Raw genomic sequence first — 72089 nt, 5'->3', positions numbered from 1 at the left:
ATGACAAAAATGACAAAAATGACAAAAATGACAAAAATGACAAAAATGACAAAAATGACAAAAATGACAAAAATGACAAAAATGACAAAAATGACAAAAATGACAAAAATGACAAAAATGACAAAAATGACAAAAATGACAAAAATGACAAAAATGACAAAAATGACAAAAATGACAAAAATGACAAAAATGACAAAAATGACAAAAATGACAAAAATGACAAAAATGACAAAAATGACAAAAATGACAAAAATGACAAAAATGACAAAAATGACAAAAATGACAAAAATGACAAAAATGACAAAAATGACAAAAATGACAAAAATGACAAAAATCACAAAAATGACAAAAATGACAAAAATGACAAAAATGACAAAAATGACAAAAATGACAAAAATGACAAAAATGACAAAAATGACAAAAATGACAAAAATGACAAAAATGACAAAAATGACAAAAATGACAAAAATGACAAAAATGACAAAAATGACAAAAATGACAAAAATGACAAAAATGACAAAAATGACAAAAATGACAAAAATGACAAAAATGACAAAAATGACAAAAATGACAAAAATGACAAAAATGACAAAAATGACAAAAATGACAAAAATGACAAAAATGACAAAAATGACAAAAATGACAAAAATGACAAAAATGACAAAAATGACAAAAATGACAAAAATGACAAAAATGACAAAAATGACAAAAATGACAAAAATGACAAAAATGACAAAAATGACAAAAATGACAAAAATGACAAAAATGACAAAAATGACAAAAATGACAAAAATGACAAAAATGACAAAAATGACAAAAATGACAAAAATGACAAAAATGACAAAAATGACAAAAATGACAAAAATGACAAAAATGACAAAAATGACAAAAATGACAAAAATGACAAAAATGACAAAAATGACAAAAATGACAAAAATGACAAAAATGACAAAAATGACAAAAATGACAAAAATGACAAAAATGACAAAAATGACAAAAATGACAAAAATGACAAAAATGACAAAAATGACAAAAATGACAAAAATGACAAAAATGACAAAAATGACAAAAATGACAAAAATGACAAAAATGACAAAAATGACAAAAATGACAAAAATGACAAAAATGACAAAAATGACAAAAATGACAAAAATGACAAAAATGACAAAAATGACAAAAATGACAAAAATGACAAAAATGACAAAAATGACAAAAATGACAAAAATGACAAAAATGACAAAAATGACAAAAATGACAAAAATGACAAAAATGACAAAAATGACAAAAATGACAAAAATGACAAAAATGACAAAAATGACAAAAATGACAAAAATGACAAAAATGACAAAAATGACAAAAATGACAAAAATGACAAAAATGACAAAAATGACAAAAATGACAAAAATGACAAAAATGACAAAAATGACAAAAATGACAAAAATGACAAAAATGACAAAAATGACAAAAATGACAAAAATGACAAAAATGACAAAAATGACAAAAATGACAAAAATGACAAAAATGACAAAAATGACAAAAATGACAAAAATGACAAAAATGACAAAAATGACAAAAATGACAAAAATGACAAAAATGACAAAAATGACAAAAATGACAAAAATGACAAAAATGACAAAAATGACAAAAATGACAAAAATGACAAAAATGACAAAAATGACAAAAATGACAAAAATGACAAAAATGACAAAAATGACAAAAATGACAAAAATGACAAAAATGACAAAAATGACAAAAATGACAAAAATGACAAAAATGACAAAAATGACAAAAATGACAAAAATGACAAAAATGACAAAAATGACAAAAATGACAAAAATGACAAAAATGACAAAAATGACAAAAATGACAAAAATGACAAAAATGACAAAAATGACAAAAATGACAAAAATGACAAAAATGACAAAAATGACAAAAATGACAAAAATGACAAAAATGACAAAAATGACAAAAATGACAAAAATGACAAAAATGACAAAAATGACAAAAATGACAAAAATGACAAAAATGACAAAAATGACAAAAATGACAAAAATGACAAAAATGACAAAAATGACAAAAATGACAAAAATGACAAAAATGACAAAAATGACAAAAATGACAAAAATGACAAAAATGACAAAAATGACAAAAATGACAAAAATGACAAAAATGACAAAAATGACAAAAATGACAAAAATGACAAAAATGACAAAAATGACAAAAATGACAAAAATGACAAAAATGACAAAAATGACAAAAATGACAAAAATGACAAAAATGACAAAAATGACAAAAATGACAAAAATGACAAAAATGACAAAAATGACAAAAATGACAAAAATGACAAAAATGACAAAAATGACAAAAATGACAAAAATGACAAAAATGACAAAAATGACAAAAATGACAAAAATGACAAAAATGACAAAAATGACAAAAATGACAAAAATGACAAAAATGACAAAAATGACAAAAATGACAAAAATGACAAAAATGACAAAAATGACAAAAATGACAAAAATGACAAAAATGACAAAAATGACAAAAATGACAAAAATGACAAAAATGACAAAAATGACAAAAATGACAAAAATGACAAAAATGACAAAAATGACAAAAATGACAAAAATGACAAAAATGACAAAAATGACAAAAATGACAAAAATGACAAAAATGACAAAAATGACAAAAATGACAAAAATGACAAAAATGACAAAAATGACAAAAATGACAAAAATGACAAAAATGACAAAAATGACAAAAATGACAAAAATGACAAAAATGACAAAAATGACAAAAATGACAAAAATGACAAAAATGACAAAAATGACAAAAATGACAAAAATGACAAAAATGACAAAAATGACAAAAATGACAAAAATGACAAAAATGACAAAAATGACAAAAATGACAAAAATGACAAAAATGACAAAAATGACAAAAATGACAAAAATGAAAAAAATGAAAAAAATGACAAAAATGACAAAAATGAAAAAAATGAAAAAAATGACAAAAATGACAAAAATGACAAAAATGACAAAAATGACAAAAATGATAAAAATGACAAAAATGACAAAAATGACAAAAATGACAAAAATGACAAAAATGACAAAAATGACAAAAATGACAAAAATGACAAAAATGACAAAAATGACAAAAATGACAAAAATGACAAAAATGACAAAAATGACAAAAATGACAAAAATGACAAAAATGACAAAAATGACAAAAATGACAAAAATGACAAAAATGACAAAAATGACAAAAATGACAAAAATGACAAAAATGACAAAAATGACAAAAATGACAAAAATGACAAAAATGACAAAAATGACAAAAATGACTAAAATGACAAAAATGACTAAAATGACAAAAATGACAAAAATGACAAAAATGACAAAAATGACAAAAATGACAAAAATGACAAAAATGACAAAAATGACAAAAATGACAAAAATGACAAAAATGACAAAAATGACAAAAATGACAAAAATGACAAAAATGACAAAAATGACAAAATGACAAAAATGACAAAAATGACAAAAATGACAAAAATGACAAAAATGACAAAAATGACAAAAATGACAAAAATGACAAAAATGACAAAAATGACAAAAATGACAAAAATGACAAAAATGACAAAAATGACAAAAATGACAAAAATGACAAAAATGACAAAAATGACAAAAATGACAAAAATGACAAAAATGACAAAAATGACAAAAATGACAAAAATGACAAAAATGACAAAAATGTTAATGACAAAAATGACAAAAATGACAAAAATGACAAAAATGACAAAAATGACAAAAATGACAAAAATGACAAAAATGACAAAAATGACAAAAATGACAAAAATGAAAAAAATGACAAAAATGACAAAAATGACAAAAATGACAAAAATGACAAAAATGACAAAAATGACAAAAATGACAAAAATGACAAAAATGACAAAAATGACAAAAATGACAAAAATGACAAAAATGACAAAAATGACAAAAATGACAAAAATGACAAAAATGACAAAAATGACAAAAATGACAAAAATGACAAAAATGACAAAAATGACAAAAATGACAAAAATGACAAAAATGACAAAAATGACAAAAATGACAAAAATGACAAAAATGACAAAAATGACAAAAATGACAAAAATGACAAAAATGACAAAAATGACAAAAATGACAAAAATGACAAAAATGACAAAAATGACAAAAATGACAAAAATGACAAAAATGACAAAAATGACAAAAATGACAAAAATGACAAAAATGACAAAAATGACAAAAATGACAAAAATGACAAAAATGACAAAAATGACAAAAATGACAAAAATGACAAAAATGACAAAAATGACAAAAATGACAAAAATGACAAAAATGACAAAAATGACAAAAATGACAAAAATGACAAAAATGACAAAAATGACAAAAATGACAAAAATGACAAAAATGACAAAAATGACAAAAATGACAAAAATGACAAAAATGACAAAAATGACAAAAATGACAAAAATGACAAAAATGACAAAAATGACAAAAATGACAAAAATGACAAAAATGACAAAAATGACAAAAATGACAAAAATGACAAAAATGACAAAAATGACAAAAATGACAAAAATGACAAAAATGACAAAAATGACAAAAATGACAAAAATGACAAAAATGACAAAAATGACAAAAATGACAAAAATGACAAAAATGACAAAAATGACAAAAATGACAAAAATGACAAAAATGACAAAAATGACAAAAATGACAAAAATGACAAAAATGACAAAAATGACAAAAATGACAAAAATGACAAAAATGACAAAAATGACAAAAATGACAAAAATGACAAAAATGACAAAAATGACAAAAATGACAAAAATGACAAAAATGACAAAAATGACAAAAATGACAAAAATGACAAAAATGACAAAAATGACAAAAATGACAAAAATGACAAAAATGACAAAAATGACAAAAATGACAAAAATGACAAAAATGACAAAAATGACAAAAATGACAAAAATGACAAAAATGACAAAAATGACAAAAATGACAAAAATGACAAAAATGACAAAAATGACAAAAATGACAAAAATGACAAAAATGACAAAAATGACAAAAATGACAAAAATGACAAAAATGACAAAAATGACAAAAATGACAAAAATGACAAAAATGACAAAAATGACAAAAATGACAAAAATGACAAAAATGACAAAAATGACAAAAATGACAAAAATGACAAAAATGACAAAAATGACAAAAATGACAAAAATGACAAAAATGACAAAAATGACAAAAATGACATAAATGACAAAAATGACAAAAATGACAAAAATGACAAAAATGACAAAAATGACAAAAATGACAAAAATGACAAAAATAACAAAAATGACAAAAATTACAAAAATGACTAAAATGACAAAAATTACAAAAATTACAAAAATGACAAAAATTACAAAAATTACAAAAATTACAAAAATGACAAAAATGACAAAAATGACAAAAATGACAAAAATGACAAAAATGACAAAAATGACAAAAATGACAAAAATGACAAAAATGATAAGAATGATTTCGATCTGTTTTTTAAAACTTCACACTCGTTAATTCAAATACTTTTTAAAAATTCTCCAAAATTTCGATATCTTATTTGCGTTGTAAATTTTTTGAGATTTTGCAGATTGAATGGAAAAATTCGAAGAACTCGATTTTTTTCTGGAATTGCTATAACTCAAGTCACAAATAATTAAAAAACTTCGAATTTCGTGAGACAATAGTGTGATAACTGGTGTAATGTTTGTAGAAAATTTAAACAAAAAATATTATCAGGGAAAAAAGTTTCGTAAATTCATAATTGATTGACAGTGCGCATAAGACCGTTGCAAAAAATGACTGTTTCCTCCCATATGCTTTTTCAATGCCTTTTAGGTCACCAAGCATCGGTCTAAAATTTGGGATGATTTGGTTGATGCCTGAGATAGCGCAACGCGTTTTAATTTTATACGGAAGAAGAAATTTTTACACATTACATCATCCAGAAAATTCAAATAAGCTTGGAATGAAGTCTAAAAGTCTTCGAATTTTAGTTTTGACTATTCTTAAGTTTGATTTTTTGCTAACATGACAAGCATCTTAGCATTTTATGAAAAAAGTAACAACCATTTCAAAATAAAAAATCGGAATCTATAGATAAGTATTTAACTCTTCGTTTTATAAAGTAACAAATTTGCAAAAATTAATGTATGGAAAAATTGAAAAATCGTATTTTATTTTCATTTTTTTTTCTTGATGTACACATCAATTCCAACTGTTTGAAATAATTTTTAGGGAAAAATCAAAAATCATTAAATGAAGGATTGAAAACGCTAGAGCTTTAAATAGTTTCATGAAATGTTTTTGCAAAGATTACATAAATCAATAAATTTCCTGGCTATGCCAAGCAGTTTTTTAAGATATTTTATTCTCATCCTACAGTTTCACAGCATTTAAATAAGCAGTAAAAAACGTTAAAAGTTAAAAAAAAATTTATGTTTTCGACCGTTATTGGTGTTTTATTGTAATATTGGCTATTTTTCGGTCTAGGGATTCAATCAAACAACTTAGTTTTTGAAATGCCCGACGTTTCGACCATTTTTGGTGGTCTTTCTCAAGGGAATTATCTGTCCGTTGTTTTTGTCAATTTACAAAAACTAAATTTTTGTCATTTTTGTCATTTTTGTCATTTTTGTCATTTTTGTCATTTTTGTCATTTTTGTCATTTTTGTCATTTTTGTCATTTTTGTCATTTTTGTAATTTTTGTAATTTTTGTAATTTTTGTAATTTTTTTGTAATTTTTGTAATTTTTGTAATTTTTGTCATTTTTGTAATTTTTGTCATTTTTGTAATTTTTGTAATTTTTGTAATTTTTGTAATTTTTGTCATTTTTGTCATTTTTGTCATTTTTGTCAATTTTGTCATTTTTGTCATTTTTGTCATTTTTGTCATTTGTCTCATTTTTGTCTTTTTTGTCATTTCTGTCATTTTTGTCATTTTTGTCATTTTTGTCATTTTTGTCATTTTTGTCATTTTTGTCATTTTTGTCATTTTTGTCATTTTTGTCATTTTTGTCATTTTTGTCATTTTTGTCATTTTTGTCATTTTTGTCATTTTTGTCATTTTTGTCATTTTTGTCATTTTTGTCATTTTTGTCATTTTTGTCATTTTTGTCATTTTTGTCATTTTTGTCATTTTTGTCATTTTTGTCATTTTTGTCATTTTTGTCATTTTTGTCATTTTTGTCATTTTTGTCATTTTTGTCATTTTTGTCATTTTTGTCATTTTTGTCATTTTTGTCATTTTTGTCATTTTTGTCATTTTTGTCATTTTTGTCATTTTTGTCATTTTTGTCATTTTTGTCATTTTTGTCATTTTTGTAATTTTTGTCATTTTCGTCATTTTTGTCATTTTTGTAATTTTTATAATTTTTGTAATCTTAGAAACCATTTAACACATAGTATCGAAATTTTGAAGAATTTCGACGTTTCGACTATTTTTGGTGGTCTTTCTCAAGGGAATTATCTGTCCGTTGTTTTTGTCAATTTACAAAAACTAAATTGACAAAAACAACGGACAGATAATTCCCTTGAGAAAGACCACCAAAAATGGTCGAAACGTCGGGCATTTCAAAAACTAAGTTGTTTGATTGAATCCCTAGACCGAAAAATAGCCAATATTACAATAAGTTAAAAAAAATTGAAAACAAAAATTTTGTTTAACATCGAATATCTTTTCAGGGATATAAGTTAGGTTTTTGCTTTGTTCACATGATTTGTACTGTAAGTATCAAGGAAGATTTTTTTCGTCCAAGGTAAAATTATTTGGAACTTTCAGTACATCTTTGGCAATTTTTGATGGAAAATTTTGTTTTCCTATACAAATATCTAAATAAATCAAAACTCGTTGTGCTAAGTCAGGACTGAAATGATCAGTTACAAAATTTTCATAGCTATATCTGGCAGCAAAAACCACCAAAAAAAGCTATGGGAGGTGTAAGTGCGCATGCATATAATTGCTATAGAATTTTGAACTTCACTGTAACTGATTATAAAAATGTAATGAAAAAGCTCTTTAAAAATATGCTATTCTAATTTATACAATAAGAATTTTTGTGACAAATAAAAAGTGTTTCAGTCCTCCAAATAGTTCATTATTTTTAAAGTATATCCAAATTATTCTCAACACACTTTTAACTCTTTAGGAACTGCGAAGAAAAGTTGCGATTTTCAGCATTTTATATCTCAGAAACTACTCCATTCAATTGTAAACAATTACCTAGTACTTTGAATTAAAGAAAGTGTTTTTTGTTGCTTATGTTTCACTCACTATTAGCGGCAAGCGAGAAAATGATATATCCATAATTTAGTCCGCAATGTGTAAATATTATAAACCCTTAAAAATAATCAAATACTTCGCCATTTCACCTTATGCACTTCACTCGTGTTAGTTGCACTTCTCTTCAAACCATTGCATTTGCACTGATCGACTTTACAGTGCTTCTGTTACACTAAAAATGCTGAAACAAGAAGAGGTTCGGCTACATTTTTGCTGATGAAATTAAATATCAATTTGATGAAAGCTCCAACTTGTAAACGCTAATTTAAACAATTGTGCTAAAAGGTAAAACTCTCTTAAAATAAATTTTCATGCGCAGAAATTCGATGAAAAAAAATTCAAAGTCTCAGATAAGCTACATGCGTTCTACCGGACATTTGACGAATTGGAAACCGCCGATCTTTTTACACCAGGATCTAACGATGAACTGTTAATAGCGCCAGACTCGGAAATTCGTTGAACCACATTTTACAAACGCGAAATGCTTCGGCGCGCGCTTTTTAGAAGGAAGATGCTCTAATGGTTTCTTCGCATGTCCACCGCGCGATGTCAAAGGGGGCCTCGACCAGATCAGATCAGAATATGTGGAATTGTCTCCGGCTAGGGGGCGGGTTCTTCTTCGCCGCTTTTGGTGACAATCTATTGTGGAAGCGCCGAAAAGTGGAGAGAGAAGATATGATAGCTCGATCTTAATAGCTTTGATTCTTTATTCCAACCAGTATATAAACTAGAGCACGGTCCGGATACAGCACATCATTTCACCTGCTCCCCCGACGAAGAGTGGATCTGAAATCGAAAGTTTCGCGCTCATCTTTAAGAATCGAAGAATCAAACCGCGAGTGCTAATAAAAATGAAGTGCTTTGTTGTGGTAAGAGCAATTAGAGGGTTTTTGGGCGTCAGTGACAATTATAAGGACTGTTGGGAAAATCGAACTGGGAGTGATCAGAAGTTCATGGACAAACATTTTTCACGTGGTACAGTGATAATTGCCGACAAATGGTTATGATTAGTGATATTTAAAAAAAGCAATTACAGAACACTGGGTGTCAAAAAAAAGGGATGTTAACGTGAAAGAGATGTTTTAAACGCATTCAATTTGTGCTTTGCAGATGTCCATGCTGGTTTTGGGCTGTGCCTTTGCCCAAAACTACGATGATGGTAAATACCGTCCAGAGGTCCTGCACCAAAAATACGACGATGGTCAGTACCGTCCTAATGGCGGAGGTGCCTATCGTGGAAGCGGTGGCAAAGGAAGTGGATCTGGAGGTAAATAGTTGCAAAAACAAGTGAAGATCTCAACAAATTCTTATCGATACTTATCTTTCAAAAGGATCAGGATTCGGATCCGGATCAGGATCTGGCTTTGGAGGTGGTTCAGGACTTGGCGGTGGTGCAGGATTCGGAGGTGCAGGATTCGGTGGAGCTGGTTTCGGAGGAGCTGGTGCTGGAGGATTTGTCCAGAGTGCTCCAATTGTTGCTGCTCCTGCTCCTGTCATTCCTGCCCCTGCCCCAATTGCTGTTGTCTCTGCCTCGGCTGGTGGATTCGGAACCCGTGGAGGAAGCGGATTCGGTTCAGGAAGCAGCAGCAGCGGAAACACCATCGGAGTCAAGGAAGACACCCGTGACTTGAACGAAGATGGATACAACTACCGCATCTTGACCGATAACAACATCGACTTCGCCGAATCTGGCCGTATTGAGAACCGTGGAAGCGACAACGAAGTGCTCCGTGCCAAGGGATACTACGAATTCGTTGCCGATGATGGTGTCAAGTACCGCGTCGACTACATCGCCGACGAAAATGGATTCCAGCCCACCGGAACCCATCTGCCAACACCTCCCCCAATCCCAGAGGAAATCCTCCGCTCCCTGCAGGTTCTGCGAGCCAACTAAATGGGAATCGCCTCTCAAAAATAGTCATTAAAAGTTAACACCCTTACCTGACTGTGTTCGTGATTGTAAAAATATTCAGATGAAATGAACGAGAACTATAAATAAGATTTTGCGGAAAAATAGTAACAAATTCAAGCATTGCTTATTCATTCAATGGTATCCGAAATACAAGCATTTTTTGTTCTAAGCAGTCTCGATTCAAAACGTATCCACTTATCAGAATCATTTAAACAACATATCTTTGCCCCGCTGACAAAAAACCGTATTATCTTCGGCCTGCATTCAACGTTACATTTATACTAAGCGAGAAAACAATACCCCATAAATTTTACTGGTATTGTCGTTGTCCGCAGTCCGCTGGTTCCATTTGCTGGATAAGTTCTCGAGTGATGTAAAACATTGTATGGGAGCACCCTCTCCCCCTTGAAATGTTTCCAATGAAAGAACAGAGAGTTCTGAAAATATCAAAGAAACGATTGTATCACAGCTCGCGGTAAACCATTTCGCGGTATTCGTTTTGGCATGACATTTCGCGTATGAAGCTGTTTGGCGGTTTATCATTTGGCGGTTTGTAACACTTGGCGGTTTCTCATTTGGCATATGGCCCTTTTGGCGGTTTGCCTTTCAGCGGTTTGTAACATTACGCGGTCTCCCAATTTGCGAGTAAGACTATTTGGCGGTATGGATAGTTGGCAACTGAGTCATTTCGCGGTCTGTTTCAAATGTTAAAAAGTCCGGATACATGGATCATAATTACGAGGATTTCCTTACGAGGATTGTCCCTAGCTTTGGGTAAACCTAGAAACACGGGGCCTTCCTAGGTTTTCAGTAGACCTAGAAAAAACGGAGCCGTCTCAGAAACGTAGATCAAAACCAAGAGGCCGCCTCCTCACGCTGCGTGTTCGAACTAGGGTGAAGTATGGTCCTTACGCTTCGCGTTGCGGACCGGACTAGGGGATTGTCCCTAGCTTTGGGTAAACCTAAAAAAACGGGGCTTCCTAGGTTTTCAGTAAACCTAGAAAAAACGGGGCCGACTCAGAAACGTAGTTCAAAACTAAGAGGCCGCCTCCTCACGCTGCGCGTTCGAACTAGGGTGAAGTATGGTCCTTACGCTTCGCGTTGTGGACCGGGCTAAGGGATTGTCCCTAGCTTTGGGTAAACCTAGAAAAACGAGGCCTTCATAGGTCTTCAGTAAACCTAGAAAAAACGGGGCCGATTCAGAAACGTAGTTCAAAACTAAGAGGCCGCCTCCTCACGTTGCGCGTTCGAACTAGAATATACGCATTAAGTCTCGAAACCAGAAAAAAGATTTGGGTACATTTGCTCAGTATATGTATATTTCTGAGCAAATATCTTACCGCGAAATGTTGCATATCGCCAAAATCGCGGAAAGACTCATACCGCAAAATATTAAACCGCCAAACAAGACCATTTGCCAAATCGTAAACCACCAAATCGACCAAACCGCCAATTGTCATGCCGCGTTTTAGGTCCTTTTGCCAAATGGTAAACCGCCAAAATAGCATACCGCCAAACACTATACCGCTGATGTGAAAACCGCGGACAGAGGTACAACCCAAAGAAACATTTCTTGTATTCAAATATCTTCCCATGATAAATTTGGTTCCATTAGCTTAATTAGTACTCGAGTTATGTACATTTTTTAAGGTAGCCCCCTCTCTTCGACCAATCACTTCACTGGAAGGCAAGAAGAATACCAAGTACCAAATATTTATAGAAACATTCCTCCTAGGTACCCTAGATACTCTCCCATTAGACTGAGTCGATTTGGGGTCATTTTCGAATTTCTCATACCCTGAGGTCTAAAAGCTTTGTTTTGGTTCAAAACTCATCCATGATTTTTTGCAGTATTTTTAAGTAACGTTCACATGAGTAAATTTGAACTTTCATGTTTGTATAGGAAAATTGAATGTTTTGTACTGAAAAATCAACATCATTTTTGTTTCTTCTTTAGAACCTGGTCTGCGAATGGTTTTTGTGCCAATTTATAAATTCTCAGAGGGAAATTTTCCGCTGAACAGCTTTTTCGAAGATCGTTACTTCGAATCTTATTACACAAAACAGTTATTAGGTGTTTAAAGGGGACATGTCTTATGGCAATGACAAACAATACATTTAAATGATATCACTGCTTGTTACTCGCTTAGCATTGCATAAAAAGTAGTCAAGGCACCTGGGGTCTAATCCCAGGGTTTGAGAAGTTCGAAAATGACCCCAAATCGGCTCAGTCTACTCTCTCATGCCAAATTGGTTTACTTAATCAGTTCTTGAGCTAACATTTGTATTTTCTTTGAGAGAGCCCCTCCCCCCTTTCAATGAGAGAGAGGGGCCTCAATCCATACTGGAAACCTTCCCACGCCTCAAAGGCACCCATCTGCCAGACAGACAGAATCTACCACCTGGGTAATCAAAAAATAAATAAAATAAATTAAAAATAATTAAAAAATAAAAAGAAAAAAAAACAAAAAAGACAGACAGCAATCCTTTTTTATTTACAGGGTGAAAATAAATTTCGTATTCTTTCTTACATTGCAAAATGAGGAAAAAAGTGTATAAACCGCGAAGAAATTCAATAATTTATGTTCTACATGGATCAAACCTATTAAAATATTGGACATAGCTTCAGATGCCGCACAAGCTTATATGAACGGAGATATAGTGCCTTTCATGTCCCTAATTCCCCTATAAAGCTTAGTTCTTTAAGAAATGGGACACTTTCTTTTGCTAATAGCTCGTTTACTAGTAATCGGACATTCAAAATTTTGACAGCATTTTGCTGCCTGTAAAAAGTACCATCCGGCGATTTTTTTTTCAAAATTTAAAATTCCCGTGTTTTTGAGAAAGTCACGATACAAGAGAAAAAGAAAAAATAATTTTAAACAGTTTCCTTCAAAATCCACCATTATCAAATCGATAGCTGACAAAACCGTTTATTATTCAAAGAACTAATGCGTGCGAGTGATGGAAAAGTATGCATACGAAATACAAAATGTCCACAAAGTTCAAATCAAGCATTGGAGTGAAGCACATGACTGGCAACTACGGTTAAGGGTCATCTGGAAAGTCAAGTTTCATACCAGCATTTTTAATTTTGAATAAGCGAAAATCTAAGTGTACATCGTTGTAATGTCAAAAACATTTTTCTTCGATAAGCTGAAAGTGTTGCCTCATTATGAGTCATTCAAATCTAACCTCAAACAACATTTTTTACTAGTTGCAGAGCTTGTAAGCTGTGTAGCCGGTACCGAGGCAATGAAACGGATGATTTCTGATGGACTTGAACTTATGAACTTATGAAAAAACCCTTTTTCAAACCAATTTCAGCGTTAGAATCCTATAACATGTCTGCTCATGGAAAGGTCCATAGCATATTAAAGTAGGTATTTGCTGGTAGTTTTGTATAAAATATAATAATTTGTCAAAATTCTGCTCCTGTGGAAAAAAAACAACAACGCCTTGACGTTACTCAAAAATAATCAAGTTTTGTTAATCTGCAAACAGCTATATCCACTAAACTGCCCTCAGCTTCTTTCAGAAGAGAAGTATTGGACCAAAAAGTAGCAGAAATTGAAGGAGGAGGATGCAGCCACCTAAAAAACAGATACTTAAGACGAAATATAAGTTGGAAAAACTGATCAATATCAATGATCATGGTCAATATCATGAAAAAAGTGTGCGCCGGCCGATGGGAGGTACTAAGAATAAAGTAGCAATATTTCTTACAAAAAAAATTAAATATTTATTTTTATTTTTTTCATAAATTATCATAAGATTATCTTAATTTCCTTCATAAAAAGTATTTCGATCAAGCGAATGGTTTTTGGAGACATTTTCAATCAATTGAAAAAAAAAAAACAATTTCGGACTTGAAAATTTTGAACCAAATAAAAATCTTTCATTCGAATCCTCGAAAACAAAATTACACAGGGTAGGTGTGTAATTTTTTTTTTTTTTCGAGGATTCGAATGAAAAATTTTTAGCCACCACACACCGTGTAAAATGGAGTTATGGCCGTTTCACCTTATGTATTATGTACTTTTTTACGAGGAATCGAATGAAGGTTGTTAGGGTTAGGTTAGCTTGTTCGGACTGGAAGATTTTGGAACGAATAAGAGTAATCGAAAAATCGAATAAGGTCGCTTTAACCTCAATTCACCAATTTTTTCAAAAATATTTCAGAAAAAAAACACGTTCTGATTTGAAAATTTGAAACCAAGTGAGACCTATTTTGTGTGGCTTTTTTTCGAGAAATCGCGTGAAGGCTATTTAAATCACCGCACGCTTCGGAAATTGAAGCTATGGCTGCTTTGCTCAGATTCCCCTAAATTTTTCAAGAATATATTAAAACAATAAGTTTGAACTCGAAAATTTTGAACCAAATGAGACTTATCTTATGCGATTTATTTCTATCAAATGAAGGCTATTTGAGCCACAGCATGCATCGTAGAATGGAGCTAAGGATGTTTTTATTCTCAATTCCACAACATTTTTAATACAGTTCAAAAAAGCATGTAAGGACATAAAATTTTTGAACTAAATGGGAATAATCTTGTGTGTTTTTTTCTGAGGAATCGAATGAAGTTCATTTTAGCCACCGCAAGCATCGAAAAATGGAGTTATAACCATGTTTACAAAGCGTGTGGGGCTCAAACGGCCTGCATTCAATTTCTCGGAAAAAAAACACACAAGAAAAGTATTACTTGGTTTTAAATTTTCAAGTCCGAACATCTATGGTATCAAAGCTATGGTATATTGCGCAAATTTTTCCACCTACTAAAAAACAAATTGCTAAAATTAAAATGTCAGTTGGCAAATTTTTATGGAAAGGATATATTTTTAAGGTGAACAGAGATCAACTTTACCTAGCATATAATGATGGAGGCATAAAACTAGTCGATCCAGAATCGAAAGCAAAATCCTTGCTTATAAAAAATATAAACTATAGTGTTAGTGGAGAAAATAATGTAAATGAGTTCTATTTGTTTGACTATTCCAAACTGCACATGCTACCTTTAAACTTTAGAGAGTGGATTAATCAGGCTAAATATTTTAAAGAACACCAAACGGATTTAAATACATGTGCATTAATTTATAACAGATTTATAACCGAAAAAAATATAATTCCAAAGGCACAATCTGATCATCCAACATTAAAATGGAATATAATCTGGAAAAATTTAAATTCAAATTTTGTATCGTCTGAAGACAAAACAAGGCTTTTTGTTTCATGTAATGATTTGATTCCTAATAAAGAAAAACTTTACGCTTACAATATCGGAAGACTGAATACCACCTTATGTGAAAAATGCCATCAAAATGATAATAATTACCACAGAATGTCAAAGTGTAATGCAGCTAAAATAGTTACAGATTGGGTAAAAAATTTGATAAGGAAAAAGTTTAAGATAAACCTATTAGAACTAGAAGATTTTTTGTCAGTGGATATTGATGATAATAATAAAAATGAAAAAGCAGCAATGTGGATGACGATTCGTTGTATTTCGCATTGCATAAAGCATTTCCCAAACGCGGATTTGTTCATGTTTAAAAAAGAAATTAGAGAAATGAGATGGGAGAATAGAAAGCGATATGAAAAATGTTTTGGTCAAAAGCTTAATATCTGTTAGGAAATTAAATTAAAGGAAAGGACAGGTTTAGGTCTTTATTGTAGCATAGCTCTGATGTAATTTAGATTAATTTTAATTACTCAATAAACAAAAAAAAAAAAAAAAAAAAAAAAAAAAACATACAATGCTGTGAAATCTTTGAAAACTGTAGGGGAATTAAGGGTAAAGCAGTAAGAGCTCCATTTTCCGATGCGTGCGATGGCTCAAAAAGCTTTTATTCGATATCTCATAGAAAAAAGACAAAATGAGTCTCATTGAATTCGAAATTTTCGAATGCAAACAAACTTCTTATGAATTAACTGAAAAATGTTGGGAATTTTAGGGTGAAATAGTCATAACCGTTGTTTGATTCTTCCAAAAATAAAACCACACACCACAGCCATAGCTCCATTTTCTAAAGCATGCGGTGGCTCAAATAACCTTCATTTGATTCCTAAGAAAAAATCACAGAACATAAGCCCCATTAAGCTTAAAATTATCAGGTCCGAACTTTGTAAAAAATGTAAGGAAATTAATGTTAAAAAGCCATAACTCCACTTTTCGATGCGTGCGGTTGCTCAAACAGCCTTTATTCAATTTTTTTGAAAAAAAAATTAACAAGATAGGTCTCATTTGATTCAAATTTTGTAGTTTTGCAATGTACGGGAGTTGAGGGTAAAATCAGCCATAACTCCATTTTCCGAGCGTGTGTTAGCTCAAATAACCTTCATTTGATTTCTCGGGAAAAATCACACAAGATAGATTTGTTTTTGTTCAAAATGTTCTAGTTGAAGCCAGTGTTTTTATGGATTGTTTAAAAAATATAGGGGATTTAGGGGTTAAAAAGGCGCTATATCTCCATTCGTTAGCTCTTGCGGTGTCTGAAACTATTCAGAAACGATTTTCCGAACATTTTCATTAAAGGAAATATATTTTGATAGATTTGTTTCATGTAGGAGGGAAGATATTGAATCTCTTCGTGGTTTACACTTTTTCCCCATTGTGCATTGGATGTTGTTTTAGGTGAAGATCTTTGAGTTTGGAGGCTTTGGTATCCTTGACCCCAAGGGGCCAAAAGCAAAAAAAAAACTACTTTTCACAGATGACAATGGCAGATTTCGAGGCATTCGTCAAGCTACAAGCCTAGTGAAACTGTGAATCAGCACATCACGGAGGATCCGTTGCTAAGTGGCTAGATACATTGGTCTTGAAGATACACTAAAATAAATAACTGTAAATTCTTTATCACTGCGAAATGGTGTTGCGAACTTTTAGTAGCGAGAGCGTCGAAAGCATGCTCTACTTACTGAAAAATGCTATGGAAGTCTACGGAAGGTATTTTGAGCAATTCTTGTATTTTTTTTTTGTTCAACGTGATAGCTAAAATTCCAATAAATATAATTTAAGGTTGCCAGAACTTTTTCAGCACGTATCTGGGCCAGAAAAATCCGAGCAACATTATAAAAAAAAAACTAATAAAACTCAATTTTAATTTTGAATTTGGCGACTTAAAGTCCGGGCAATATCCATTGAAACAAATTTAGTCAAAATCCAGAAATTACTCAACAAAAACCTATAATCTTTTTTGATTTTTTTAAGAGAGCGAACAAACCCAAAACACAACCGACGACGAACCAATCAGGAAGGCACTCGATGACATCATCACTGGACGACGGTTGACCTGGAGCAATTCGCTGACGTCGATTTTTAAAATCGTGAGACGGCCGTTAAGGAAACACGCGGCAAAAAAGGTGTAAGTTTCAAGTTGAAAAAAAAAGAAAAAAAAAGTTTACCGTACCGGACTTTAAAAAAAAAAATTAATTATTAACTATAAAAAATACGTTCAAACTTGATTTTTCTATATAAGAACATTTAAAAGAAAGCTGTATCTAATTTCAGTGGCAACTCAACCGTAAACGTTTATTCAAAAGGAAACTTTGAGCTTCACTTTCGAAAACGGTTTTTCGTCTGGATTACCGTAATTTTTTGTTTGATAATTTTCATAAAGCTGAAATAATGCGATGTGTTATTTGAATCAAAATTTTCCTACATTGTCATTCCCATTTTTAATAATAATTCATGCATTTGTGTTTGATTCAGGTCTGTTTCAGGTTCATCGCTTACCGACAATATTACAGTCGTTGATGTATTTTGATTATTATAATAGCTTTTTGAACGTTATTATCTCCACAATATAAAGTTTGTCACAGAATTCACCATACGCCCATTTCTGCCCCGGTTGCCATGACCCGAGTGAATTAGAGGTATAATGTTCATCATTAGATTATGTCGTAAGACGGAATACCATGTAAATAAACGATTATTCGTCCGGGTTACCGTAGGTTTTTGTTTACCTTCTTTGAATGTGTATTAAAGACATACTCTAAACTTTGTTAAGTTTCATAAAGCTGAGAATTTCATTCAAAGCTATTCAGTTGTGTTACTTGAATCAAAATAAGAACATTTTCCTGCAATATCATTCCCATTTTAAATAGTCATGCATGTGTGTTTGATTCAGTTTCAGGTTCATCACTCACTGACAGTACTACACTCGTAGAAGTCTTTTGATTATAACAGCCTTTCGTACTTTCTTATCTCCACAATATACAGTTACAGTACAGTTTGTCACAAAATTTACCAAAACCCCTTTTTTCTTTGTTATGAGCTTTAAGCTGTTTGAAATTAATAAAATATAATTAATTTTTGTCTATCCTACAGAAAAAAACCTGATTTTATCAATGACAAAAAGTTAAAAAAAAAAATGAATTTGAATTCAAATTTTATGAAATAACCAAAAATAAAACACAAAAATTCGTGTACACAAAATTTACCCTGAAGTACTGATTTTTATCAAAAAAAAACTCTTAAATAGGAAAGTTGAAAAAAAAGCAGGAAAAATTGACGGACTTAAGAAATTAGATACATGGGCAATGATTTCATTTTTTTTCCTTATTTTGTTATATTTGTTCAACTTTGAACCACGAATATGCCTTTTTCGAATGGCAATGGCGATTGGCGCCATGAATAGCAAAATACTAGAATAATTTTTGTGTGGACAAAAAAAAAGCTACTATTAATATTTCAATGCCGTGATAGTTCAATATTGATTTAATGGCACCACAAACGTTTCAACAAAAATAATATTAAGTTCAAGATTTGTGTAAAAATGAGTGAAATTTTGTATTGTATGTTGAACGAAGTTACCCCGAAACATGAAATTTGTGTGAACCATTCAAAAGAAGTATTTTTTGAACCTACTCACAAATCCAAAGCTTTGAAGAGTCAAACTTTCGAAAGAAGCAACCAGCATAGTCGCGAAAGCTCAGCTCGCATATGGTAAATTCCAACCGTATAACAGAACTGTATAACAGTTTAGGAAACGGGTGGTGAATTCGTGGCAAATAGCCGGTTGATCGATTGATTTCAAATAAAACATCAATTTAATTTATCCCAAATAATCATGTATAACTTTCATCAAACCATTCAAAATCATTTCGTTATTCAAAAGGATTTTGAGTGGTTTTAAAATAAATAAAGAAAAAAATTTATTCATATGGATTCAAATGACATTATATGAAAACTAATTTCCTTTTCTGTCAGTAAATAAGTAAATTAACTAACAATTGAAAAGAAAATACCAGTAATTTAACTTATAAATGGAATAGTGTCTCTAGAAATCCTTGAAGCAAAAAATAATGAATGATTCTTCTAAATATTATTACATTAAAAACTTAAGTGAGCTTGCCATATTGCCCAGTTTTATTCGGACTTGCCCGGATATTTAGTAGAATATTTTGGAACGATCCGGCCCGGCCCGGTTGCCCGGGTTTTGTTGAAAAATGCCCGGATTTTTTCCCTTTATTGCAATTTATATGCCCTCTCGACCAGCCACCACCCACCAAAAAAACCACCGCCTCCAGACTTTTCTACAAAACTCGAGCAAGCTACCATAGCCATTACATTCAAAAATAGAAAAAATAACAATGAAGAAAAAAATAATGTTAGCTTTGAATTTTGTGAATTACTTGACGAGATGTATGAAAAAATAAATAAATAGTGAGGAGGCCTCATGCCTTCGGGAGAATGGTACTTTTTTTTTGTTTCGATTATAGTCGTTTTACCATTTTTATGGCATTTGCGACTTTATATCAACGTTGCAGTTGGCGGACAGTTATTGAAAAACTCATCCGGTACAACTGTGTTCGATATTTACTCTTGGGCTCGAACTCGCGGACATCGGCTCAGGAGACAAGGGACTTGCCAACTGAGCTATATCACAAGCCCCAGGGAGAATGGTACTGCTCTCAAAAAAAACCTCAAATCGTGTAGCTTAAGGTTGCCAGATTGCCCGGTTTTATCCGGGTTTGCCCGGATATTTAATACACAATTTGGGAACAGTCCGACCAGGCCCGAGTGCCTAGATTTCGTTGGAAAAAGCCCGAATTTACTCGGATTTATTCACTTTATTTGGCAAATCAAACAAACAAAAAAAACAAATTGTGTTGTAAAAATTTTCTATTAAGGCGTCTAAAACGGAATTTTTTGAGTATGTTTTACAAAATAATCATAAAAGGTTAGGCCTAAAATACGACTAAAAATCTTTCGATAAATGTTGATAAAAAAAATTTATTTTTGATTTCTTTTTTCTTGATTTATGTTGAGTAATTTTTGGGTTTTAACAAAATTCGCGGATATTGCTCGGATTTTTGGTCGTCAATTTTGGAAAAAAAAGTGCCCGGATTTTGCCAGGTTTTTATATAAAATTGCCGAGATTTCCCTGAACCGGCTACGTGCTGAAAAATTTCTGGTAGCCTTAGTGTAATTATAATTTTAAATTTTTCCGACCAAAAAGAATTTTTTTGGGACAAGTTTTGTCAAAATATACGATTTTATGGAAGCCTAGAATAAAAAAAAATGCTGATACACACAAAAAAAAATCTGAGGTTTACATTTGATGTAAAATTTTATTTCATGTAAAATTCGGTTAGATGTGTTGTATATTATAACGCAGCCCTGAAAAAAACCATGCGTTTCCTCATTCAGGTCATTTGGAATGTTTGGAATCTGACACGTTGCTATCGCGCACAGGGTGTGTCTTATTGTTTGCCAATTTCAATAAATATAAAAAAGTGAAATGGGCTTGTGATATAGCTCAGTTGGCAAGTCTGTTGTCTCCTGAGCCGATGTCCGTGAGTTCGAGCCCAAGAGTAAACATCGAACACAGTTGTACCGGATAGTTTTTCAATAACGATCCGCCAACTGCAACGTTGATAAAGTCGCGAATGCCATAAAGATGGTAAAACGACTATAATCGAAACAAAAATAAAAATAAAAAAGTGAAATCCTTTTAACAGTTCTCACCAAAAACAAATTATGTTTTATTGCTTATTGTTAAAAAACACTCTTTAAAAATAGTATATTACTCGACAGAATTTTGTAGACTTTATTGGAGAAGTGATATTTTGTTCTAAGCAACAGTTTGATTCTTAATATTAAAAAAAATTAGAAATAACTCTAACCGATAACATTGATACAAAATCTGACAATCAAAAATGAATAGCACACAAAATAGTCAAACTTTTAGTTCAAATAAATATTGCACGAAAAGGTCAAAAATATACTCAATTTGTTGTTACAAAAGATTCAGCACAATAAAGCTTTTTTTCTCTTTATTCTTCGATATAAGGCCGGAACAAATTTCAAATCCTTCTTTTGTCACTCGGAGTTGGAACGTCGCAAGGGGGGGGGGGGGGGACATTAAAAAATAATGCGAAAAACAAATAAATTGGAATAAATTGCACGAAAGCTTGTATGCAACAAAATTACATACAATATCATTGCACAAAACCTATAAATCAAGTAATTTCTTATTGAATAATTCAATAAAATCAAGAATACAAAAGGTGAAAAAACTTCCACCTTCCAAAATTTGTATTTTGGTCTTTTAATCTTTCGGATATTTTAATTTTTTTTGTCTAAATTTACGTCAAATACTTGAAACTTTATTTATTCCCCCCTTCGGGTTTTTGGAAATTTCGGAGGGGGGGGGGGGTGACAAAAGAAGAAATTGATATTTGTTCCAGCCTAAGTATAAACATGTGAATTCAAAAAAAATCAAGTTCTTGGATTTATATACAAGTGAATCGTTTTGAAATGTTTAATATTTATACAAACAAATTACAAGCTTCATTACCCCTTCCTCACATTCCATCATTTTGTAAAGGACATTTCATAGTACAACGAACAAATAACAAGTATTATTAATCAAAAAACATTCTGGATTAACTTAGTGCTACCTGTTTTGAAAAGTAATGAAAAACTTTTTTCAAAATCATCCATTCAAAAAGTATTAACGAAACTAAAAGAAAATTTAGATACACCCTGTAGCAGGATCGTTTCACAAACAAACACCGAACGGCCGACCGGTAAGAAGCAAGTTCGATTTGATGCGCCTAAAAAAAGCCGTTTCAAATCTGGAGCTCGTGGATTTCGGTTGTGTAAACCATTATGAGTATCTTTTTAATGATGGGCATGTTTTGTTACAAGGCTGATGGCTAGTAGTTGATAAAACAATAATTCAAAAACTAAAAATAAATAATAAGCCGGAACGGTTTCATTGTTATGGTAATGTAAATTCACAATGTCATTTTTTTCGTTTCGGGAATTTACATTACGTCATAAGTCATTTAAATTTAGTAGAAATAACTTGTTCCATTTATTTGCAGGTTATAACATGTAATTATTTAATACTGTGTATGTTTAGATGAAAATATAATGTATCAATTGTTTAATTTTTAATGTATGTAATGTAATGTATTGTAATGTAATGTAATGTAATGTAATGTAATGTAATGTAATGTAATGTAATGTAATGTAATGTAATGTAATGTAATGTAATGTAATGTAATGTAATGTAATGTAATGTAATGTAATGTAATGTAATGTAATGTAATGTAATGTAATGTAATGTAATGTAATGTAATGTAATGTAATGTAATGTAATGTAATGTAATGTAATGTAATGTAATGTAATGTTATGTAATGTAATGTAATGTAATGTAATGTAATGTAATGTAATGTAATGTAATGTAATGTAATGTAATGTAATGTAATGTAATGTAATGTAATGTAATGTAATGTAATGTAATGTAATGTAATGTAATGTAATGTAATGTAAGGTAATGTAATGTAATGTAATGTAATGTAATGTAATGTAATGTAAGGTAATGTAATGTAATGTAATGTAATGTAATGTAATGTAATGTAATGTAATGTAATGTAATGTAATGTAATGTAATGTAATGTAATGTAATGTAATGTAATGTAATGTAATGTAATGTAATGTAATGTAATGTAATGTAATGTAATGTAATGTAATGTAATGTAATGTATTGTAATGTAATGTAATGTAATGTTATGTAATGTAATGTAATGTAATGTAATGTAATGTAATGTAATGTATTGTAATGTAATGTAATGTAATGTAATGTAATGTAATGTAATGTAATGTAATGTAATGTAATGTAATGTAATGTAATGTAATGTAATGTAAGGTAATGTAATGTAATGTAATGTAATGTAAGGTAATGTAATGTAATGTAATGTAATGTAATGTAATGTAATGTAATGTAATGTATTGTAATGTAATGTAATGTAATGTAATGTAATGTAATGTAATGTAATGTAATGTAATGTAATGTAATGTAATGTAATGTAATGTAATGTAATGTAATGTAATGTAATGTTATGTTATGTAAGGTAGTGTAATGTAATGTAATTTCTGGGATTTTACTCAAATATGCCCGAATATTGGTCGGTTTTTGGGTTGAAAATTTCGAAATCAGTTGCCCGGATTTTTCCAGTTTTTTGCTTCAAAAGCCTGGAAGTGCCTGGCTCGGATTCATCTGGGAAAGAAATTGCCCCAACTGTCGAAGAATTCACTGAAAGTCATTCTGAGTATTTAACAATTTGTTTCTAATATCAGCAAGGTGGATCAAACATCCTAAAATTGAACCCTAATCCACTCAACGATACACGTGCTTAGCCTTAAACTTTAGCAGTAAAAAAATCTATAACTATTCCATCAATGATGCAATTCGCTCGCTGCCTTAACATTGTTCCGTTGCCGGTAAATTGGCGTTTGCATATTCTAACCATTTCCCTTTCTCGTCAATCCATTTGACATTTCCAGCCTCTTGAAGTTCATTGGGTACGAAGTAAGTATCTGCTGCGTTTATCGGAACGCATCTTACGGGTAGGTACTCAATGAAGCTGATTTACACCCATCATCATCATACGAGTGAGCCGGAAAGTGCACATCTGCATATTGGGTCTGTTCTCTAGAACTGATTCATGAATACTTCTACTTCCATTCGGTTGAAATCGAAAGCGATTCCGCTGGATCGATCCTCGTCGAGGGGATCAAAAACCATTCACTTATGGGGTGAAATATGGTATTCGCTTCAGAACTTAAGCAGTTAATGAAGTGCACCAGGCAGATGTATCGAAATGGCAACTGATGACTAGTGGGCACATTTTTTTATATCAGCTTCCATCAACGCTGACGATGGAGTTGGGGGCTCAAAGGACGTTGCTAATGCGTTTGGGTAATTTCAACGAAAAAATTACTTTTCTCTTGACCAAATTAACTCATCAAACAGAAGTGAATCACACGTTTTGAAAAGAACTAGGAGTAGAAGTATTAATAGTTACACGTTTCTAAGAACTATGTCATATTTACTCAAAGTAGACGAGATTTAGTATGCGAAAATAGGCATGGCATTTTACGCATTCCATATTTTTATTTTGGTTGTCAAACTTCATATCACGGATTATGGGATGGATTCAACATTGTTAGTTTAAGTCAATTTCTGCTATACTAAGAAAGACAAGTTAGAGATACGGGATAATTTAAACTTTTGCGACGATACGTTGGGTTCAAAAAAAAAATACATCCAATACAATACATCCACAACAGTTATGCAGAAACCGAGATAGAACTTGCGGATTATACTTTTTTTTCTTCCCCACTGGAAACATTCTAAGATGCGTGTAACCGCGAAGAAAAAGTTGTTTGGCGAAGAGAGAGCTTCGGGGTATGCATCTCACTTATAATGACTTTTAAGCTTGCATATAAATACAGTAGCGCAAGTTCTAGGGGCTCATTAGTAAATACGGGCCACTATCAGTCGGCATTCGAAGTGCATCCAAGTGCAGCTGCGTTCTGTTGTCGTTGGTCGTGTGTAAAGTGTGAAAAACTTCACTAGAAATTTGGCGGAAGTTTTTCAAGCTGTAACAGTTGGTAGTCAGATTTACAGAAACGCCCTCCCGTCGCCATGAAAATAGTAAGATATCGTATCATATTAAACAAAATAGTGTTAATCGTTTGTGAGAAAGATGTTTTTGTGTGTCAAGTATTTGGGCGTGAAACCATTTTATGAGAATAAGAAGTGTGCCATGAAACAAAACTTAACTTAATGAAAGATACCTCTTGAAACTTTACGTGAACCTGATAAAAATACAAATATTTTTCATCCAAAAAAAAGATGAATGATTTAAAAATAAAATAATCCTTCCTCTAAAGCAAGGCCGTGTGAACGAGCGAAGGGTTTTAAGGGTAGGGGCCCCCCTCCCGAGGGAAAATAAAGTTTTAACACTACTTGAATTATACTTCTTCAATTTCTACAAATCTATGAAAAGAAATCAAAACTAGAAAATTGGAATGAAAATTTGAAATATAACAACTAAAAGGGTCCCCGTGAAGTTTTTCTCTTACATAAGTTAAAGGGGCTCTCTAGAGTAAGCAGTGAAGGAGTTTTTCCGCATTTTGTGAACTGAGAATTTCCAAATTTTCAACCCAAAATCGGAACAAAAATAATGCAATCGGAATTTAAAAAAAAAATCAAAAAAAAAATTAAGAAGAATGCCAGGCAAACACCTCTATTTTTATTTTATTTTTTCATCGAACTATGTCAGTCAGGTTTTCTGTACAGAACAGGTAAAATAAAGAAGCACATCTCCTCATTTTCATTACATACAAACGTCTTACACAATAATAATGTCAATTATTACATTAACTTTCCAAGTAATGGTGACTGCATTAAAATAGTAGCTAATTTCGCCAAAACTGGCTCACAGTGCTAAGAGAAAACAGAGAAGCTTTATGATAAGCAATTCGGAATTTTAGCCTAGCCGTATCCGGGTTAATAACGGGTTTTATTATTACCTATAACTTTTCAATCATTATTATTGAAATTTCCGTTGGTTCATATATTCTAAACCATGGGTGGCCAAACTGTGATCTTCGGGTCACATTTGGCCCGCGAACGCAAATTTGTGGCCCGCGAAGCTTTGATCAATTTCAATGTTATGAAAGGAAAACAATAATAGAGCAACGCCATAATATTTGTAAACTCCTTATTATTTGGAAATAAAAAAAAGATTCTTCAAACATTTTTTTCAAATTTTAGCTCTGTTAAAGAGAATGGGCAATTTGGTTTTCGGATTTACATGGATGAGCTGAGCAATATACGGTTCGAAAGAGACAAGAAAAGTAAAAAAAAAACTACCATGGGAGGAAAAAGTTAAAAAGGGTGATACGGTCAAAATTTGGTCAAGGGAAAACGCGTGTAAATCGGCTAAATCGTTTATTTAAAAAATCAAATTAAATTTCTGTTTCAAGTTTAATTAGTATTAAATTCAGGAAAAATATTCAGTTAAGCTTCCGCTTTTTACAAATCAGAATTGCCGGGCCTTACGCTTAACCCCTGCCATCAGATTTTGTACAGCCACCTTGTCCACCTTCTTCGCCGCAGAAAGCCAGTTGCCTTGAACTGCTGCTCGTCCTTAGCAGTTTTTTTGGTCTTCTTTAGGCTCCGCTTGACAATAGCCCAGTATTTCTTAATTGGGCGGAGCTCTGGCGTGTTGGGAGGGTTCATGTCCTTGGGAACCACCTGCACGTTGTTGGCGGCGTACCACTCCATGACCTTTTACCCTAATGGCAAGATGCCAAATCCGGCCAAAACTGCACGGAACAACCGTGTTTCTTCAGGAAAGGCAGCAGACGTTTATTCAAACACACTTTCACGTAATTGGGCTTGTGATATAGCTCAGTTGGCAAGTCTGTTGTCTCCTGAGCCGATGTCCGCGAGTTCGAGCCCAAGAGCAAAAATCGAACACAGTTGTACCGGATAAGTTTTTCAATAACGATCCGCCAACTGTAACGTTGATAAAGTCGCGAATGCCATAAAGATGGTAAAACGACTATAATCGAAACAAAAAAAAACTTTCACGTAAATTTCTTGGTTGACAGTCCCGGAAGCTATGAAAATGCTGCTTTTCAAGCCACAGGTACAGATGGCATGCCAAACCAGATGTTTCTTCGCGAACTTTGAAAGTTTCATGTGCTTGAAAATATCTACTACCTTTCCCCTTCCTTTTGCCGTATAAAACTCCTGTCCCGCAAGCTGCTTGTAGTCGGCTTTGACGTAGGTTTCCCACAGTCAAACTTCGTCAGCATCGTCGTGTACAGCCTCCGAGATCGCGCTTTGGCCGTCGTATTTTGTTTATCATCGCGATTTGGAGTCACTACCTTCTTGTAAGTCGATAGTCCGGATCGTTTTTTGGCTCGATGCACGGTTGTAGACGATACACCTAGCTTATTTGCGGCATCTCGGAGAGAGAGGTTAGGGTTTCGCTTGAAACTACCGGCAACTCTCTTTGTCGTCTCAGCGGCTTCTGGTTTTCAATTTCCCCCGATCCAGACTTCCTGGATGTCGACAAACGTTCCCCAAACACTTTAATTACCTTTGTAACGGTTGATTTGGCAACTTTTAGCGATTTTGCCAACTTTGCGTGCGAGTAGCTCAGATTTTCGCGATGCGCGAACAAAATTTTGATACGCTGCTCTTCTTCCTTGGACAGCATTTTGACAACTGAAGAGTGAATTCCAAAATCAAAATAGGAGCAACATTCTACACACACACACCATCAAAATGAGGGGTGTTCAGTTTTTTTAAATGAAAAATTGAAAGAAATACGTCAAGTTGATTTTGACCAAATTTTGACCGTATCACCCTTTAGGTTGTTTTTGTATCACTTTGAAGAAAAAAGTTACAAAAATGTTCAACTAGCGTTTTTGCCACTCTATTCTTCGAAATAACTTTTTCTTGCCTAGTAAAGATCTTTCACATCGTTTATTCCTCATCGTTGTACCTCCGAAAACCAAATTGCCCATTCTGGCCAATCCTAGTCAGTTTTGTACTGATTTTATACTAAAAACAACTTCTTTGTTTCATAACTTTTTCTTTCACGGTAAATTTGTTTGGCTCCATAGTGATTTTCTCTCGTCTCAGCAAGATCTTTGGAACTGGGTATTGCACACCATTTCAAAAATTATTCGTAATTCCGGTCTCAGTAAAAAGTCGCATTGGTCTTAAAAATCCGGGGGAACTATACAACGTTTAAATTTAATTAAACCGGACATCACTAAAATGATAAATACGCAGAGTTGATATAATAGAATAGAATGATTATTTATATAATTCGATTCATAGAATAGATTAGTTTTTAACATACTTAATTACAACTCCATTTGTGAAATGGTTGTGATGCCCAGTAAAACCTTTGAAAAACAAAGTTTTCTTAGTCGAAAAAATTACATCATCTTACAACTTACAACTTTTGTTCTACGATAAACTTTACAGATGAGGAAAAATTTTGATTTTTTTTTGCAAAATTTCATAATCATAGGGGTTAAGACACTTGAAACAATGCTTCTTCGGTTGTAGTTTTTACGCAATTAAACCTCTTTTCCTTTATTTTGAAACATTTTAAAAACTGACTCATGGCTATATTGTATTTGGTTTTTGTAAAAATTGTACCACTTAAACGAAAAGAAAATATTCTACATACATATATTTCAATTTCTCGTCTTTCTTCCAAAATCCGCCTTTAGACGGGGTATATGTTGAATTTTTTCTACCTTACTTTGGATATTTTATTTCTCTAAATATTAATACAGAATGATTGTAACTCTTCAACATAACTGCCAATCACTTGTTTAAGATTGAAAAACTTATCAAGAACCAAGGATTTGTTAAGCTACCAAAATAATAATTTTTTAGAAAAAAATGTTTATTTTCTGTTTTCTCATGTTTTAACTGTACTGTTTGTGACCTGTTTGTTAAAAATTTATATGAATTGTTCGATTATTTGGAAACATTTAGAGCATAACATGATTGGCTTTGTGCTTATGTCGATTTTAGTAGATCCCGTTAAAAGTCGGGGTAAGGTTTTGCAAGGTTCAATAAAAAATAGCCTCAGGTTGGTCTGGAAGAGTTTGAATAGAAAGAAGTACCCAGCATTTTAAAAACATGATTTATTGGTGATTTATTTTTTTTTTGGAAACATCTTTTTAATAGACTGAAGCAAATACCTAGCCAACAAGAACACGAATTACTGTTGAACACTTGGAAAACTCTTAAAGTGTAACAAAGCAACAACATCAGTCAATTTTTTTATGTGTATTTTTTTCTAAATTAATATTGCATTACTGATTAAATACACCATCAAACTAATTTGAATAACGCAACTGAACAAATTTCTACCAAAAATAGTTCATTGAGAGCTGGAAGATGTTTATGATAGCCTAAAATTAAAAAAATGTAAGATTACAAAATCTTTGGCAAGTAAAGCAATTTTCCAAAAAAAATAACCCCATTGCTATTTTTGATATAGTGCAATAAAAGTTATTTTTGCATCTCCGCACTAAAATGATTGTTTTTTGTTCCGAAGATTGGTTTTGAAAAGGTCTGCTTTTTCTTCCAAGAAAAAAAAACAATCAAAGAGTAGTACTCTATCGAAAAGTTGCACTCTAGAAAAAACTACAATCTTTTTCATCAGGATGAAAAACTTGATTTGGAAGGATATTTTTTCGATTTTATCAGGATAAAAAAATTTCACCGTAAATATGGCGAAACCGTCAATTTGGCGATAAAAAAATTAAAGTGGAAAAAAGTATTTTTATTGTCTCTAATCAATAATTTATAATGTTTTCAGTAGTGGTAACGTTTTGTATCAATGAATTTTGATCATAAATGAGATTTAATTATCAAAGATTACTAAACACAAAGGTTCGATTTCAGTTCAAATTATTGTTTTCAATAGCAATTTTAAGATGTTTTCTTGAAATAAAACCATGTAGAATATCAATTTGATAGTCTACATCTAATTAAAGTGAATTATTTTGTTTTAATGGAAATTTCTCAGTCGTTATCTATTATGTCGATTTTGAAAAAGAGTTCAAAGAAAAATACATCAAATTACTTTTGCAAACTTCAAATTTGAATATTTTAATCTTCACACCTTCGATTAACTACAAAGTTTATTTATTCGAGAATTTTTTTTAAATTTGCTCAACTTAGACTTTTAAAGTGTGTTTCTCGAAATTTGTTTTATGAGCAGATAATCGTTTGTTTTTCATATGCAGAAAAACAAAAATCTTAGTCCTTTTCACATATTTTAAGGCAAAGCTAGCAGAATTTCATTTTGGTCTTAAAAAATTATCCATCAGACAATACTAAAGGCTGTCCAATAAGGATTGCGCCCGCCACCCTTTCAAATAAACAAATTAACCGAAGGAACCTTACACTTATCTCTTTTCAAAAATGCTTCAATTCACCCACATATTTATATGATTCGCCGCAGCCCGTGGCGTAGAGGATAGCCTTCAAGTCTTCTAAGCCAACGGGTATGAGATCGAATCCCGATCTTTCATACATAGTACACTTTCTGTGGGTTGGTGGTTTTAGCATTTGTAAGATGCTAGCCATCATATCCTCGAAAGATGTACGCTTAGAGTTAAGAAAAGGGAATCTGTTCGAGGAAACATCAAGTTTCATTTAGATCGTATATGTGTTTGTGTTCGTTTAAAAATAAAAACCAAAAAAAAATTTTAGAGCGGTAAACCAAGCAAAAATAACAACACTATTATTAGCGTGACGTTAAAATACTTAACTCGATTACAACAAGTGATTTTACAAATCCAAATGACGATTTTAAACACTATGCAGCTAAAATAAGCCGTTCACTGGCATTTTCATATTATCGAACACCTTTTTTTCTGACCATTTATATGATATTTTGGCTCAAACGGTGCAATACATGATTGAAAAAATTAAAAAGAATTATTTGTACACATTAGTTGATTATTCATTTTTGAGTTCATTAAAATAAACAGCTTCTCGTATTCAATGGAAACTTTTGAAAATACATCCTAAAACTTTCAAAATTTTTAGCTAGATTTGTATAATTTGTACCCTTCTGTATCACAATACAAAACTGATTTTCATCGATGATTTATATCTTCAAATTTCTTAAAAACTGGGAGCTTACATAACTTATTTGATTTGAAGATAAATCATTATCGAACAAACAACTTTATTTAAAAAGCACTCATTTTCTTGAAAAAGAAAAACTTATTCTATGCTCAAATCAAATATGCTAAATCTATCAATCTCTTGAGAAAATTCCAAGATTTTTACCATTAATGGAAATAAGTCAAATTTTCAAAAGTAACAGTAATAGATTAACATTTTGTGGTTCGAATCTAGAAAACTCTATCCAAATTTGACTCTTGAAAAAACTTAAATGTAAAAGAGGATAAACCATACACCACAAAAATATGAAATTCTCTGCAATTTTTCTTATGAGAAGATAACATGTTCCTATATCAGCAAAAAAAAATTATTAAAATTCAATACCATAATCGAAATCTTGGGGATGATTTAAAAAAATAATAAAAACCAGTTTTTTGTCATGCAATTAAACTTGAAAAATAAACTAAAATTTCATTATGCAATAGCGATTTTCAGTGTTATTGTGTATACAATACTTTGGTTAAAAATTTAAAATTGTGAAATTAAACTAATAAATTATAAGTCTGCGATCTCTTGCAATCTGAATTCCTCAACTAAACAATTATATTGATAATTTTATCTTGATTGTAAATAGAGACGTACCGAATATTCGGCCAGCCGAATATCTGACTCCGAATATCGCCCAAAATCCATTAGGCCGAATATACGGATCACCGAATAGTTGAGCTAAGTATTCGCCTGAATAAGCCGAAAAGACCGAATATTTATTTTTGAAATTTAAACAAGATCATAATTGCTTTACTGTAGCTTTATACTTTCATTATTATTTATTCCAAATTTTATTGGTATGTCCAGGCTTGCCCATAAATCCGATAAAGCATTCGAGATAATTCAAATCTCTCCGGGATCCCAGATATTGATCAAAACTTACTGGTTATTGCTCGGTTTTTATTATTATAATTATTTGCAAAATCAAATAAAACACTCAAATTTCTCAATAAAAATTTTTATGTTATGTGTTTAAAAACCCTTAAACAATTCAAAATAGACATACATTTTTGTTCAATCGTTATATACAATTATAACACTACTGCTGAAAATTTTTAAAATTCAAGTTACATTATTTCACTTTTTTCTCGTATTTTTTTTACCTAAATTTGTTCAGATTCGCCCTTTCTTTAATTTTTTTTAATGGTCCTGAAGTGCCCGACTGTTTGGTATGCCTAACGTTAAAGATAATCGTTCTTTTAAACAACTATTTTTTTTAAGATATATTGTTTGGCGAATATTCGGCCGAATATTCATTTGGTCAAATAGTTTGAAAGATCAATATTCGGTACATCTCTGAAAAACATTTACTAGTTGAATCTGAATCTTAATTTTGAATAATAATTCTGAATCTAAATTCTGAACTTGAAATCAAAATTTAAGTTATTTTCTCTGTTTCTGAGTCTCCACCCGAATTCTGAAATGTACGGAAAAAGATATTTCAATTGAAGGCTGAATTTTGATTCTATATGTCTGATCAAAGCCCCACGAAAGTTAAATATTACCAATTTTGCGACATGATTAAAGAATTGATTCTGTATTGCAATTTTTTGTTTTTTTCTATACTTCTATTACAATTTTTATTTTCGGTTGAAATTGAAAAGAGAGATCCAGAATTAAAAATTCAAACATCAATTTTACTTTTGAACTTTGAATTCTGATCTATAGATTGTATGTAAAGCTGGAAACATTATTATAATCACTGTATTATAATAAATTCTACGTGCCAATTAGGTTCATCATAATTTCTCGGACATAAGCTTATCATTTTTATCCATTTGTGTTACTTTATGTTCAGGTTCTGAAAGTTTTACAAATTTATAACCATCGGGTTCACATTTCAGGAACTTCTTCTTCTGACGGTTCTCGTCGCGACGGCCCTCGCAGCACCGCAACGGACAGAGGCGGAGGCCGAAATCATATCGCAAGATAACAACATCGAACCGGATGGCAATTATCAGTACAGGTAGGTAAACACGATCGACGAATGAACAAAACAGCGGTTTTTTTTTCAACATGTTTGTGATAGGCTCAATTCTATCGATTCATTTGGTATGCTAATTCAATAAATCACACACGAAAAAAGTGCCAATTGCCCAAAGCAAACTTATCTTTGTCAATCTTTCTCATTATCATGTGCATCGAATGAATCTCAAAATTGCTTTCATGTAGGTACCCATAACGAATTCATTCATACTTTGGGGATTCTGTTGAATGGGCCGGTCTATTGTAATGAACCAAACTTGCGGCTCATTGCGCAATTTTTCTCTCTTGACCGACTAAAGCTGCTGGCAGAGGGTGGAATAATTGGAAGGCAATTAGCGTTCTCTTCGGGCTGCTGGATGCTGCGCCAGCTGATGCTTCCAAGAGGTTATCTGATGGCACCAAATGAAGATAATGTTTTTATTTGTTTGTTTTTTCTTTCCTGCCGCTTTCAGCTACGAAACGGCCAACGGAATTCGGGGCCAGGAACAGGGAACGCTGAAGCAGTCGTCGAGCCCCGATACCAGTGACGTCATTATTGCGTCGGGCTCCTACTCTTACACTTCGCCGGAAGGTGTGGTCATAAACTTGAACTATGCCGCCGACGATGAGAACGGTTTCCAAGCACAAGGTGAGCATTTGCCGACTCCCCCGCCAATTCCACCGCAGATCCAGCGAGCGTTGGACTATCTGGCCCAGTTTGCAGCGAACAATCGGCGACGCTAGAATCGGTTGAACTAACTGCGCTGTCATAGGACGTCTCTCTATAGGCCATAGGAAAATACTCAGCTTAATTTTTTGTTGTTGTTTGATTTTTATTTTTATTGTTTGAATGTGTGTTTTTGTGTTTGATTTTGTAGCAATTTTAAAAAGCAAATCGAGGTATTACCATCAAATGAAGACCTTTGAAAAAGTTTTTCGTGTTCAATAATTTTTGTAAAATTGTAAAGAATGTAAAATCTTAGAAACTCCCTTGCCGACTATCTACTTGTGTTCAAAAGCGTTAATAAAATCGCATAGTGAAAATAAAAATCAGAGTCTGATTTCAAATAGGAAGATGACAAATTGCTGTGTAAATAAATAAAGAACGTTGACGTAGAGGAGAGGATAGCTAAATGCGCATACTAAGGAGAATATTTATTTTATCCAACTTTCCAATAGAGTGGTGTTTGGAAACTATATGGCATAAGCAGACATCTTTTGTCTAAGCTCAAAGCCATTTTTATGTTAAAATCTCTTACAGTTTTTGAGAAAATGATTAAACAACTATTTAATTTATAAAATTTTATTAATTTGATAAATTGAATTTCAATTTAATTAACAATTAAAGTAGTCAAAATAGCTGATTTTCAAAACCGAACGGGCTAAATGTGCTAATTTATATTTGGGGCTATATTTCACTGCTTTTAGGCATATGCCAAAACTGATTTTTTCCAAATTTTAGATATTAGGGTAAATGATCTTAAGCGGAACTAGTCGAAATCTGATCTTGAGCGGAACCATTTACTTTTCCTAAGATCTAGGCAATGGTTATTTATTAATCTTATCGAGATGTTTAAAAAACACTTTTTTAAGATCTTACAATACAATCTTTGACATTTTTGCTAAAATTTATTAAATGAAATAATGTTAATCAAAGCTTTAAAAACATACGCTTTTCTGCTGCAATTTTCACCAATCTGTGCCGACTTTGAACGTCAATTTATGTAACCCTTGGCCGCTATAAACTGATTCTCAATGATTAAAATGGTAGAAACATTCTTTAAAAAGCATTATTCGGGTTTTTGTAACAAGTTTTCCATTAAAATATCAATTAATCGCTTAGTTTTTAAAAGTAAAATATGATCTTGAGCGGAACCATCTTTGATCTTGAGCGGAACTACTAGCTTCCGAAATATACCACAAGGTGCGCTGCCTTATGCCTTATGTCTCACACGCAGGTTTTACCCCTGAATGTAAGCAACACCCTACAAGTACAAGTACAGGAAATGTTTTTCGATTCTTTCTTTCAGAAGGACGACGGTCAGGTGGAGGAAGGCTTTCATACATATTTTTTGGTATAATTCGAAAGCTAATGAAGCTAATAAAGTAAAATCAATATTCCAGAATAAGAATCAATCTTCGTTGCCATTACTATTCGATCTCCAAGAAGCAGCTTTCGTTTAAAGAGGCTGTTCTTGATGTTGAAATTCCAATTGAAAACGATGTACCAATAAACAAAAATTAAAATTATTTTCAACACTAATTCCTTCAGTTCTAAAATGTGATGCAAAGCACATCTGGTTAGCTATTTTATAATACTTAACGATTCAATTGGTGGCCTGGCATTGAAAACCTATCCGATTCCCTACTGTTTGATGTTTAGACTTGAGCTGGAACTCATTGCAATCGGTTTGAGAAATAAGTGTTTGATCTATTGAGCTAAATGCTATCCATATTTTTTAAATATGAATTTATTTTATCGTGATTCATAAGAAACTGGAATGTATAATAAACTTTGTTCTATGAATAAGTTGTTTCGAGCAAGAATGCTGAAATCAAAGAAAAATCTGAAATTTCACAGAATTTTGAGCAAATTTTTATCACAGAATCTGGGCCACTAAACACAGAAATTTGAAATATTCACAGATTTCAGAGAATTTTTGAATTTTGAATAGATTTCCAAAATTATTAAGATTTCTTACTTTGAATTAGAAAATTTTGATAAGCATTTCAATATTAACTTAGTTTTCCCAACTAAAATATAAAAAAAGAAGAAATTTATCAAAAATTTTCTATGAAATTAAAGGAATTAGCATCACCGAAATCCATCACTGAGTTTTGAGATAAAAGTACAAAAAATCAGAATTTTTTTCTTAAAACACTTCGATTTAGAGCAATGTACAGTTTTATTTTCAAAATCTTTAATTTAAGGCATCTTCTTTTGTACAACTGACTTTGTCATAACCTTCAAAAGTTGTTCGGGGCAATATGACCCTAAACACGCACATTCAAATATTCACTCAAATACACTAACGAACCTAATTTTTGAGATAAAATAACTAAAATTTGAGTCTAGAGAATCTATTCTTTCAAAATAAGATGCAGTGAATCAAAGTGATTTTTTTTTTGAAGTAAGAAATAAATTTGAATAGATATTTTGAGAACAACTTTGGAAGGCTAAGGTTTTGTTATTTACGCAAACCATCAATTTTTTAACTTTAAAATCTTTGAAGATGAAATTTAATTGAAGTTTTCACAGTTACACAAAGATTTGGATTGATAGCTATTAAAGATGTTGACAGTACAAAATGGTTCCGCTCAAGATCATATTTTAGTTCCGCTCAGGATCAGCATGGTTCCGCTCAAGATCTGAATTCTTTCTTCAGTAAAACAGCTCTAGAGTGATCAGGGTTTACTCTAAAATATTCTATAAATCATCATTAGAAAGCAGAAACCAAGATCTATCCGCTGAACTAAAAAAAAATCGTTCGGATATAACCCCTATCCATACCGCTTGATTAACTGTTCCGAGTTGCGTCGAATTGAGCCAATTAGTTCCGCTCAAGATCATTTACCCTACATGTTTTATTTCATAAATTTTCACTGTAAAGTTTTTATATAAGCGATAGTTGTATCAATAGAAAAAATAAAAACTAGTATATGGTTGGCCTATTTTTTCATAAAAGAGGCATTTTACCTGTCTGATATAGGCTTTTAAATTTAAACCCCTTCTTTTAATCAAATATCATATCATTTATAACTTTGCTGAAAGTTTCAATTTTTTGAATAACTGATTTACAATTGATTTTGAAAAAAAAACAATCCGGTAGTGAATTTGAAAAGGGCGAATGCGCCAAATATAAACAAAAAGTGTCATTAGCTGAGACAAAAAGAACGTTTGGAGATTTACATTTTAAAAGTAAAAGTAATCTGAATGATATTTGGTTTTCAAGAAATTGAGAAAACAAAATAGTATTTTTGCTGGGAGTTTATGGAGCTGTCAAAGTTTGAACGCATTTTTCTTGAAATACTGATGTTGGCGCATTCGCCGTATTCGAAATTCGATACCTAATTATCTATCATTTTTATTTTTATATTCGGTCAAAAGCTAAGTACTCTAAAGCTGGGCTGATTAAATACCTAGTTATGATGATTTATCAGTCATTGAACACTTCCTCCTGAGTGGTAAATGTTCAAAATAGAAAGTAAACTGGACTTTCACAAATCTTGGTAGTCTGATATAACTTATAGCCACTAACAATCCACTAACCATAAATAAAGCAAATTCAAATTTACAAAATGTGACATCTCTTGAATCTTTGCCTTGATTTTTGTAAATATAAACAACTAACCCTTATTCACATGTGATTGTTCAAAAGGCCTAATGAAAAAAGGGTTCGTCGCTTAGAAGCAGAAGAACTCTAGTTGAAGTCTTTTGTTAGGTTCGAACTTTATCTCGTTTGTCGCCAAGACAGCCCGTAGTCTGATCGCACTTTTTTTTATTTTTTTTTCGTATTTGATGCTACAAATTTTCAATATTAGATATAAATAATATCTAGTCTATCCCATCATATAAAAAATGGGGTTCGCTTCCTTATTTGTATCCAAGGGTCCAAGGCACAGAGAGCACGAAGCGAACTGCGAAGCGGATTTCCAATTCACGCGAAAACCCGCTGCTCTTTGAAATACGTTGAAAAAACATCGACCGGCCACAGTGTAAGCGATTTTTCGCTTGAAGAACCGGATGGGTCGTGTGAATTCATTCAGTTCATCCGTATATACACAGAAAATATTCTCTCAGATATTTTTCATCGCAAATAACACGTAATTTTGCAAAAAATAGTTTTTCAGAAGTTTGTTTATTAATTTATCATCGCCGTTCCTCTTATGGTTATGAAAAATGTGCGGTTTTTTTTAACGTGGTTTTCGCAAAAAAAAACACGGTATCACTCTTTTTCAATGAAAACAAATTGGAACTGACAATAGTATAAAGGGGCTAAACGTATAGGAGTTGAAATTCCATCGCCATCTTGAAATCCAAGATGGTGACTTCCACTCAACTTTAAAATGCTGAAAAGCACATGAAATCCCCACAATATGGGTGTTGGATGCAAGGGCCTCATAAGTGGGATTCGAATTCTGCTGCGCAACGCCATCTTGAAATCCATGATGACGGCGTCCGTTTAACTCAAAATGCAGTAAAAAACTGAAAATCGTATGAACCATTCACAATATTGAGTGAAAGGGCTCAAAAAGTAGATGAAAATTGACTGACAAAATTCAACAAAATGTTAAAAAATCTGATAAAAACACTGACAGAAATGTACAAAAATATGACCAATGTTATAAAAATTAAAAAAAAGACAAAAATATAACAAAATTGTGTCAAAAATATGAAAAATTTTAACTTTAATTTGACAATCAAATGGCAAAAATCAGAAAGAACTATGACAGAATTATGACAACGAAAAAGAAGAAAAGGGCAAAACTATGAATACAAAAATTGAAATGAAAATTTTAACAAATATGACACAATTGTGATCAAAATTTTATAATAAAGTGACAAAAACCTGACAGAACTAGTATAAGGATAAATATTTAACAAAAACATGTACAAATATGACATAATAACAAAATTGACATATGTGACCAAATTAGGCTGGAACAAATATCAATTTCTTCTTTTGTCACCGCAATCACCCCCCCCCCCCCCTCCGCCCTTCGAAATTTCCAAAAAACCCGAAGGGGGAAATAAATAAAGTTTGAAGTATTTAATGTAAATTCCGAAAAAAAATCAAGAATCCATAAGATAACAAGACGAAAAAAAAATTGGAAGATGGAAGTTATTTCATCTTTTGCATTCTTGATTTTATTGAATTTATCGGAAAAAAATAAGTTTTTTTTAGATTTTGTGCAATGAAATTTGTTCCGGCCTTATGATCAAACCTTGACAATAAAATGGCAAAAACCTGACAGAACTAGTATAAGAACAAATATTTGAAGAAGAAAAACTACAAACATGACATAATAACAGAAAAAACAATAAAATCTAAAATTCGAAAAATATATGATAAAAATATAAAAAAAAAATTATGACAAAAGTGGTAAACTTACGGCAAAAATTTTACATTAAATTTCAAATAATTAAGATCAAAGGAAAGAATATGACATAGTTCTGACATAAAAATTATAAAACAATGACAAAATTTTTAAGAAAGAGTTAAAAATTCAACAAAACTCTGACAAAAATATGTCATAAAAATCACAAAATGATGACAAATACGACCGTAAGTACAAAAACTTCAACAAAATGTGACAAAAATTCGAAAAACAATAATGAAAAAAATGCATTTAAACATACAAAACACACAAAATTATGACAAAAAAGATTAAAATCAAACACAGTTGTGCCAGATAAGTTTTTCAGTAATTTCCAGCCAACTGCATGGTCGATAGAAGTCGTAAATGACATGAAGAGAAGATGTTCAACTACTATAATCGAACCAAAAAAAAAGACAAAAGTATGAAAAAAAATTGACAATCAAATGAAAAAAACTGTCATAACCTTGAAAAATACGACAACTGAAAAAATGACAAAATCATGACCAAAATTGACAAAAATCTATAATATTTGTTATATTTTTGTCGTGGTATTGTCAGACATCAGATATTTTATTGCAAAATATTGTCATTTTTGCCTTTTTTCATTAGCCATTGTAGTTGTCATAATTTTATCACATTTGTAATATATTCCATAACGTTTTCAAATTTTTGTCAAAGTTTTTTTTCGAATTCTGTCATTATTGAAGATTTTTTGTCAAAATACTGTCATCCCACTCTTTTTTTTTGTATATTTTGTTCATAATTTTGTCAATTTATTGTCAAATTTTTCAAATTTTTGCTTTATTTTTCTCATATATTTTTCACATTAGTCATGTTTTCCTCATAGTTTTGTCAAAATTTCGTTTTTTTTTCATAACTTTGTAATACTTTTGTCATAGTTTTGTTCGATTTTTTATCATGCGATTTTCAATCATTTACAATATTTTAAAGTTGAGCGGTATCCGCCATATTGGCTTTCGAGATGGCATATCATAGCGTCAGACAGCAAAACTCGACTTCTACTAATTTATTCCTTGCACCTTATACCTATATATATTGCGGGTATTTCATGCGATTTTCAGTCATTTAAAGTAATTTTAAATTAGGTGGAAGTCGTCATCTTGGATTTCAAAATGGCGGTTAAGATTCCTCTTCATAACCCGTTGCGGTCCTAGAATTCGCAAGTTTCATCGCGTTTTATTCGGAATTCACGGGGATTGGTTTTTGCGCGATACGTATCCCTCGCTCACATTTTTGATTCTGGAATTTAATTTGCAAATTTTTGATTAATTTTTTGCTAAACACCGAAGTTTTTTTCATTGTTGAACCGCTTCGCAATTGACGTGCACTGTGTGGCCTGCCTTCCAAACCTGAAAAATTGCGCCTTAAAGTATGCAATGAATGTAAGGTAGTAGACAAACTTTTAGAATTCTTTTTGTCTGATACTTACAAACTGTGAAATGAGAACTAATATGGCGAAAAATAGTCAACAGACTTTTTATCTTTGGATTTTACTGGGTTTTTTCCTAGGTTTAAGGCCCCCTGAATTAAAGATCAAGTCATCTTTAGTAAAGGATCAAGTATCCTGTAATTTAAAAAAATATCACAATTTTTTTAGTCTCACGAAAATGCTTCTAGTACATATACGGGTACATGTATCGTTCTAACTTTTGGAGCATATAAATTTGAAATTACATGCTATCAGAAAATACAAAAGACAGCGAGTTGCAAAATTTTCTCTAAAAGTTATGATGAAAATAAAAAAAGGAGATCAAGTATCCCCATTCTACTCTGCTGATAAAGTTTAGGTTGGAAAATGATATCCTGAACAATCATTAAGAAACTGGTAAATATAAAAATATAGAAGTCTAAGTACCTGTTTTTAATACTGAAAACACAAAACAAATATTAGGTAGTTCAATCAATTATGTGCATTAATACTTAGCTTTAGTGATGCAACTTCGAATTACTTTTCAAACTATTCGTAGATAAGTTTAATGTCAAGATCGCTTAAAAAAATTAAAATATTTAAAATAAGAAAAAAAATTAAGACCTTAATATATTGTCACCGTCAATATCAATTGGTTCAGGACAAATGATACAAACAATTATTTTCTTTTTAAAAATCAAGATTGATAGGCTTCTAAGAAAATTTAATATGTGTTCAGAGCACTAAAGTTCAGAATAAGAAAACTATTTATTTGAAAAAAAATTTGTTCGAGCATTAATAAACATAATGTAGATGGATAAGATAAGTGTAAAGGAGGAATTAATAAAAACGTCTTAGCATTTAAGAACCTTATTTAAAAAAAATTGAACCAACAAAAGAATATGAATGACCAAAAATGATAATGAGTTTGGTTATTTTCTTGCGTTCAATCAAACAATGATATATTTTTTTTTATAATCCGTTTCTTTGAAACGGCTTGTACCGTAGGTTTTAAAGAGCCAATGTCTGATTTGTGTAATGATAAAACAATGATATATTGCCAAACTTCAGAGGAAAAATTGATTTCAAAAGTAAAATTCTCCAATTTAGGCTGGAACAAATATCAATTTCTTCTTTTGTCAACCCCCCCCCCCCCCTCCGATTTTCTTCAAAAAACATGAAGGGGGAAATAAATAAAGTTTGAAGTATATCATGAAAATTTCGACAAAAAATAAAAGAAGAGTTATTTCATCTTTTGTATTCTTGATTTTATTGAATTTTTCGATGAAAAATTACTTGATTTGTATGTTTTGTGCAATGATATAGTATGCAACTTTGTTGCATACAAGATTTCGAACAATTGATTCCAATTTATTTGTTTTTCGCATTATTTTTTATTGTCCCCCCCCCCCCCTCCCCACCCCCTTGCGATGTTCCAACTCCGAGTGACAAAAGAACGATGTGGAATATCAGGAAGGATCAGGAATATCATTACAAGTTTTTCTAGCACTGCTGAATTTCTAAAGTTTTATTTTATTCAACAAATGTATTGAAGACTGAAAATCGATTCGACTTCTGTTTTAATAATATCCTCGTTAATATTTTCGCATTTCAATATAATATATCTTTTCTTTTTTTCACAGAAGTCACAATTTCTACTGGGCTCCTAGAAAGTTTGTCCTTTACATAAATAATTATTTATAAAAGAAATTGTAGCGTTATACAGTTTTTTTTCAGAAAAATGTAGAAATTTTAAAAATGATTTCTACCTTATTTCAAAAGTTACTTAAAAAAAAAAGCTGATAGGAAAAAAAACTAACAATTGTAAATTGGATTCAGGGCTCCAAAATTATTCAAAATTAGCTCGAATAACTGTGCGGCCTTGTGACCTTGTGGCGCTTTCAAATGTGGAACTGAACATAAGGACAAGATACAGATTTTTTTGAAAATCATTTCATATCAGAATTAAATTTGTAATAAAATTTTTTTTATCTAAGTGATAAGTAATAATCCAAAGTGTTCGATGCACACTGAGAAAATCGTGCACGAATAAAGTGGCGCTATCTGGTCCTGGGAAAGCGAAGCAGCCCAGTGAATTTTCATTGTTTTTTCACTGGGGCATGCTGTCAGACCAAAGGCGTTAGCAGCAGTGGGCTGCTAGGAAAACAAAAAAGATGGATTTCCGCTCTTTTCATCAGGCCTAGTATAAAAGGCCCTTCAGGAAGAAACGTGGCCTCTTTTTCCGACAGTGGCGGCCGTGCAGTAAACATTGCACCAAAACAAACCAGCAGAGCAGAGCAGTGAGATTGTCGACAAAATTAAAGTTGAAATATTGTGAAAGTTTATAAATGTAAATAGCTGTAAAAATTGGAATAATTAAGGAAAGTAGTTAATAAATAAATGTAGTGCTGTAAATAAAGGTGATTAACGAAAATTAGTGAAATAAACTTATCGGTGCTGGAAAATTACGAATACTTACCTGTTACTTACCTGCGAGACTGGATGACGAACCTGAAAAGAAAATAAACTGAGGAGGAAAACCAACGGCGAAATTAAAGGTACTTCCGTTCACAAAGGATTAAACTTTTATTTGCTGATTATCGTGAGTGGTAAGCATATGTCACTTGGCTATCAGCTTGTTGATGTGTTAAATTAGTATTTGATGAATGTAATTTAATAATTCAATTTGTAATTTAATAATCAACGAGGGCTTTGATTTAAAATTGTGTGTAAAGTAATGAACAAATTTGAAAGGTCATCTATCTTTTTTGGGTTTGTTTGAAGAGCTTCTTATTCCTAAGATGTCCAAAACATTTAAAGGATATGAATTTGATGATTGATAATTCTAAAGTATTTTAGCTCGAATATCAAATTCCCTTGAGCTAGAAGAGCAGCTCTTAAACCCCTTGATAACCTTTGGAATACCAGAAAACGCCTACAAACGCAGTTGTCTATTCAAATAATTGGTGGAAACATAAACATACACTTATACACAGTAAATTTAAAGAAATATTCTTGATTTTTGTAGAAAACCAAAGTGGTACTATTCTTATTTCGCACCCTCATTTCACATTTTGGTCTTCAACGCCAATTGCTTCGTCCAACAATAGTAAACTTATGCTTGATTTATCCGTAAAACAATCAAAACCAAATTGTAAAAGAAAATTTCAGTGATTTTCAAGCATTCATATTTCAACATGTAAAACACATGGTGTATTTTATTTTTCTCAAAAAAAATCTAACAACGCTATTTGAAAAATCATGCAATGTTTAGAAATATTGTTGTAACCAGAATGTTGTCTTAATTAACATAATAAATTTTTTAACATAATAAATTTAAAAGTTTTGCAAAAATTTATATTGTATTATCAACAGTTTGAAGTCACTAGCTATTTCGATTTTGGAATAATTAAGCTCAGAAATGGTACAATTGTCTTTATCGCTTAAAACTGTTTTTATGGCAAAAAAACAACAATTCTTGGTTGAACAATCTTTAAAAAAATTATTAAAACAATTTTTGAAAAAAACTTGTGATTTGATGGATTCACCATTGAATTTCTAGCTTGAGTTTCCACACCCACCACACCTTCACTTACCAACCGTAAAATCTTATGTCTCCAAGAACAAAATTTCTACTTTTAACAAATGGAATGAAGTAGCGTTTTGAGAAAATTGCGTTTAAAGCTCCACAGCTTAAAAGGTCCCGGAAAAACATTATTTTACTTTCTTATGGCTGGAACAAATATCAATTTCTTCTTTTGTCACCCCCCCCCCCCCCCCCCCCCTTCGAAAATTCCAAAATCCCGAAGGGGGAATAAAAAAAAGTTTGAAGTATTTTAAGTATATTTCAAATAGAAATTTTAATATCCGAAAGATTGCAAGACCAAGAACCAAATTTTGGAAGATGGAAGTTAATTCATATTTTGTATTCTTGATTTTATTGAATTTTTCTATAAAAAAAAAACATGATTTATAGGTTTTATGCAATAATATAGTATGCAATTTCGTTGCATACCAGCTTTCGTGCAATTTATTCCAATTTATTTGTTTTTCGCATTATTTTTTATTGTCCCCCCCCCATCGCGATGTTCCAACTCCGAGTGACAAAAGAAGGATTTGAAATTTGTTCCGGCCTAATATCCTTCTGGTGAGTTTGTTCAACCAAAGCATTGGTCTTCGAATCTATTTCACTCATCTAATAACCCGATGTGTTTCGATGCCTAAATACTCTCTTCTTTTTCTAGAATAACCGAAGTTCAAATGTTTCAGGATTTCGGTAAATTATCAATTATGAACATAATTTCAAAATTTACATTTTTTGGCAGTTTATTACAAAAACAAAAGACCCATCTGGCTTTTTCTTATCAACCATATTTATGACCATAGTCGATTTTCAGTCAACCCTTCCAACAATTGATCATCCGCTTCAGTAGCAACTTCCGCTTGATTTTCTGCATCTGCAGGTGCAGCACCCGGCCATACAGGAACTTGATCCGATACTGGTGGAAACTAAAATTTCCTTTGATTTTCCCGCTGCGGCGGAAGGGTGGCGAGAAATGCCAGGGCCCGTGCAATTGGAGCCGGAACCGGGGGAGGTGTGGGCAGATGATCGGCTGATGCCCGGTACCCGTTTTCATCGGCTATGTAAGACACTGTGTAGGTTTTGCCATCGTCTCCCTATAAATGGAAGATTCAAAATAAGATTAACACTGCTTCATCAACTCACAAGATCAAACAAAAGTTTTTCAATAATATTACTTGATATGTGTACTGTCCCTGAGTTGCAGTTCCGGCGTTATTATTCACGAAGATTTGTTGGCCATCCTGGGATGCACGAGTTCCATCACCTCCTTCGTAGCTGATGGAAAAAAAAATCAGTTTAGAATTCCGCTCATACTCTATGAAACAAAATCGAACAACCTATAGCGAAACTTCCCATCCACTTCCTGAATATTCTCCAATGAAACAATCGGAATTTCCTTGAACTTGGAAGGAGGTTTGGTTTGACCACTCACAACTAGAGCAACACTTAGCAAAACAATCAGTTTGAACATGTTCTTCAAAAAATTTCACTTTTCAAATCTGGAATAATATCACTCAAGCAAAAATCAGGTCTCCGGGTAGCCGACGTCAGAATACTGTACCAAGGAATGATCCACTTTCAAGCTTTTATACGAGAATCCTCCAAAATAAAGGTTCTAATTTCGGATGCCGGCAAACCTAACCCGATGCACCCCAGAATCGATACAATCCGAGTTTCGAAGAACGAAATGGCAACCAGGTCGTGATCATTGCAGGTTTCATTCCCCATCATTAGTGGGGGAGCCGCGCGGTTGAAGTTAGCCGCATGCAAACTGGCAGGCCTATCCTCCGAAATGCACTCAGTACAAGAACCGTATAGGGCAAATGCATTTCGGAAAGTGTATGATCTTGTTCACCTAATTTAGTTCCGCCGTTTGTTCCTCTCTTTACTGGTTGGCTAGGGTTATGTCAACCTTATGTACATTATTGTCATACGTACCATTTTTTCACTTATTTGATTTAACCCCTGTATTTATATTTGATGTTTTTCTCGTAATCCAATTATTTTAAGCGGTTATGAATTGATTTGAACAGCGTTCCTAGAGTAAATTTTTATTTACTTATTTAAGTTTTTTAAACAAACAATGAATACAAGAAAAAAATCAGATTTTGGAGAGTACATTGTCATTGTGTCTCGTCTGTCAAATAAAAAAACGACACTTTTAAATAAACTTTAAGATAACATTTTTGTTCCGTATGGCAGGAATGTGAATGCTTTGTGGTGCAGGGGCTAACATTTTGATTATTACTCTCGTTTTTATCTCATACCTATAATGGAAAAAAAAATCTACCATTTAATAGCAAAATTAGCTATCATAAAAATAAGCTATAACAGCTAGATGTACACAAAAATAGTGGAACTCTGAGCTTAGACGACTGCGTAATCAGCTATGAAAGGCCCGCAAGCATTACATCAAAAATCGAATCGAAAACCAGAGACATCGTTCGAGGAGCTTAGAACGAGATTTGAAAACTTTGAATGAGCAGCTTTACCGCCAGCATATCTTGCGTCTTCAAGAGAACCTGAAAAATTACCCAGCATAATTTTGGAAACACTTTAAAAACAAAAAACGAAGCACAAACCGAAGTAACTCTAATTGTTCTATAAGACTCGTTAAGCCCCTTATATAACCAAAATTTAATCTAGTAGCCTGCTATAAAACTTTGAATGTTACTTGGGAAAGATTCCTGTAGACTTAATTTTCAATGGCGTTTCTTCTCGTAACATGACGGAATCCACACACATGTTTACCGTTTTTTTTCTAAGTGTCCTCAGTTCCTCCGACATTGTAGCCGACAGCAAATACCTCGCCTCCGTACAAGCTCACACGTGTATTTACATTTGCCTTGCCTCACCGCACAGGAAGTATACAAACAATTGTCCGCAGTCGATCCATCTAAAAGTCCCGGTCCAGACCACATACCTCAGACGGTTTTTGAACATTGCGCAGCATCACTAACTGCCCCTGACTGTTGCCTTTTTAATCGCTCACTGAGAGAAAGAAGATTTCTTAGCGTCTGGCGAATTGCAGCTATCTCTCCAATCTACAAACATGGAAATGCACATTGCGTCGAAAACTATACCGACCAATTTCGATTTTTAGTTCGTTCTCCAAAGTATTTGACGTTCTTATACATGGATTGTATGCTCAACATGGTTTCGTGGAAAAAGGTCAACGGTCACCAACTTAATGTGTTAAAAGTCTGGAGAAAGTTTTTCAAGTTGATTCTATTTACATCCACTTTGGGAAGACATTCGACCGTGTTTCGCACAAGATACTAATGTCAAAGATGGATCAACTTGGCTTCCCAACCAGGTTGCTCGAGTGGATTACCTCATATCTATCGCACCGCCACGCTTACACGAAAATTAAAAATACTTGCCCGAAGATATTTTCCAACCCGTCAGGAGTACCTCAAGGTAGTGACCTGCGACCGTTGCTGTTCATCATTTTCGTGAACGACTTGAGTGCCATGCTGCAATCTGATACGCTTCTGTACGCCGACGATCTGAAGCTTTCCAGGAAGGTCGTCAGCGAAATTGATTTCCTCGCTTTTCGCAAGACTTGATAACTGGTGTCACTTCAACGGAATGCTTGCTGATGCTAAAAAAATTAAGATTGTTAATTTTTCTCGTGCTCTTCGTTTGTTTTGAATACCAATTTCCTGGAGAGAGCCTCGAAAATGTGACGTCTAATCTCGCCTTAGGTGTAAAAATTGATAACAAGCTTATTGCATTTACTGCAGCTAAAGAATTCGTAACTCTCGGATTTCTGCCCCGAAACCTATACGAATTCGATGATATTTACTCTCTAAAATATCACGACAATGCATTCACTGTAAAAGTGGCAAAATTGTTCGAAAGTTAAGTGGAATCCAGTAAGATCAATCCAGATAAATTTTTGCATGCAACGATTGCACAGTGGTGCAGAACATCAATATAGCTGTACAAAATTAATAGCGCCCAGGAAAGAAAAGATAGACATTTAGTGTCTTTGGCAATATTGTTCGGTTTTACAAGGAGTGTATTTGGGTATAAAATTTATTGCCGGGGGTCCACAAATAGCCAAAATCACTTGAAAATACACTAAGTGCTTCCTACTAAGCTTCAGCAACCTCTAAAATCATCATAATTTATGAAAAATTGTAGATCTTGGTATTCTACAACTTTATTCCGAAGACAGCGAATGACAGATGACTTAAATGCATCATCAAAGGCAAGAGCAAAGAGTTATTTGATAAAGGGCAAACACGACATTATTGCGACACCGAAAATATCATTGCAATTTTCTTATAATATTTAGAATCAAACCGAAATTTAAGGGTAGTTTTATACATACATATATTTATTTCAAAAATCAAAAGAAAAGTTGATCGATGGAGCCTTGAACGTAAAGTTGAACGCATTTGCGCTTGATGCCCTCCATCAAAGTCTTTACAGTGTCAATCGGTACCAGTTTCTTGCTCTTCCGAAGTTCCCGCTTCATTATTGCCCAGTACTGCTCCACCAAGTGCAGCTCCGGACAGTTCAGCGGGTTCATGTCCTTTGGAGAAAAAAAATGGCCTCATATCACTCCAGGACACTTTTATAATAGCGGCATGATGCCAAATCTAGCCAAAGAAGCGGAGCTTCGTCGTGCTGTTGCAAAAACAGCAAAAGGCGCTTCTCGAGGCACTCAGATTTGTAGATGTCGTTATTTACTGTGCCCTTTGTTACGAAAGGCTCACGAGATATTTGGAGACGAACTTCGACATTTTCTTTTTCGTCGTCCACATCGAACTTGCTCTCGCCGGTAAAAAATTCCAACCCAGGAATTTGCTTAAAATAGGTTTTTTATATACGTTTCGTCGTCCATCACACAGCAGCCATATTTTATCAGCATCTTCTCGTAGAGTTGAATTTGAGAGTATTCTGGAAAAAAAACTAGACACATTTTCTTTATCAATCAAACCAGCAGATTTTGAATTGCATTTTAGACTTTCATTATTACCTTGATTTGAGTTTTTTGAGTCATCTTTCAAAAAAAATTTATTATTCCGGGCTCTAGTCATATAAATCCCATCTTTCCCAAATATTGTTTTAAATATCTAGGAAAGTCCGGGTAGAATCGGGCAATATGACATGTTTATGTTTCACGCTGTTATATTTTGTCTTGTGGTTTTACAAATTTCCTGACACTCACTTAAGGAGTGCTCATTTTATAAAACGGTCACCTAGATGTTATGATAAAAAGTTAGCGTTTAACCCGAATTCGATGAAACTGGTTTCATCGTGTATAAAAGTTTGTTGACAAAGCACTAACATATTTTTGTTGTGAGAAAGCGACTGGATTTCGTAAAATGGGACGAATTGATGAAGAAACCTGTGTTTTTATAATTCAAAAGTACTGCTCAGATGAACTATCGTGTAGAAATATTGCAAAGCTTGTGAAACGATCGAAGTCTGCGGTTTATCAAATCATCAGGAAGTTTGGAGAGCACCATACTCTTGAAGATTTGCCAAGATCCGAAACCAAAAGAGGCACAGTGAATCCACAAATCGAGAAGAAATGTGTTGAGCTTTTGTTGTCACATGAACACAACTCTGTTCGAAGAATTGCCAAGAAACTGAAAATTTCCGTTGGGACCGTCCAAAACATTAAACGAAGGAACCACATTAAGACCTACAGGAAGCAGAGACATTCTAAACGGAGCGCGGAACAGCACGAACGAGCGAAGTAGCGATGTCGGAAACTGGATACGATTTTGAAGAAGCAAAGTAACCGTTGCATTTTGATGGATGATGAAACTTATCGTAAACTGGACACAGCCGCTCTTCCTGGGCCGCAATTTTTCAACGCAATGGTTGGTAAGGAGGTACCTCATGATAAGCAATCCATTGAAATCGAAAAGTTTGGCAAAAAAGTGCTTGTTTGGTAAGCTATCTGCTATTGCGGAGAAAGAAGTTCGCCATACTTCGAAACTGGTACCATCAATGGTGAAAATTGTCGTAAGGAATGCATCGAAAAACGCCTTTTTCCTCCTTATCGTCATCATACAAACCCACCATTGTTCTGGCCTGACCTTGTTGTTGTTGAGCTACTCTCAAACTACTGAAATCCTTCAAGATATGGTTTGTTGAGAAAAAGCACAATCCGCCAAATTGTCCTGAGCTGCGCCCGGTAGAGCGTTACTGGGCAATCATCAAGCGCAATCTTCGGGAGGATGGTAGAGAAGCACAGTCCATCGACGAGTTCAAGAAAATGTGGACAAAAGCCAGCCGAAAAGTCAAGCCCGAAACTGTAAAGAGGCTTATGAGGGGAGTTCGAGGAAAGGGCACAAATTTAATCGTTAAAAACTTTTGGTTTAATTTGGTTCACTTTCTTCTTGTTCTGGATTAGTTTTGCAATGTTTTACAGAAAATTCTATGTAATTTGGTGAATAAATGAATAAGATATCGTCAAAACAAAGTGCCCGTTTTATAAAATCAACACTCCTCATAACGGAAAATTTTTAATAAGCATGTCAAATGGAATGCATAGTTCTATTACATTTATATTAAAATTATGTATGTATATTGTTTCACATTCTAATATAGGTATACGGAATTGATTAAATCGCAAGTTTTGACATTGAAAAATGTGGTTTTGTGTGCTGTAAATATGGTAGAAACTATGAATTTATTTTTAGTTTTTCTTTTATACACTCCCATTTAAACTAGCAAAAAACACTCCACACAGAACATCGGTAGTGCAAACCCTACGGCAACGGTACAAATTTGAAACTGAAAGTCTCGGCCCGTTCAACGCCCTCTCCTCATGTTGGGCGCAAGGTTTGCGCAACCCAAACAAAAAGATCATTGCTGCTTTGTTGTTCGGGTAAACAACCCAAACATCACGAGAAGCAAGATGATCTAAATCTGGTTTTGGGTGATCTGCCTCTATCCATCTACCAACAACCTACCGATGATGGTGGGCCTAGCCCCTTGGCAGCCAGCAGCGATCCAAGTTTATTACCGTCGAGGGGCCACGCCAAACAAACTCCGATGAATGCTCGTAAAACCCATTTATCACACGAAGAAACGGCAAATTTGCTGAACGTCTCTAAGCCCCCCGGAGAGGTCATCGGGCCACTTCTTATAGGACTCAAAATCTCATCAACCGAGGTGGAGCTCCACTACTATATACTATACTTTACTAAACAACGAACGGACGACCTCCAAATGGCTCATTTTGGCAAATTGAATAAGCATGCAAATTCTCCACGCCTCGTTCGTTAAAGTATTATTTAGGAGGGTACCGTGCGACAAACGTTTTTTTTTCTGATGGGTTCTTTTTTGTTCACAGGATTCGTCTCATTGATGCATCAGCCACCGCCACTGACAACGGTAGGTACCGAAATGAGAGAATGAAGATGTCAAAGTCTAATCTTCATCATGACTTATGAACGGAATTCCCTCTCTGTCTTTTGGTGCAGGTGAGAACGACTCATCCGTCAAGTGGAGAAAGATCTGTGAAGGTCCCCTGTATTGACTGAAAGCCTTGGGGTTCCGCTGAAATTATGAATGATAAAAAAATTATTTATTAAAAACCACATTTTGCGGATAGGCTTACAAACTTATTTACTTACTTACTTACTTACTTACTTACTTACTAACTTACTTACTTACTTACTTACTTACTTACTTGCTTACTAACTAACTAACTAACTCACTTAAAAACTTGAAGTTGTTTTAGTTGTTGTAATTTTTATCATTTTTGTCATTTTTGTCATTATTGTCATTTTTGACATTTTTGTCATTTTTGTCATTTTTGTCATTTTTGTCATTTTTGTCATTTTTGTCATTTTTGTCATTTTTGTCATTTTTGTCATTTTTGTCATTTTTGTCATTTTTGTCATTTTTGTCATTTTTGTCATTTTTGTCATTTTTGTCATTTTTGTCATTTTTGTCATTTTTGTCATTTTTGTCATTTTTGTCATTTTTGTCATTTTTGTCATTTTTGTCATTTTTGTCATTTTTGTCATTTTTGTCATTTTTGTCATTTTTGTCATTTTTGTCATTTTTGTCATTTTTGTCATTTTTGTCATTTTTGTCATTTGTGTTATTTTTGTCATTTTTGTCATTTTTGTCATTTTTGTCATTTTTGTCATTTTTGTCATTTTTGTCATTTTTGTCATTTTTGTCATTTTTGTCATTTTTGTCATTTTTGTCATTTTTGTCATTTTTGTCATTTTTGTCATTTTTTGTCATTTTTGTCATTTTTGTCATTTTTGTCATTTTTGTCATTTTTGTCATTTTTGTCATTTTTGTCATTTTTGTCATTTTTGTCATTTTTGTCATTTTTGTCATTTTTGTCATTTTTGTCATTTTTGTCATTTTTGTCATTTTTGTCATTTTTGTCATTTTTGTCATTTTTGTCATTTTTGTCATTTTTGTCATTTTTGTCATTTTTGTCATTTTTGTCATTTTTGTCATTTTTGTCATTTTTGTCATTTTTGTCATTTTTGTCATTTTTGTCATTTTTGTCATTTTTGTCATTTTTGTCATTTTTGTCATTTTTGTCATTTTTGTCATTTTTGTCATTTTTGTCATTTTTGTCATTTTTGTCATTTTTGTCATTTTTGTCATTTTTGTCATTTTTGTCATTTTTGTCATTTTTGTCATTTTTGTCATTTTTGTCATTTTTGTCATTTTTGTCATTTTTGTCATTTTTGTCATTTTTGTCATTTTTGTCATTTTTGTCATTTTTGTCATTTTTGTCATTTTTGTCATTTTTGTCATTTTTGTCATTTTTGTCATTTTTGTCATTTTTGTCATTTTTGTCATTTTTGTCATTTTTGTCATTTTTGTCATTTTTGTCATTTTTGTCATTTTTGTCATTTTTGTCATTTTTGTCATTTTTGTCATTTTTGTCATTTTTGTCATTTTTGTCATTTTTGTCATTTTTGTCATTTTTGTCATTTTTGTCATTTTTGTCATTTTTGTCATTTTTGTCATTTTTGTCATTTTTGTCATTTTTGTCATTTTTGTCATTTTTGTCATTTTTGTCATTTTTGTCATTTTTGTCATTTTTGTCATTTTTGTCATTTTTGTCATTTTTGTCATTTTTGTCATTTTTGTCATTTTTGTCATTTTTGTCATTTTTGTCATTTTTGTCATTTTTGTCATTTTTGTCATTTTTGTCATTTTTGTCATTTTTGTCATTTTTGTCATTTTTGTCATTTTTGTCATTTTTGTCATTTTTGTCATTTTTGTCATTTTTGTCATTTTTGTCATTTTTGTCATTTTTGTCATTTTTGTCATTTTTGTCATTTTTGTCATTTTTGTCATTTTTGTCATTTTTGTCATTTTTGTCATTTTTGTCATTTTTGTCATTTTTGTCATTTTTGTCATTTTTGTCATTTTTGTCATTTTTGTCATTTTTGTCATTTTTGTCATTTTTGTCATTTTTGTCATTTTTGTCATTTTTGTCATTTTTGTCATTTTTGTCATTTTTGTCATTTTTGTCATTTTTGTCATTTTTGTCATTTTTGTCATTTTTGTCATTTTTGTCATTTTTGTCATTTTTGTCATTTTTGTCATTTTTGTCATTTTTGTCATTTTTGTCATTTTTGTCATTTTTGTCATTTTTGTCATTTTTGTCATTTTTGTCATTTTTGTCATTTTTGTCATTTTTGTCATTTTTGTCATTTTTGTCATTTTTGTCATTTTTGTCATTTTTGTCATTTTTGTCATTTTTGTCATTTTTGTCATTTTTGTCATTTTTGTCATTTTTGTCATTTTTGTCATTTTTGTCATTTTTGTCATTTTTGTCATTTTTGTCATTTTTGTCATTTTTGTCATTTTTGTCATTTTTGTCATTTTTGTCATTTTTGTCATTTTTGTCATTTTTGTCATTTTTGTCATTTTTGTCATTTTTGTCATTTTTGTCATTTTTGTCATTTTTGTCATTTTTGTCATTTTTGTCATTTTTGTCATTTTTGTCATTTTTGTCATTTTTGTCATTTTTGTCATTTTTGTCATTTTTGTCATTTTTGTCATTTTTGTCATTTTTGTCATTTTTGTCATTTTTGTCATTTTTGTCATTTTTGTCATTTTTGTCATTTTTGTCATTTTTGTCATTTTTGTCATTTTTGTCATTTTTGTCATTTTTGTCATTTTTGTCATTTTTGTCATTTTTGTCATTTTTGTCATTTTTGTCATTTTTGTCATTTTTGTCATTTTTGTCATTTTTGTCATTTTTGTCATTTTTGTCATTTTTGTCATTTTTGTCATTTTTGTCATTTTTGTCATTTTTGTCATTTTTGTCATTTTTGTCATTTTTGTCATTTTTGTCATTTTTGTCATTTTTGTCATTTTTGTCATTTTTGTCATTTTTGTCATTTTTGTCATTTTTGTCATTTTTGTCATTTTTGTCATTTTTGTCATTTTTGTCATTTTTGTCATTTTTGTCATTTTTGTCATTTTTGTCATTTTTGTCATTTTTGTCATTTTTGTCATTTTTGTCATTTTTGTCATTTTTGTCATTTTTGTCATTTTTGTCATTTTTGTCATTTTTGTCATTTTTGTCATTTTTGTCATTTTTGTCATTTTTGTCATTTTTGTCATTTTTGTCATTTTTGTCATTTTTGTCATTTTTGTCATTTTTGTCATTTTTGTCATTTTTGTCATTTTTGTCATTTTTGTCATTTTTGTCATTTTTGTCATTTTTGTCATTTTTGTCATTTTTGTCATTTTTGTCATTTTTGTCATTTTTGTCATTTTTGTCATTTTTGTCATTTTTGTCATTTTTGTCATTTTTGTCATTTTTGTCATTTTTGTCATTTTTGTCATTTTTGTCATTTTTGTCATTTTTGTCATTTTTGTCATTTTTGTCATTTTTGTCATTTTTGTCATTTTTGTCATTTTTGTCATTTTTGTCATTTTTGTCATTTTTGTCATTTTTGTCATTTTTGTCATTTTTGTCATTTTTGTCATTTTTGTCATTTTTGTCATTTTTGTCATTTTTGTCATTTTTGTCATTTTTGTCATTTTTGTCATTTTTGTCATTTTTGTCATTTTTGTCATTTTTGTCATTTTTGTCATTTTTGTCATTTTTGTCATTTTTGTCATTTTTGTCATTTTTGTCATTTTTGTCATTTTTGTCATTTTTGTCATTTTTGTCATTTTTGTCATTTTTGTCATTTTTGTCATTTTTGTCATTTTTGTCATTTTTGTCATTTTTGTCATTTTTGTCATTTTTGTCATTTTTGTCATTTTTGTCATTTTTGTCATTTTTGTCATTTTTGTCATTTTTGTCATTTTTGTCATTTTTGTCATTTTTGTCATTTTTGTCATTTTTGTCATTTTTGTCATTTTTGTCATTTTTGTCATTTTTGTCATTTTTGTCATTTTTGTCATTTTTGTCATTTTTGTCATTTTTGTCATTTTTGTCATTTTTGTCATTTTTGTCATTTTTGTCATTTTTGTCATTTTTGTCATTTTTGTCATTTTTGTCATTTTTGTCATTTTTGTCATTTTTGTCATTTTTGTCATTTTTGTCATTTTTGTCATTTTTGTCATTTTTGTCATTTTTGTCATTTTTGTCATTTTTGTCATTTTTGTCATTTTTGTCATTTTTGTCATTTTTGTCATTTTTGTCATTTTTGTCATTTTTGTCATTTTTGTCATTTTTGTCATTTTTGTCATTTTTGTCATTTTTGTCATTTTTGTCATTTTTGTCATTTTTGTCATTTTTGTCATTTTTGTCATTTTTGTCATTTTTGTCATTTTTGTCATTTTTGTCATTTTTGTCATTTTTGTCATTTTTGTCATTTTTGTCATTTTTGTCATTTTTGTCATTTTTGTCATTTTTGTCATTTTTGTCATTTTTGTCATTTTTGTCATTTTTGTCATTTTTGTCATTTTTGTCATTTTTGTCATTTTTGTCATTTTTGTCATTTTTGTCATTTTTGTCATTTTTGTCATTTTTGTCATTTTTGTCATTTTTGTCATTTTTGTCATTTTTGTCATTTTTGTCATTTTTGTCATTTTTGTCATTTTTGTCATTTTTGTCATTTTTGTCATTTTTGTCATTTTTGTCATTTTTGTCATTTTTGTCATTTTTGTCATTTTTGTCATTTTTGTCATTTTTGTCATTTTTGTCATTTTTGTCATTTTTGTCATTTTTGTCATTTTTGTCATTTTTGTCATTTTTGTCATTTTTGTCATTTTTGTCATTTTTGTCATTTTTGTCATTTTTGTCATTTTTGTCATTTTTGTCATTTTTGTCATTTTTGTCATTTTTGTCATTTTTGTCATTTTTGTCATTTTTGTCATTTTTGTCATTTTTGTCATTTTTGTCATTTTTGTCATTTTTGTCATTTTTGTCATTTTTGTCATTTTTGTCATTTTTGTCATTTTTGTCATTTTTGTCATTTTTGTCATTTTTGTCATTTTTGTCATTTTTGTCATTTTTGTCATTTTTGTCATTTTTGTCATTTTTGTCATTTTTGTCATTTTTGTCATTTTTGTCATTTTTGTCATTTTTGTCATTTTTGTCATTTTTGTCATTTTTGTCATTTTTGTCATTTTTGTCATTTTTGTCATTTTTGTCATTTTTGTCATTTTTGTCATTTTTGTCATTTTTGTCATTTTTGTCATTTTTGTCATTTTTGTCATTTTTGTCATTTTTGTCATTTTTGTCATTTTTGTCATTTTTGTCATTTTTGTCATTTTTGTCATTTTTGTCATTTTTGTCATTTTTGTCATTTTTGTCATTTTTGTCATTTTTGTCATTTTTGTCATTTTTGTCATTTTTGTCATTTTTGTCATTTTTGTCATTTTTGTCATTTTTGTCATTTTTGTCATTTTTGTCATTTTTGTCATTTTTGTCATTTTTGTCATTTTTGTCATTTTTGTCATTTTTGTCATTTTTGTCATTTTTGTCATTTTTGTCATTTTTGTCATTTTTGTCATTTTTGTCATTTTTGTCATTTTTGTCATTTTTGTCATTTTTGTCATTTTTGTCATTTTTGTCATTTTTGTCATTTTTGTCATTTTTGTCATTTTTGTCATTTTTGTCATTTTTGTCATTTTTGTCATTTTTGTCATTTTTGTCATTTTTGTCATTTTTGTCATTTTTGTCATTTTTGTCATTTTTGTCATTTTTGTCATTTTTGTCATTTTTGTCATTTTTGTCATTTTTGTCATTTTTGTCATTTTTGTCATTTTTGTCATTTTTGTCATTTTTGTCATTTTTGTCATTTTTGTCATTTTTGTCATTTTTGTCATTTTTGTCATTTTTGTCATTTTTGTCATTTTTGTCATTTTTGTCATTTTTGTCATTTTTGTCATTTTTGTCATTTTTGTCATTTTTGTCATTTTTGTCATTTTTGTCATTTTTGTCATTTTTGTCATTTTTGTCATTTTTGTCATTTTTGTCATTTTTGTCATTTTTGTCATTTTTGTCATTTTTGTCATTTTTGTCATTTTTGTCATTTTTGTCATTTTTGTCATTTTTGTCATTTTTGTCATTTTTGTCATTTTTGTCATTTTTGTCATTTTTGTCATTTTTGTCATTTTTGTCATTTTTGTCATTTTTGTCATTTTTGTCATTTTTGTCATTTTTGTCATTTTTGTCATTTTTGTCATTTTTGTCATTTTTGTCATTTTTGTCATTTTTGTCATTTTTGTCATTTTTGTCATTTTTGTCATTTTTGTCATTTTTGTCATTTTTGTCATTTTTGTCATTTTTGTCATTTTTGTCATTTTTGTCATTTTTGTCATTTTTGTCATTTTTGTCATTTTTGTCATTTTTGTCATTTTTGTCATTTTTGTCATTTTTGTCATTTTTGTCATTTTTGTCATTTTTGTCATTTTTGTCATTTTTGTCATTTTTGTCATTTTTGTCATTTTTGTCATTTTTGTCATTTTTGTCATTTTTGTCATTTTTGTCATTTTTGTCATTTTTGTCATTTTTGTCATTTTTGTCATTTTTGTCATTTTTGTCATTTTTGTCATTTTTGTCATTTTTGTCATTTTTGTCATTTTTGTCATTTTTGTCATTTTTGTCATTTTTGTCATTTTTGTCATTTTTGTCATTTTTGTCATTTTTGTCATTTTTGTCATTTTTGTCATTTTTGTCATTTTTGTCATTTTTGTCATTTTTGTCATTTTTGTCATTTTTGTCATTTTTGTCATTTTTGTCATTTTTGTCATTTTTGTCATTTTTGTCATTTTTGTCATTTTTGTCATTTTTGTCATTTTTGTCATTTTTGTCATTTTTGTCATTTTTGTCATTTTTGTCATTTTTGTCATTTTTGTCATTTTTGTCATTTTTGTCATTTTTGTCATTTTTGTCATTTTTGTCATTTTTGTCATTTTTGTCATTTTTGTCATTTTTGTCATTTTTGTCATTTTTGTCATTTTTGTCATTTTTGTCATTTTTGTCATTTTTGTCATTTTTGTCATTTTTGTCATTTTTGTCATTTTTGTCATTTTTGTCATTTTTGTCATTTTTGTCATTTTTGTCATTTTTGTCATTTTTGTCATTTTTGTCATTTTTGTCATTTTTGTCATTTTTGTCATTTTTGTCATTTTTGTCATTTTTGTCATTTTTGTCATTTTTGTCATTTTTGTCATTTTTGTCATTTTTGTCATTTTTGTCATTTTTGTCATTTTTGTCATTTTTGTCATTTTTGTCATTTTTGTCATTTTTGTCATTTTTGTCATTTTTGTCATTTTTGTCATTTTTGTCATTTTTGTCATTTTTGTCATTTTTGTCATTTTTGTCATTTTTGTCATTTTTGTCATTTTTGTCATTTTTGTCATTTTTGTCATTTTTGTCATTTTTGTCATTTTTGTCATTTTTGTCATTTTTGTCATTTTTGTCTTTTTTGTCATTTTTGTCATTTTTGTCATTTTTGTCATTTTTGTCATTTTTGTCATTTTTGTCATTTTTGTCATTTTTGTCATTTTTGTCATTTTTGTCATTTTTGTCATTTTTGTCATTTTTGTAATTTTTGTCATTTTTGTCATTTTTGTCATTTTTGTCATTTTTGTCATTTTTGTCATTTTTGTCATTTTTGTCATTTTTGTCATTTTTGTCATTTTTGTCATTTTTGTCATTTTTGTCATTTTTGTCATTTTTGTCATTTTTGTCATTTTTGTCATTTTTGTCCTTTTTGCAGCGATAAATTTAAATTACAATTTTATTGTAGATTGAATATATTGAAATATTTTTTTCAAATGTTTTGAAATTATTCATTCTATAAAACAAAATTAAAATAAATCATTCCTTGCTGTGTAAACACAAACAAAAATGCTTGTAATTGTACGACTGAGTTCCAATTTTTTTGTGACCAAAAGTAATTTTCTTTCAGTTATTGGAAAAAAAATCATAAATTAGATTTATTTTATTTTGTAGGAGCACCCTAAACATGTGAAGAATATTCATTCATCGTTTGTGCACTCTAAATGACAAATCTAACACCATCTAAGACAGTCAAATCTATCGAATATCGATAACTTTGTCAGATGCCGTATGATCTTGAATTCAGTAAAACCAAATAAATTCTGCTGGTGCTCAGCACTTGCACAAAGCAAAACGTTCATCGAACTGCCCATTCGTTTTCGATATCTGCGAGTGTCGTATGACGAAAAGTGAGTAAATAATCTTCACACTTCTAAGATTACTAACCGTGAGGACGACCCGCCGAAGATCGGTTAATGACAAATTTTTTGTCGCATATTTCACACAAATAGCTCACATAAATCACACGGAAAAAACCACACACGCATTTTGGGGCGACTGTTTTCCATATAAAAAGCTGATTCGATGCGCTTTGCAGTCACAGTGCCATTGTTGTTATCACTCAGGACAAAGCGCATCCGTTTCCAATAATTTCTTTTTGCTTTTACCAAACTTACATTAGTACAAAAATTTAATTTCAATCATGAAGGTGTTTGTCGCTGTTCTAGTCCTGTCCGTTGCCCTAGTGCACGCAGCTCCTCAAGGTCGAACTGCGGATTTCGACGCCACAATTGTATCTCAAACTTCCGACATCCAGCCGGATGGCAGCTTCCAGTATGCGTAAGTACCCCGGGGTTCATAGAGTAATAAACATTGCCTTGTTAATTTATAACACTTCAAGGGAGATGAGGATCATTGTTAGAATACATCTTCTTAATAATTAATTAGAGAGAGAAGTTGGAAATTTCCTCCCAAGAAATAATTAGGCCTCATTTGTTTACCTAATCTAACATTTGAATTTAAAAATCTCGACAAATAAAAATGCGTATCTAATCAACTTCAAAAACCTACCACCCATTTCCGTTACAGTTTTGAAACCGGAAACGGCATCAAGGTAGAAGACCAGGGCACCATCAAGGAGGTTCGAGTTCCCAAGACGGATGAAACTGGACGCACCATTGGCGAAGATGTCGTTCCCGTGGCCGTTCAAACCGGATCGTTCCAGTACACCGCCCCCGATGGACAAATCTATACCCTGAGGTATTGATTAGAGTTTCAGAATGTCATCTTCCATGCTAAGAATCTATACGTTTCGATTGTGTTGTTGTTAACATTTCGCTTTCACTTTCGCACCTCCATCCAGGTACATTGCCGATGAAAATGGATTCCAACCGCAGGCAGATCACCTTCCAGCAGCTCCCACTGCCTAGGGCTAGTCCAATGCTGGTGCCATGTTTCGTAAGATGAAACCGCAACGTATGAGTACAATTCCACTACATTTGTAATGTGGTAACGATGTTTGTAAATATAGTTTCCTTTTTTTAACATTTCAATTAGTCACGGTTACTGGCTGTATCACATTCCCTGGCTTAGTGATACGCATAAATAAACGCAAGAAGTTTCTGGACTTCATTAGTTCGAGTGTATTGTTTTAAAGCACTGAAAAATTGTATAGGAATTGCACAAATTCTATGGAAACCTCAAGTTAGTTAAAAATATTTTACCGAAAATCAAATAATCTTACTTATTTTTGAATTCTAAAACATTAACTAAAGCCACAGACTAATACTAAAGCTATGATCAATTAGTATCCGGACACTTTATTTTAACGATAGCTACGTTACTGAGATATCCCAAGTAACACAGATCAAGCTAACTAGCATTTCGATGTTTTATTATGGTTTTATTATGGCTTTTTTTGTGCAGCCCGTTTTATGATGGTCATGCAAAATGCTTATATTCTTGAATCGACCATCTGTTTTTAGATAGTTTTGAAAACGCTCATAAATCTTCCATTAAACATACTGTTTTAGTTATTTAGAAAGAGTTAGGAATGCTTTGTTTAAACTATAATAAAACACAAACTTAGAAGTTTGCTCCAAGCTTTCTTTTGCATGTTCTATACCCGATCAGGAGAGCATATCAAAATAATAACTCAAACGTATCTTACCAAGATATTTACAATTGATTCAGTTATAATTAAGTACTCTAAATTATCGATCTGAAGTTTCTCCAATCTGAATTATATCTTATTCTGATCTACAGACTTCAATGGGGTTGAGCTCATTTTCAATGATAAAGATTTTTTTCGGATTTTCCTAAAATAAAATGATTATATCAAATTTTGATATACGTGCAATTTTTTATGAAACACGGACATCGAAGTCAACGGCCCAAACCGTGCATTAATGAGTTTCGCTCAACAGATTTATAAAATTGGATCTAATTTTTGGGAAACCAAATATGGAGCATGGTTTAAGCATATAATGAGGTTTTTTGACATTCCACTAGAATTTTTTCTTGAAGCACTCATATCTTGATAAGTTATAATTTTGATAGGTTTTGTTCTGTCCAATATCAAACTATACTATCTGAATGAGATATAATCTTGAAAGGAGCATATCTAAAATTGATATAATTTAGATATGATCGCATAGATTTTTTTATATAATTTGAGATATTTTAACATCCTACGAGTACTAAATTATATCTCATTTTGATGGAAAAAAATTGACTATCAAAATATCTCATCTTGATATAATTTTGTTATTCTCTTCTGATCGGGTAATAGCACTCAGTGCCTGATTATTAAACCGCCATAAAACTAAGTGACAGTTCTCGATCAAGATGTCAAAACAGGACACGCTCAGATTAGATAGCACATATTTGAATTAGAATTCCCATTTTTACACATTTTTGATAAGTTCTGTGTGTTGATTTTGAGTTAAAATAATAAAAAATTATAAAAATCTATGAAAACTTCGAATTACCGGAAGTGGAATGAATAACTCTACAATATGAGTATTGAGTGAAAGAGTTCAAATAGGAGGAACAAAATTTGTTGCTTGACGCGATGGCGGCATCCGCTTTTATTTTCAAAGTTGTAAATAACTGAAAATATCATGAAACCTTATTAAAATTGTTATTAAGTGAAAGTAATAAACGAGTAGAAGTCGAATTTCGTTGTCCGTCGCCATCTTAAATTCCAAGATGGCGGCTACCACTCAACTTGAAAATACTGTAAATGACTGAAAATCGCATCAAACCCTTACAATATGGGTATTAGTTGAAAGAAATGAACCAGTAAAAGTCGAAGTTCGTTATTTGACGCCATCCGAATTCAAGATGGTGGTTCCAACTGAACTTTAAAATGTTGTATATGACTTATAATCGTATGAAACCTCAACAATATTGGTATTGGGTAAAAGGGCTAAACGAGTAGTAAGTGACCCAAAATCGCACAAAGCAACCACGATACAGACCCCGAGCGTTTTTGGCAACATTCGATTTTGGAAACATCCGATTTTGGCACATGTCCCTAAATCAAACAAATAACAGAAACAACATAACCTTATAGTTTTCGCTTTAATAGGACCAATACAATTTAGTCATATTAGCATGATAGACATAATACAATGACATAAATAGCAAATGGCAAAAAACCAAAACTATCGAAAAAACAAGAAAAGTGCTAAATGCATCAATAACATGATAAAAAATGTAGTACAAAGAAAAAACAAAGTTGAGGAAAGAATCGTTCGATTTGTACAACACAAAATGTTCGAGCGGGTTGCCAAAAACAATCTGGGTCTGGTTCTTCTAGTTTATCCCTTTCAACGAATACCAATATTGTAAAGCTTTCGTGCGGTTTTTAGTCATTTGCAGAATTTTAAAGCTCAGTGGAAGCCGCCATCTTGGATTTCAAGATGTCGTTTGATAGAAAACTTCGACTTCTACTCGTTTGGTCCTTTCACACAATGCCTATATTGTGGGAGTTTCATGCAATTTTCAGTGTTTAACAGCATTTTAGAGTTCAGTAAAAGCTGCCATCTTGGATTTCGAGATGCACCTGATAGCAAAATTTGACTTCTTCTAGGTTAGCCCTTTTAGCCAATACCCATATTGTGGGTGTTTCATGCGGTTTTTTAGTTATTTACAGCATTTTAAGGTTCAGCAAAAGTCGCCATCTTGGATTTCAAGAGGATCTGATAGAGAAATTCCACTTAAACTGATTAAGCCATTATACCCAATGACCATATTGTGGGAATTTCTAGTGACTTTCAATGATTTCAATCATTTTATAGTTCAGTGGAAGCCGCAATCTTGGATTTCAAGATGACGCCTAATTGCGAAATTTGTATTCTACTCGTTGATCCTTTTCAACTTATACGAATTTTGTGGAAATTTCATGTGATTTTCAGTGATTAACAGCATTTTAAAGTTCAGTGGAAGCTGCCATCTTGGATTTCAAGTTGACGTCCGATAGCGAAATTCGACTTCTTGTAGTTTAGCCCTTTCACCAAATACCAATATTGTGGGCCTTCCATGCGATTCTCAGTGACTAACAGCATTTCAAAGTTCAGCGGAAGACGCCATCTTGGATTTCAAGATGGCGTCGAAAAGAAAATAATCGGCTTCTTCTAGTTTAGCCCTTTCAACCAATACCCATATAGTGGTTGTTTAATGCGACTTTTGGTCATTTACAGCATTAAAAGTTCAGCGGATGCCTCCATTTTGGATTTCAAGATGGCGTCTGATAGCGAAATTCGACTTCTAATCGTTTAGCCCTTTCACCCAATACCAATATTGATGGGATTTCATGCGATTTTAAGTCATTTACAACATTTGAACGATCAGCGAAAGCCGCCATCTTGGATTTCAAGATGGCGTCAGTCAACGAAATTTGACTTCAACTCATGATTTATTCCACGGGTGATTAACAACCAATCCGTTTTTATTTAAAATGTATGTCCTCATTTACTGTACTAAGGATCAAAAACTCAGAAATTAGGAACTTATCCTAAGCGTGTAATTGATTGGCTTGCGAGAGAAACGTCAAATCGTTGCTTTTTTTGGGGTCATCATTAAACCATAATAAAACTATGAATGTTTTATAATAGCTTTTTAAAAGCTTTGGTGACCAAAATTGATGACCAACAAAGATATGTCATGATGACGTTTCTAGGGTAGGGCCAAAAAGCCTAATTTTGGCTTTATTAGAGTCGAGGTGATGTTATAGAATGCGCTTTAGCTTTTTATGAAGATTAATGCTATAGTCCAAACGAAATTTTGCTGACCATAATAAAGCTAAAATTGTTACTTGGGATTGGATATGCCAAAATTTCACACATTCGACTAGCTACTTCAATCCTTACGTGCTTACGTCTTCGGTCTTCCATGTTGTCCAATAAAGTTGTGGAGCCGGTTAAATCAATCGATCTAATTTTCTTTTGCGCCAAATGTGTAGGGATGAGATGAACAATATAGAGAAAATAAATCAAATTTAATTAGGAATAAAATAAAATAATAGTTGTATTCGGCAACACTGTAGATGAATAAAATAAAATAAATTTCTATGAGAACATTTGCTATTTTGGCAGCACTTGACAAACAAACAAAACAAAGTCAGTCATTAAGTGGTATGAATAAGGTTTAGCAATTGCTTCGGTAGCTTTTACTTAGCTCGAAATCAATCAAAGCAAAAGTCCAAAGCATTTGCTTAGTTTGGTATGAATTAACATTTGCTTAGCGGATGTGTACTAAAGTCTTAGAACATAGCTTTTGCTTCGAAAAATAGAGCTATCCAACCAGCAGAATCTGAAGTTTTCTAAAGTAAAATGAAAGAAGACGATCAGAAAATTGAAAAGTACGGCTAAAGTAGCCTTGAAGTCGACGAAGCGGGTGGTGGGTGTAAGAACGACCGTAATTTTTTGTTAATGCGTGCTCGTATGCGTTGATGTTTAAAGAAAAATTAATACATATTCGAAAATTGTCAAACAAAAAACGGCCTAACTTTAATATTTATCATAAGCTCTCCCACATGTATTCGGATCGAAATAATCCGATGTATGAAAAAAATAGGCAATAGGCGGGCATTTTAATTTAGATTTTTTTTTAAATCTTAGGATTATAAAAAAATATATAAAAATGAGAGATCTGTATAATCTTTTAAATTATTACAATTTATTTCTTACTTTGAGCCAATTGGGACTTCTTCCACTATAGCCGGATTTTTTTTTAATTTGAAATATTTACTAATTGATTTGTTTATTGTCATCTTTGACGAATGATTTTTTACAACGACAGGAATATGAAAAAAGTTGGGTTATCCCTTCGACTTTTCTTTATCCATGTTGAAAATACCTTTTTGAATTGTTTTGAAGTGAAATATTGCTAATTTGATAAGTTCACGACGTTATTAAAGATTTTTTTTTATTGGAAAAGTCTGCTACCGAGCATGCTTAGAAAATAAAGCAATTGCTATGAGATTTGTCAAGCAATTGCTTCAGATTTGAGCTTTATTCATACCAAACTAGCTTGTTCTAAAAGTAAAAGCTCCTGACTGAGAAAACAGCTGTCAAAAAAACTTTATTCATAACAACCGAAGCAATTGCTTTAAGCGACTGCTCGACTGCTCGATTCAGTTTAGCAAAAGCAATTACTAAGTTTTTTTCATACCACCCATTGATCTATTCTTGCGAGCGACAGACGTGTTTAGGTGAATCTCTGAATTGAGATTCGTAAAATCTCGACAATGGCGTGGTTGGTAGAATAAGCACAAATAGCGCAGATATTTAAGGCTGCTGCTGCTGATTGTTTTGATTTGGCCTTCCGGTGGAAATAAGACGGAATTGCCCCTGAAAAGCGCAGATATTTAAGGCTGCTGCTGCTGATTGTTTTGATTTGGCCTTCCGGTGGAAATAAGACGGAATTGCCCCTGAAAAGCGCAGATATTTAAGGCTGCTGCTGCTGATTGTTTTGATTTGGCCTTCCGGTGGAAATAAGACGGAATTGCCGTTAAAAGTGCAGATATTTAAGGCTGGTGCTGCTGATTATTTTGATTTGGCCTTCCGGTGGAAATAAGACGGAATTGCCCCTGAAAAGCGCAGATATTTAAGGCTGCTGCTGCTGATTGTTTTGATTTGGCCTTCCGGTGGAAATAAGACGGAATTGCCGTTAAAAGTGCAGATATTTAAGGCTGGTGCTGCTGATTATTTTGATTTGGCCTTCCGGTGGAAATAAGACGGAATTGCCGTTAAAAGCGTAGATATTTAAGGCTGCTGCTGCTGATTGTTTTGATTTGGCCTTCCGGTGGAAATAAGACGGAATTGCCCCTGAAAAGCGCAGATATTTAAGGCTGCTGCTGCTGATTGTTTTGATTTGGCCTTCCGGTGGAAATAAGACGGAATTGCCACTGAAAAGCGTAGATATTTAAGGCTGCCGCTGCTGATTGTTTTGATCTGGCCTTCCGGTGGAAATAAGACGGAATTGCCGTTAAAAGTGCAGATATTTAAGGCTGCTGCTGCTGATTGTTTTGATTTGGCCTTCCGGTGGAAATAAGACGGAATTGCCGTTAAAAGCGTAGATATTTAAGGCTGCTGCTGCTGATTGTTTTGATTTGGCCTTCCGGTGGAAATAAGACGGAATTGCCCCTGAAAAGCGCAGATATTTAAGGCTGCTGCTGCTGATTGTTTTGATTTGGCCTTCCGGTGGAAATAAGACGGAATTGCCACTGAAAAGCGCAGATATTTAAGGCTGCCGCTGCTGATTGTTTTGATCTGGCCTTCCGGTGGAAATAAGACGGAATTGCCGTTAAAAGTGCAGATATTTAAGGCTGCTGCTGCTGATTGTTTTGATTTGGCCTTCCGGTGGAAATAAGACGGAATTGCCGTTAAAAGTGGAGATATTTAAGGCTGGTGCTGCTGATTATTTTGATTTGGCCTTCCGGTGGAAATAAGACGGAATTGCCCCTGAAAAGCGCAAATATTTAAGGCTGCTGCTGCTGATTGTTTTGATTTGGCCTTCCGGTGGAAATAAGACGGAATTGCCCCTGAAAAGCGCAGATATTTAAGGCTGCTGCTGCTGATTGTTTTGATTTGGCCTTCCGGTGGAAATAAGACGGAATTGCCGTTAAAAGTGCAGATATTTAAGGCTGGTGCTGCTGATTATTTTGATTTGGCCTTCCGGTGGAAATAAGACGGAATTGCCCCTGAAAAGCGTAGATATTTAAGGCTGCTGCTGCTGATTGTTTTGATTTGGCCTTCCGGTGGAAATAAGACGGAATTGCCCCTGAAAAGCGCAGATATTTAAGGCTGCTGCTGCTGATTGTTTTGATCTGGCCTTCCGGTGGAAATAAGCCGGACGTGCCACTGAAAAGCGCAGATATTTAAGGCTGCTGCTGCTGATTATTTTGATTTGGCCTTCCGGTGGAAATAAGACGGAATTGCCCCTGAAAAGCGCAGATATTTAAGGCTGCTGCTGCTGATTGTTTTGATTTGGCCTTCCGGTGGAAATAAGCCGGAATTGCCACTGAAAAGCGCAGATATTTAAGGCTGCTGCTGCTGATTGTTTTGATCTGGCCTTCCGGTGGAAATAAGACGGAATTGCCGTTAAAAGCGCAGATATTTAAGGCTGCTGATGCTGATTGTTTTGATTTGGCCTTCCGGTGGAAATAAGACGGAATTGCCCCTGAAAAGCGCAGATATTTAAGGCTGCTGCTGCTGATTGTTTTGATTTGGCCTTCCGGTGGAAATAAGATGGAATTGCCCCTGAAAAGCGCAGATATTTAAGGCTGCTGCTGCTGATTGTTTTGATTTGGCCTTCCGGTGGAAATAAGCCGGAATTGCCACTGAAAAGCGTAGATATTTAAGGCTGCCGCTGCTGATTGTTTTGATCTGGCCTTCCGGTGGAAATAAGACGGAATTGCCGTTAAAAGCGCAGATATTTAAGGCTGCTGCTGCTGATTGTTTTGATTTGCCCTTCCGGTGGTATAAGACGGAATTGCCCCTGAAAAGCGCAGATATTTAAGGCTGCTGCTGCTGATTGTTTTGATTTGGCCTTCCGGTGGAAATAAGACGAAATTGCCCCTGAAAAGCGCAGATATTTAAGGCTGCTGCTGCTGATTATATTGATTTGGCCTTCCGGTGGAAATAAGACGGAATTGCCCCTGAAAAGCGCAGATATTTAAGGCTGCTGCTGCTGATTATTTTGATTTGGCCTTCCGGTGGAAATAAGACGGAATTGCCCCTGAAAAGCGCAGATATTTAAGGCTGCTGCTGCTGATTGTTTTGATTTATTTTCTCTATATTGTTCATCTCATCCCTACATTCCTTCTCACCTCTATTCTTAATTAAAACTTTTCACACATCAACATTTGTTTTTTTTTTCTTTAGTGCAAAATTTTATTTACCAAATATCCTCAATTTTTATTCCATATTCCACATCTTTATGTAGGGATGAGATGAACAATATAGAGAAAATAAATCAAATTTAATTAGGAATAAAATAAAATAATAGTTGTATTCGGCAACACTGTAGATGAATAAAATAAAATAAATTTCTATGAGAACATTTGCTATTTTGGCAGCACTTGACAAACAAACAAAACAAAGTCAGTCATTGATCTATTCTTGCGAGCGACAGACGTGTTTAGGTGAATCTCTGAATTGAGATTCGTAAAATCACGACAATGGCTAAAGGCCGGATAAAGGGTCATCGCATTATGCCAAAAAAACACAATCCTTCCTGAATACCCATTCGATCCCATTTGTACCCAAGAACCACAACCCGACAAATCTGCCTCAGTGTCGCCCACTGGAAGATTTTTTCGGAACTTTGAGCTCATTGGTGTACAAAAATAAATAGAGAGTCTGCAAACTGCAAACAAGTAATTGGTAGAATCAATAGATATATTCACCAAGTTGACATGGAGGCCGTACAACGCTCCTGTTCCAACATCAAATGGAAGCTTCGGATAACAGCCGATTGTGGACCATTTTCAACTGTTCACTTTTTTATTTTCAACAATGGACAATGTGCCTATAATTCTAATAAATCAAATCTTTTCCAAGTACACTCGACATTTTTTCATAACTTGAAAGAGAAATTCCAAAATTTTAGTTGCCACCCGTTCGACCTGTTTAATTGAATGATAAAGTTTTTTTTTTCCTTCAAATAGAGTGTAGATATGTGTTTGCATTCGAGCACAACATTATTAAACAACCTGAATATTTAATTCGCAAAATAAAACACGAAACGATCATCGAAAGTGTGACGTCTGATGGAAAGCTCGAGCTATAATCATCCAAACCAAAGGAGAAGTTCAAAGATAAACTAAGCATCAATAAAAAAAAAACACAAAAATCAATTCATTTCAGATACGTTTTTACTGTTCAATTTGTTTTCAAATGCATTCATCTCATCACACATTCGACTAGCTACTTCAATCCTTACGTGCTTACGTCTTCGGTCTTCCATGTTGTCCAATAAAGTTGTGGAGCCGGTTAAATCAATCGATCTTATTTTCTTTTGCGCCAAATGTAGATTAACATCCTAACGTCAAGATTGGCACTCTTTCGTTCGCTGGAAACGGGTTCAATAAGCTCTCATTTCGTGGTTTTGATTTTTGATTAAAAAGTCTTCCCGGAGATATTATTAGTGACGTGACGTTCCATGCAAATCTAATTCATTTTACAATGAAAACCATCTTCAAGATATGCCTAGCATTATTCAAGTTCACTGTTGCCCTGCAGATCGATAAGGTCAATTGTATTGTTGAGTGTATAGTGCAGACCTTAGATCAGGTTAGGTATTGTATAGTCACGCGAATGGATGCACCAAAACACGACCATTCGCTGTTCATATACCCAGATCTGGCACATTGACGGCGAAGGTCGTCCCTGTTACGTATCAATCAGTATTGTACGGCTACACGATCAACCAGTAATTACCGGTACCTGTTTTCCCGCAGCCAGCACCCCTTTTTCGAATCCGATCTGAAGAAGTACGACCGCTTCAAGGTGATGGGTCTAAACTCCCAATGCCACCAGCTCAGCAGCAGCAGCTTCCATGCCCAAATGCCCATGCCGTTCGGGGAGCTTATTCCGATTCAAATTGAACGATGAGCGTCCAAATGGCTCCACGCTCTTGAAGATGATAGTTTTTGCAAGCTTGATAAAACAGAAGAATAAGCGCAGATCCGTTGTACCCACGGCATTGCCAGGGTGGTCGAAGTTAACGGGTACGAGCAGATCTCAACAAGCAGTCACCGGAAGTGCTGCATTCTAGGGGTTTCGGTAGTGTTTTGAAACCATATGGTGTCCGTTCTAAGTATCCTATTTTAGATTAGTTTTTGGTATTTATAACCAGTCAATTGAAGTGATAATCAAATACACTGACGGCCAAAAGTTTGAGATCGCCCTTCAAAATGTATATTCAATGCTGAAAAGTGAACTGGAGACACAAAAAAAGTATCTAAATGGGCTACTTCTCGATACTGTTTTTTCTTGCATCAACTACTTGATCAAAAATTTTCGTCCACATGCGGAAATTAGCTGAAAGTTGCTCCTTGTATTTAAGTAGATTAATGAATTTTCAAGAGATTTTTTTCGAATTTGCCTAACATTTGTATGAAACTCGTTACAAAACTCGATTTTTCAGCATTCGACGTAATCATACAACTCGGCTTTGTTGAATAAATTAACGACTCCAGCGGAAAAATGCACTTTTTTAAACCTTTTGCATGAAAAACCTATTTTTAGGATTGCTAAACATCAAAGAGTTTCTAATGATAGGCTACCGATTACATAGACTGCTTAGAGAGGTAAACTGCTTCTAGACAATAATTAATAACCAAGTTTGGTTGTAAAGCTTTTTACTCTATATTATTTATAGAGATCGGTTCCTCCAGAACAATGCAAAGATAAGTAAGATACAAACTGATTCATTCTGAATGTTGCTCTGGTTCTGCCAGCCTTATTTGAAATTCAAAATATTTTTTTCAAAGGTCGCTCAGGGTTGCATGTATCACTCACTCACTGCATAAACCAATAACTTCTGAACTTAGACCAACATGGTTCGCACTACCCAAGTAACACAGATTAAAGCCAACTAGCATTAGAAAGTTTTGTTATGGTTTTATTGTGGTATTTTATATACTGCTAATTTTATTGATGTTTTATTATGATCACGAAAAATGCTTAGATTCTTGATTCAACTTTTTGTTTTCAGGTAGTTCTGAAAACGCTAATATAGCTTTAAATTTGTTTAAGTTGTTTAGAAAGATTTCTGAATGCTCTATCAAAACTTTAATAAAACATAGAAGTTCACTTTAATCTTTTTTTGCATGTTTTATAAAGGCACGCAGTTCTTGATTCTAAAACTGTAATAAAATTTGGTGACAGTTCTCGATCAAGATGTTAAAACATGACACGCTCAGGCTAGATTTTACATATTTGAATTAAATTCCCATTTTTACACATTTTT

The 72089-nt window shown here is 32.3% G+C and overlaps 4 protein-coding genes across 4 annotated transcripts; 3 read left to right on the top strand and 1 right to left on the bottom strand.

Moving 5' to 3' along the window:
* Window positions 1-9180: 9180 nt before the first annotated feature.
* LOC129746503 (pupal cuticle protein 20-like) lies at window positions 9181-10371 on the top strand. The gene is made up of 3 exons (XM_055740177.1): window positions 9181-9239; window positions 9481-9637; window positions 9702-10371. Exons 1-3 carry the CDS (start codon window positions 9222-9224, stop codon window positions 10262-10264), a joined length of 738 nt encoding a protein of 245 aa, XP_055596152.1. The 5' UTR covers window positions 9181-9221; the 3' UTR covers window positions 10265-10371.
* Window positions 10372-25073: 14702 nt separating this feature from the next.
* Window positions 25074-34295, top strand: LOC129747542 (endocuticle structural glycoprotein ABD-4-like). The gene is made up of 3 exons (XM_055741816.1): window positions 25074-25235; window positions 33161-33282; window positions 33755-34295. The coding sequence occupies exons 1-3, from the start codon at window positions 25227-25229 to the stop codon at window positions 34023-34025; spliced, it is 402 nt and encodes a 133-aa protein (XP_055597791.1). The 5' UTR covers window positions 25074-25226; the 3' UTR covers window positions 34026-34295.
* A 10875-nt stretch (window positions 34296-45170) lies between these two features.
* On the bottom strand, window positions 45171-45933 carry LOC129742293 (endocuticle structural glycoprotein SgAbd-3-like). The gene is made up of 3 exons (XM_055734175.1): window positions 45733-45933; window positions 45571-45670; window positions 45171-45489 (listed from the first exon to the last, which is right to left on the bottom strand). The coding sequence occupies exons 1-3, from the start codon at window positions 45864-45866 to the stop codon at window positions 45322-45324; spliced, it is 402 nt and encodes a 133-aa protein (XP_055590150.1). The 5' UTR covers window positions 45867-45933; the 3' UTR covers window positions 45171-45321.
* A 14292-nt stretch (window positions 45934-60225) lies between these two features.
* Window positions 60226-61100, top strand: LOC129749923 (endocuticle structural glycoprotein SgAbd-3-like). Its single transcript, XM_055745055.1, has 3 exons — window positions 60226-60446; window positions 60696-60866; window positions 60970-61100. Exons 1-3 carry the CDS (start codon window positions 60310-60312, stop codon window positions 61034-61036), a joined length of 375 nt encoding a protein of 124 aa, XP_055601030.1. The 5' UTR covers window positions 60226-60309; the 3' UTR covers window positions 61037-61100.
* The last annotated feature ends 10989 nt before the right edge of the window (window positions 61101-72089 follow it).

This window comes from Uranotaenia lowii, chromosome 2, assembly GCF_029784155.1.
Source record: "Uranotaenia lowii strain MFRU-FL chromosome 2, ASM2978415v1, whole genome shotgun sequence".
NCBI classification, from domain to species: Eukaryota; Metazoa; Arthropoda; class Insecta; order Diptera; family Culicidae; genus Uranotaenia; species Uranotaenia lowii.
This window is presented reverse-complemented; position numbering and strand designations above follow the sequence as displayed.

What these genes read in the sequence shown, in the direction of transcription:
- LOC129742293 (XM_055734175.1), bottom strand. Translation starts at nt 45,866, where the DNA reads ATGTTCAAACTGATTGTTTTGCTAAGTGTTGCTCTAGTTGTGAGTGGT. An exon ending in GATGGGAAGTTTCGCTATAG is followed by an intron (nt 45,671 to 45,732) that starts GTTGTTCGATTT and finishes TTTTTCCATCAG; the next exon opens with CTACGAAGGAGGTGATGGAA. An exon ending in AGGGACAGTACACATATCAA is followed by an intron (nt 45,490 to 45,570) that starts GTAATATTATTG and finishes TTCCATTTATAG; the next exon opens with GGAGACGATGGCAAAACCTA.
- LOC129749923 (XM_055745055.1), top strand. Translation starts at nt 60,310, where the DNA reads ATGAAGGTGTTTGTCGCTGTTCTAGTCCTGTCCGTTGCCCTAGTGCAC. An exon ending in GATGGCAGCTTCCAGTATGC is followed by an intron (nt 60,447 to 60,695) that starts GTAAGTACCCCG and finishes TTTCCGTTACAG; the next exon opens with TTTTGAAACCGGAAACGGCA. An exon ending in GGACAAATCTATACCCTGAG is followed by an intron (nt 60,867 to 60,969) that starts GTATTGATTAGA and finishes ACCTCCATCCAG; the next exon opens with GTACATTGCCGATGAAAATG.
- LOC129746503 (XM_055740177.1), top strand. An exon ending in CAAAGGAAGTGGATCTGGAG is followed by an intron (nt 9,638 to 9,701) that starts GTAAATAGTTGC and finishes ATCTTTCAAAAG; the next exon opens with GATCAGGATTCGGATCCGGA.
- LOC129747542 (XM_055741816.1), top strand. An exon ending in GATGGCAATTATCAGTACAG is followed by an intron (nt 33,283 to 33,754) that starts GTAGGTAAACAC and finishes TGCCGCTTTCAG; the next exon opens with CTACGAAACGGCCAACGGAA.